The sequence below is a fragment of the Camellia sinensis genome, chromosome 14 (assembly GCF_055761805.1).
Source record: "Camellia sinensis isolate YWXY chromosome 14, ASM5576180v1, whole genome shotgun sequence".
NCBI lineage: Eukaryota > Viridiplantae > Streptophyta > Magnoliopsida > Ericales > Theaceae > Camellia > Camellia sinensis.
This window is the reverse complement of record NC_138974.1, coordinates 27,170,598-27,242,686: the sequence shown is the minus strand read 5'-3', so window position 1 is coordinate 27,242,686 and position 72,089 is coordinate 27,170,598. Positions and strand designations below refer to the sequence as shown.

At 36.4% G+C, this 72,089-nt stretch overlaps 2 protein-coding genes across 2 annotated transcripts; one reads left to right on the top strand and one right to left on the bottom strand.

The window, feature by feature from the left end:
• The first annotated feature begins 19,848 nt into the window (after positions 1-19,848).
• Positions 19,849-27,508, top strand: LOC114263857 (serine--glyoxylate aminotransferase). The gene is made up of 6 exons (XM_028204438.2): positions 19,849-19,987; positions 23,385-23,598; positions 24,112-24,396; positions 25,225-25,591; positions 26,245-26,455; positions 27,202-27,508. Exons 2-6 carry the CDS (start codon positions 23,394-23,396, stop codon positions 27,337-27,339), a joined length of 1,206 nt encoding a protein of 401 aa, XP_028060239.2. The 5' UTR covers positions 19,849-19,987; positions 23,385-23,393; the 3' UTR covers positions 27,340-27,508.
• A 15,455-nt stretch (positions 27,509-42,963) lies between these two features.
• LOC114263870 (protein VAPYRIN-LIKE) lies at positions 42,964-56,108 on the bottom strand. Its single transcript, XM_082906164.1, is given in 3 exon segments — positions 42,964-43,639; positions 55,091-55,804; positions 55,806-56,108. Coding segments are annotated over 3 exon segments (1,434 nt in total). The 3' UTR covers positions 42,964-43,222.
• Positions 56,109-72,089: the final 15,981 nt, after the last annotated feature.

Sequence of the window (72,089 nt, the reverse complement as noted above, 5' to 3'; positions counted from 1 at the left end):
ATAATTTCATATATATTTGATAGGGTAAATTAAATTACATTTATATATATTTTTAGAAAGTGTTTTATTTCGTTGTGTGTTTAAATTATTCTTAGAGTTTGATTTCTCAGTCATGTCAATAAAATTATATGAGTATTAGATATACGAAAGAAGTAAAATTAAATAATTTAAATAATTACACTTCCCTATAAATAATAATAGAACAAAGTTAAGGTGAGAAATTAAAAAATAAAGTAAACATTTAACCATTAATGACGGTTAGAAATTAATTTTAAGATTTAATTTAATAAAAATATTTTAAATGAGAAAAATAAAGGTAGAGAATATATTTTAAGTATCATACAACAAATTAATTGATTATTGTAGTATTCTAAAATTATTTCTCCATTCAAGTAAACATTAATTTTATTTTTAGGTGTAAGAAATAAGAAATTGTTTGAAATGTTTATTATTCTCAAATGATTTTTTGATCTTTCATTTCCTATTAACTAATTTTAATTTATTGAGAGGTGATTAAATTTTTTTTACTTCTATATTTATTTATTTTTTATTTTTTTAATCATGTAAGAATGACCTGTGTTTTTTTTATTTATTTTAAATATGCATCGACTAGAAATTTAATGACTAAAAGATAAAAATTAAAATTTGTTAATAATATCTTAACAATTTATGGATAAATAATTTTCTTACATATGAATAAATAAGTAGGAAAAATTGTTGGAAAAAAAAAATCCACTTGTTTCAACTTAAAAAAAGAAAAGAAAAGGAAAAAAAAATTAAATATTAAATACATTAATTAAAATTGATAAACATTTCATTGTTTATATAGTGTGAAATAAATCATATATGTATGTATTGTATTAATTATTAGGGTTTTATATTAAATTATTAGGGTGTTGAGTTAAAATATGTATAGATCTTTAATAATATCTATGCAAAACCTCAGGGGAGGTGAATGCAAATTTTCAATTAAATAGTTTATTAGTTTAAAGGGGCAATATAGTCATTTTGAATACAAAAATAACGGAATTACACTAGCTTTTGGTGATTGTCAATGTGGAGATCAAATTTAGATATTAAATTATCCAATAATTTAAAATATATATGTTTTTCTCTAAAAAGTGATAGGTTCGACTTTTTTTTGGTCCCTTTTCAATGTATTAAAGGAAGAAAAAACTAAAAAAAAAAACACTAATGCATTGGTATAAAATAAGAGAAATTACAAATTATACAAACTTTTCAAAATAATTACTTACACATGAAAAAATTTATAATTTTAATAATTAAAGTTTATAAAATTTACTATTAATTTGAATTTCTTTTGTAACCTTCAACTGATTTGTTATTTCCCCTATAAGTGAGTTCCTTAAATCATGTGTCATATACAAGGATTAAGATATTGTTTCTACTGGAAAACAACCAGCCTTCCTCTATCATAAAAAGTTTAAAATGTGAAACTTGTTTGATCACTCCAACTTCTTGTATGATGGATCAGACCAAGAAATGAATATATATATATATATATATATAATGATTGAATTTTTATGTTAAATTTACTTATTAAATAATGTGTTATTATTACATTGGTGTAACAGACTCCCCTTCTTATGCATTGTACCAATGCATAGATGACTATCCAAATTCAATAATGTTGACATTTTGTAATATGAGATTGTGGGTTTAAATCCTATAGAGAAAAATTTGATATTGTTCGTGTGAGATCCAATCTATTAATGGTTGTAAATGTGCACATGAGATGAGACAATAATTTAAAGTGTAGTGTTATTTTAATCTAATAGTTAGACTCATTTTTCAAATCATATGACAGTCTATTAAAATATCTAAGACAACTCGTTCATTTATGTATTCTCTAAATATTAAACAATTATCTTCTTTACATATCATTAGGTTTTAAAAATGAGTTTAGAAAATAGACTTCTATATTATTTTTCTAATTTAAATATGATATATAGAGAAGATAAAAATAACATTAATCTATGTATGTGCATGTCTGGTTGTATATCAACTAGGAAGGGTTGTAAATGAAAGTAGTCACAGGCTCAGGCAACAGCCAACAGAAGATAAAAACAAAGTATGGAATAGAAACTAAAGAAACAAACAAAAGGAGAAGTGATGTGTGGCTTTGGCTACGTCAGATGAGGGAGTGGTTGATAGCCCTTTATCACATTATCTCTCACTTAGTCTTTCTCAACCTCATACTCAATTTCAGCTTTTTCCATGGCCTTCTATTAAGATAGTACTTTTTTCCTTTTTTTAATGTTATATCTATTTTATTTTGTAGTCCCTGCATTATGGCGTATTTGTATTAGTTCCATCATTTTTTTAAAATGTTTTCTTACTTCTCAATCCATGCTTTTTGATCCTAATTGGACTCTCTCTCTTAGGCATAGTTTGGGAAGTTAATTTTGGTGGGTTAGGGGTTAAAATAGTCACAAAAAATAAAATAGATTATTTTAGCCACAAAAAACAAAACATTAAATCCAACCCATAATCATTACACTCCTCTCTCACAAAAAAAGTCAAAAAAAACAAAAAGTCAAAAAGTCCTTCTCAAATCAGGCTTTTTAGCTCCAGGCTAAAATAGTCAAAAAAATCAAAAAGCCAAAAACTAACCCACTTCTCAAACAGAGGCTAAATGACTAATTTTGGTATAGAATATTTCATTTGGAACAGTTGTATTAGGAGTTTGAGAAAGGTAAAACAAACTTGATTACTAGTTTTGGTAATATTTAAACATTCATCTCATCTAAAGTTTCAAACTGAGAAATCTTTCTTCAGGTGCACCTCATATAGCTACTATCTAGTCACGTCCACCTTCCTTAGCTGTCTTTTTTGAAAAAAATGTTGATTATAATAGTAATCAGTTTGGTTGATTTGGTTTTTCAAAATTCACTTTTCAAAAAATTAAATTTTTTTATTTTTCATATTTTTTTTATTTTTATTGAATTTTTTTTAATGTTCTAAGTAATTTTTTTTTAATTTTTAGATACACCTAACATAAATACACTTAAAAAATATAATATTTGTAAAAAAACAATCTTTAAAAAATTCACTAAATATCAAAAATATAAAAAAAAATACAAGAATTTAATATATTTTTCGTATTCTTGTGTATTTATTGATTTTAAAAAAAATATATTTTTACAAATATTTTATTTTTTAGATAGATCAAAGTAAGGTGCATCTAAAGAAGTAAAAAAAAATTGCTTAAAATTTTTAAAATATTCACTAAAAAAAAAAAAAAAAAACTCAATTTTTAAAAAATTGAGACCAAACACAGTAAATATTATCTTAAGTGGTATTACTAATCCAAAAATAAAAAATAAAAAAATCATTAAGTAGATAAGGCTTGTTTTCCATTAACCCAACCAAGTTGTGATCTCTGCCACAAAATGAGATTGATCTCTGCCACAAAATGAGATTGTTCATTTGATGGTGATACTGTCACGTAGTATCATTATTACACTCAATATTTATTTATTTTTTTTTAACCTTTTATTTGCCGTTTTAAGTTTATTAAAATTTGTTAGCATTTGAGTCAATTTTTTTTTTTTTATATTTTTTTTTGATACTTCTAAACTGAAGGCTCTAAAATTTTTTTTAAAAAATAAAAGTATCCACTTTTTTTAATATATATATATATATATATATATATATATATATTTATTAATATGCATAGTGCAAGTGAGAAGAGTGTACAATCATCCTGACACGGTATGTACATGCATCGGGCACTAAGACAGACACATGCTCTAGCCGGGGAGCGAGGATCCTCTCCTTGCAGTTTTCGTGTTTGTTTCTGTCCTTACAGGTCTTCGGGTCTATTTTTAAGTCCAATTTTAATAATCCGAACCGTCATATTTTATGATTTATTCAGTATATCATACTTGTAAAAAATCAAGTTGATCGGATATCAGAAAGCATATGTTCGGAAAACTGTTTATTAAATTCTTTAAAAAATAGTGTTTAGTTCAATTTTTCAAACACATACTTTTTGATATTCGATCAACTTGATTTTTTACAGGTATGATATACTGAATAAATCATAAAATATAAACGGTTCGGATTATCAAAATTGGGCCTAAAAGTAGACCCGAAGGCCTGCAAGGACGGACGCAAGCACAAGTTTGCAAGGAGAGGCTCTTGACTCCTAGCCGGGGGTGGCCAAGTGCTGCTTGGTAACTCGAGCTTTTTGTGGCTTAAATTTTAAAGGAAAATGCCTAAGAGCCCAGTTGGAAGTGCTGGAAGGCTGTACGTGTAGCCCATTGATTGGATCAAAAAAAAGTTGTTGTTTTTTATTTTTATTGTTTTTAGCGAATAGGAAGCCGCCACGTCACTGGGATATGAATCACGGCCCAATTTTAAATTAGCTCAAATGATGTAGTTTGATGCTATAATGTAGAAAATAAGCATTAACTTTATTTTATTTTTTTTAAGGATGCTAAACCGAGTTGTTCTTAATAACATACAATTTCTTAAGGCATTTTATCAATTTTTTTTTTTGTGTAAATTCTATATCTTTAGCAGCACCTGTATTTAGTAGATTTTGTAAAAATTCATAATATCAGTAATAGTTTGCGATTAATATTAGTACTTGATTATGATCTAACAATAGATCTTGGATGTAGAAATGGTGATATAAACTCATAAAAAAGAAAAAAATTATTGATAATTCTAAGATGTTTTGATTTTAGACCCACCATACTTCCAAAATAAGAACAGTACTTAAGAATTTTGACCGTTACCTGAACATAGTTGGTGTTGGCAAACTTTCAGTTTACAAAAGTGGCTAACTTCAACCTTTCCTTCTTTAGATTAGACTCAGCACAGATTTGTTTCATTTCCTATCTCAGACCGTAACTTCAAAAACTGCTTCTTTGGTTATGTAGGAGATGTAAGATCAATAACTTGACATACAGTGGTAATACACTATTTTCTGAAAATGAAAAACTTTTTTATTTATTGAACAAAAATTTACAAGGAAAGTGGTGTCTGTAAATTGTTGGATTGCTAGAGTATTGTTTGCTCTAAGAAGGCCTGAGAACCGAACTTCTTTCTTAGTTTAAGTATACTCGAAGTAATCTCTCCCCTTTTGCTCTCCCCCAAGGCCTTTATATAAGCATCTTGTGGACTTTAAAGTCTGAATTTCAACATATTCTATAAACATAAAATATTTTTTATGTTAACATTTTTTTTTTTTTTTTGGTTATTTGAAGGCAAACAAGAGACAAACAAGCAGGTGGTGTAACCATATGCTGATTTATTTATGCATAAGAGACATCAAGTGGTGTAGTCATATGGAAGTGTAATTTTCAACCCATGGTTTTGCCAAATTGCCTATGATTTTGTCAATCCATTGCATTGTCTAGATTCTATATCCCCTCATCACCCATGATATCACTAAGATCATAGTTTTTATCATATTTTTCAAACATCTCATCCCATCCTTCTAGATCTTGTTCCATTAGATATTTCTCCATAAATTTACATCCTCTTTCAGATAAATATGTCCCCGAATCTACATGTTCCAAATAATCATATACTAATTCATAAGGCAATCCTGGAACAATTAATTTTTCCGCCAAGGATGGCGTTATTGCAAACGTAGTAGTCCTTCCATAATGAACTAATTTGAATCCAACTCTTGCTAATTTGTAGTTTTGTGAGATATTATGAAAAATCCTCTTGCTCTTGCTTCTATTGGATCTAATATAAAAGGTTCGTTCCAATCTTTGAACCAATCACATTGTGGGGGATCACGTCTTTCTTGTCTTTGACTTTTATTATATAATGAGTTGCATTTAGATGTTCATCTTTTAACTTTGTTTGGGCAGTTGTAAATGTGATGCGTGCCATGCTTAGATATTTTTTATAGACTTCATAAATTCTCCTGAACATGAATTGTTGGAATTTGGTGAGCTGAGAGAACATAGTACTCTGTAGATGAGGTGGAACGTCAAATGTATTGATTATTCCCAATTTCTACATTTGAACTAAAGGACCTTTTGGGCTGATGACCTTGTCTGGATCGAATAAAACTTTTAACATTCTATAACTGTACATGGTTGTCCATCCGTTGAGGTAACACCACTGAGTTCCCAGATAGGTGACGTATTCTTCATACCATCTCAGAAATAACTTAATAAACGTACATCTTCTTATTTTATATTGGATGTCATAGGGGAGTTGAAGAAACAAATATAATACTTTTAATCATAAAAAGGTTTTGGCTACTAAATGGGTTGCCCTAAAAAGTTCGTTCACAGAATGGCTCTTTCATACTGTCTGCATTTTTCTGATAATTTCAACGCTGTCTTGTGTCACCAAGTCCAACACTTCTTGAGTTTCTGCCAGGAGTATTTCCTTCTCTGGCAGTGTAAGTCTTGCGGATGTGGATACCATCTGCAAGTTTTCGAGTTAGGGTATCTGCTAAACTATTTTTATTTTCATTAATATGTTCTATATCAAAGGTAAATTGTTTTAATCAGAGTTGCCATTGTAAAAGCCTTCCTTGCGCATGCATGTTAGATAAATTCTTATTTACGAAGCCTAGTAGGCTTTTGCAATCAGTTTTTATTAAAAACGATTTTGGTGCCAAAAATATTTAAAAAAATTCTATGCCTTTTGTTATAGCTAATAATTCTCTTTCCATGGTGGGATAATTACATTCAGCTTGATTAAAACTTTCACTACAATACCTACATAGTTGATTAGTTTCTTTTATTTTTAGCACTGCACTCCAGTGATTGTTACTTGCATCGGTTTCTAATACTAACTTATCATTTTCATTAGGAAGAGATAGGGTAGGTAAATCTTTACACTTTTCTTTTAAGAATTTTACTAAAGTGGAGTCGGTTGAGTTCCAAGTCCAACTCTCATCCTTTTTCAGTTTCTTTTGTAAATATTTTTTGTGGGGATATATTTTCTAAGTACCAACACGTGGCCAAGGTGACGCCGACGTGCTAGTCGGGATGCCACGTGTCCTGTTCGTGACGCCGAGGTTACCTCTAAGGATATCAGAATCCGGGATAAGCGGATAAGGCACAAGAGTCCTAGAATGAGGAAGGACTTCAGCATGGATAAGGATAACACTCTTAGGGAGTTTATCTTTATCTCTTGGAGAGTCCAGGATAAGCACTGAGCAGAAGTCCATTAAAGCTAGGCTTCTATGGGGATTAGGTAAGTGTTGGCTATAAAAGAAAGGCACCCCCATGGGTCTAAGGTACGCAATTTATATTCTGAATAGTGAGTTAAGCACTATTGATTATCTTTGAATAACTGACTTGATCGTCGGAGTGCCCCCGGGTGAACGAACCACCGCCGGAATCTTCTCTTTCTGTTGCAGGTCATTCAGGCGTTATCTATTTTGCCGGTGCTCTCCAGCTGAATACTGAGTTGTCAGTGTGGTCGGAAATTCACTTACATAATTTGGCGCCGTCTGTGGTAAAGAAAGGAGAATAGATGGCCAGCGACGGACAAAAGGATAAGATTGGGGGCGAAATCCCTACTGGAAATGGTAAACACGTTGACCCAAACGTGGAGGAAGATGGTCGCAACGAGAAGACTCAGAACCAGAATCACGGCAAAAAAGACGTCGGCCAGGATGACGACGTGCCAAAGAAACCAGATCGAAGCGGGTACTACAACGAGGACGACCTTCAGGTATGGAAGGATAGATGCCTGCAGAGGGTCGAAGAGGTGAAAGAGATGGCGAACAAATTGGCAGACTTGTAATCGGTCGTCAATTTTATGATACAAAATAACGTCATGCAGTCATCGTTCCCGCTGCAGGACACGCCGATTCTAGTGGCCAATGCCTAGAAGGGGGAGGAGAAATCAATCCCAGTAGCCCCCCAGCACACCAGGAGCGGAAAACACTCTCACCAGTCTTCAAGGGAGGTCGGAAAGGGAAGAGTCACGAAGGACACATCGCACCAAGGAGGCAGACCCCAAAGAACATCGGCATGTTCAAAGGCAGGCACTGTGTTTCAATACAACTAATGGAGAAAGGCTGAAAAGGGCTCACAATGAAGCTGAAAGTAGTGCACCAAAAAGATTGAATTCAAGAGATAGCCGAGCTCCTGAGCGGACCAAAGAAGACTTGAGAGATTACCTCAAGAGGAAACAACAAAATGCCGATGTCGAGGTAACCTCATCTGATAAGCTGAGAACACCATTCTTAGTGGAGTTAGACAAATTTGAGGCTCCAAAGAGATTCAGTATGCCGAGGTTCTAAATATACGATGGTAAGTCAGACCCCAAGTTTCACGTTGGATTATACCTGAACTCAATGGCATTGCATAGTGGGAACGAGTCGCTGCTCTGCAAGGTGTTCCCCTTATCCTTCGGGGAGATTACATCAGATTGGTTTCACAAACTGCCAAAGGGAAGTGTGAAGACCTGGGAAGGCCTGGCCGAGATGTTTGTGGCCAGGTTCGTGACAAACAAGCTACAGCCATTAAGGGTGGACGCATTGATGGCTCTGAGAATCAGTAAGGATGAAGGCCTTAGGGCCTATGCAAAAAGGTACTATGAGGTGTTCAACCGAATACCCGAGTGCAACCAAGAGGTGGCATTCGTGTCTTTCAAGAACAGCCTAAAAGACGACTGTCCACTATGAAAGTCTTTGATAAAGACATTGCCAAAAAGCATGGAAGAGCTCATGGCCAGAATCGAGAAGTATGCCAGAGCCGAGGAAGACACGTCAGGAACTAAAGAGACAAAGCAAGAGAAAGGTAACGGCTCACCGAAGCGAGGTCGAGGTAACAACGGATCCAACAAAGAGATAGGACTGAGGGCTACACAGGCAGTCATAACTGTGTTCCGAATCCTAATTCACAAAGTCCTAGACAAAATTCGATCCCAGCCCTATTTCAGAGCACCAGCTAGGGTGCTAGGAGAATTTATGGAAAGAAGCCTTGGAAAGCATTGTACTTACCATAACGAAGATGTGCATATGACTCAGGGTTGCAGAGCCCTGAAGACACACTTGGAAGACCTGGTAAGGCAAGGCCATCTGAGGGACCTTGTAGATGAGGCTAGGATAAGGGAAGAACATGCAAGATTGCCTCAGGCACCAGCAGCTCCACCTCCCCCAGCACAGCAACCTCAAGCAGGAAGACCTTGGGTAATTAATGTAATCCACTCGAAGGTCAATGAAAACGAAATTAGGGGGGAGACTCAGAAGGTAAAGCACTTGCAGCATGTGTATCAGGTCGGGGAGAAGAGGCATCGGACAGAGGAGTGCCAGGGACCAGTAGTGTCCTTTACTGAAGCCGACCTTGAGATGGCGCAGCACCTGCACAACGATGCCTTGGTAGTATCCCTCCAGGTTGGGGAGTGCCAAGTGAAGCGCATCTTAATTGACCAAGGCAGCTCTTGTGACATCATGTACGTCAGGTGTTACAAGGAGCTTGGCCTTCACCCAGATGATATGGAGCAATCAAATGGCCCAATGGTCGGGTTCAATGGAACACCGACATGGCCACTGGGAACAACGAGCTTGGAGGTACAGGCAAGCACCAGGAAGATAAAGACAGATTTCACTGTAATCGACACACCTTCCCCATATAATGCAATCCTGGGAAGACCATGGCTGCACGCAATGAGGGTTGTTCCCTCAACATTGCATCAACTACTGCGGTTCCCAACAAAGCATGGGATAGAAGAAGTCAGAAAAGATCAGCTGCAAGCAAAGAATTGTTCCATGGCAGCAATGAAATCTACCTGCAGCATACGAGAACTAGAGAGGGCAGAGATCGAAGACGAAAACGTGGAAGTCCTAGAAAACGTCGACAAGGAGCCAGCTGAGAAAAGTGAAGAAGCACTGAAGAAAATCCTCGTCCAAGAGGGGGATGAAGAACGCTTCTTCCTTCTCGGCTCGGGCTTAGCCGAAGAAGAGAAAAAAGAGTTGGAGGCTTTCCTGAGAGCAAACATTGAGGTGTTTGCCTGGACGCCTTACGAAATGCCTGGCATTGACCCCGAGGTCACTTGCCATAAACTGAACGTCGACAGGACAGCCAAACATGTAATCCAATGAGCAAGAAGGCCGACATTGATACACGTCGAGGCAGTAAAAGAGGAAATAGACAGACTTCTAGAGGCCAAGGCCATTCGAGAGGTAGATTACCCGATATGGCTATCGAACACAGTGGTGGTAAAGAAAAAGAATGGTAAATGGAGGGTCTGCATGGACTTCACCAGCCTAAACAAGGCCTGTCCCAAAGACAGTTTTCCTTTACCCAAGATTGACCAACCAATAGATGCCACTTAAGGGCATAGAAGAGTGAACTTCCTGGATGCTTACAGGGGGTACTATCAGATAGCCATGTACCCTCCAGATGAGAAGAAGACTGTGTTTATCACCCCAAAAGGGCTATACTGCTACAGAGTGATGCCTTTTGGGTCAAAAAATGCAGGAGCAACTTATTAAAAACTAGTAACCAAGATGTTCAGGCACCTGATTGGCCGAACGGTGGAAGTTTACATCGACGACATGGTCGTGAAGACCAAGGAACCTGAAGGTCATCTGACCGACCTAAAAGCAGTTTTTGATATCCTTAAAACATATCGGCTCTGACTCAATGCATCGAAGTGTGCATTTAGAGTTGGATCTGGTAAGTTCTTGGGGTACCTGGTGACCAGAAGGGGTATTGAGGCCAGCCCAGATCAGATCAAGGCCATCCTAGAGTTGAAGAGCCCGGCGTCGGCAAAACAGGTGCAAATGTTGACTGGAAGGGTTGCAGCCCTTAATAGGTTCATAAACAGAAGCTCAGACAAGTGTAAACCTTTTTTCAACTCAGTGAAGAAAGCCACAGACTTCTTATGGACCGAGGAGTGCGAAGCCGCTTTGGCCGACTTGAAGAAGTATCTGACCACAGCTCCAGTTCTTTCAAATCCAAAACCTGGAGAGGAGCTGTTCCTGTACTTGGCAGTTTGAGAACATGAGGTAAGTGCAGTGGTAATTCGAGAAGAAAAAGGGGAACAAAGGGCTGTTTACTATGTAAGCAAAACCCTGGCTGATGTAGAGACTAGGTATTTACCCCTAGAGAAGTTGGCGCTGGCCAGTAATGGCTTCAAAGAAGCTGAACCATTACTTTTAAGCCCATAAAATTGTGGTGCTCACTAAACATCCATTGAAGTCCCTGTTGCAGTAGCGAGACCTGACAGGAAGAATAGCCAGATGGGCAGTGGCCTTAGGCCAATATGACTTAGAGTTCAGTCCTAGAACAACAATCAAAGGCCAAGTTTTGGCCGACTTCGTGGCCGAGTTCACACCAGAATCCATCATACATCGGACTCCGCTGAACCGAGGTGACGATGTCATAGCAAGCAAGGAGGAACCCAGCCGAAGGCGATGGAACAAAGGAAAGAAGAAAAACTCAAACCCTGCAGCATCTACATCAGCGAATCCTTCCGACTGTTTGTCGATGGGAGTTCAAACCAACAAGGAGCGGGGGCAGGAGTAGTACTGGTATCTTTAGATGGACAGATATTGGAACAGTCCATTCATTTGGGGTTCAAGGCCTCAAACAATGAAGCAGAGTATGAAGCATTGATTGTAGGATTGAAACTGGTAGTAGCATCAGAAACAGATGAGGTAATAGTCTTCTGCGACTCCCAGCTCATAGTCAACCAGACGACAGGCGAGTTTGCAGCCAGAGATGAGAGGATGTTGGCCTACGCAAAAGAGGTCAACAGGTTGGTGGCCTTGTTTCAAAATTGTCGACTACATTAGGTTAGTCGAGATGATAACAGTCACGCCGATGCACTGGCCAACCTGGCTAGTGCGATACAACCTGGAAAAGCAAGGATGATAATGGTCGACTACTTGTTGGGCCCGAGCATCGAATCACTGAGCACAGAGCGTGAAGCAATGTGTGTGGACATGAGACCAAGTTGGATGGATGTAATAGTAGCATTCCTGAAAGAAGGAAAACTGCCAGATGATCGCAAAGAGGCACACAAGATCAGATTGAAGTCGGCAAGATTCAGTCTGATAGCGGAAGGACATCTCTACAGAAGATTCTTCACTTGACCCCTTTTGAGGTGTGTACATCCTTCACAAGTTGAAGATTTTTTATATGAAATACATGAAGGAATTTGTGGAAGCCACGCTGGGGGCAGATCACTAGCTCATAGGGCCATCACCCAGGGGTAATGGTGGCCCTACATGCAGAAGGATGCAAAGGCCAATGTCAAGAAGTGTGAAAAGTGTCAAAGGTTTGCACCTCTGATACACCAACCAGCAGCAGTCCTAAACCCAGTATCCAGTCCTTGGCCGTTTGCCCAATGGGGCATGGATCTTGTCAAATAACTGCCCCAAGCAACTGGGCAAAGGAAGTACCTGCTGGTAGCAACAGATTACTTCACCAAGTGGATAGAAGCTGAGCCCCTAGCCAAGATCTGAGATGTGGATGTAAAGAGCTTCATATGGAAGAACATAATCACAAGATTTGGGATCCCAATAGCAATAGTTGCAGACAATGAAACACAATTTGACAGTAAGCTAATCAAGAGCTTCTGTGCAAAGTTCAAAATCAAGAATTACTTTTCAACCCCATGCTTTTCCCAAGGCAATGGACAAGCAAAAACATCCAACAAAGTTATCTTGGATGGGATAAAGAAGAGGCTGCAGGCAGCAAAAAGAAAGTGGATAGATGAATTGCCCAGTGTACTTTGGGCATATTGGACTACGCCGAGAAGATCGACAGGGGAATCCCCCTTTGCCATGGCTTATGGCACAGAAGCTGTCATTCCGCTGGAGGTCGGCATTCTAGGAATCAGAACCCAGGGAGTAGAGGACGAAACTAATGATGTACTCTTAGCCCGAGATTTGGATCTTCTAGAAGAAAAAAGGGAGAAAGCTGTAATTCAGCTCGCAGCATACCAACAGCGGCTTGCCAGAGCTTATAATAAAAAGGTCAACCGAAGGGAGTTTCAAATCGGTGACCTTGTCTTGAGAAAAGTCGTCGGCAACAAGAAGGATCCCAGAGAGGGCAAGCTTGGCCCAAATTGGGAAGGACCCTATAGAATCATCTCGTTACTGGGCAATGGGGCATATCGGCTTGAAGATAATGAGGGCAATGAGTTGCCAAGGCCCTGGAATACTTGTAATCTTAAGTTTTTTTATCATTAAATTTTCTTGTTCTTTGTTATTATCTGAAGTAATAAATAAAGCTTGATTTTTCACATTTGTGACTAATAGGATAATTGATGATGTTTCTGGAATGCATGCATAATGAGAACCCAAGTGGAACTTAAAGTTCACATTAAGGGGTAGAGAGTTGGAAACTGGTTTTTAACACTTGTTGAAATTTGTAAAAAATTTACAAGTTAAAGTTAAAATAAGATTAAGTCTAACACTTGTTGAAATTTGTGAAAAATTTACAAGTTGAAGTTAGGCCAAGATCATGTTTAACACTTGTTGAAATTTGTGAAAAGTTTACAAGTTAAAGTTAAACCGAGATCATGTTTAACACTTGTTGAAACTTGAGAAAAGTTTACAAGTTAAACCGAGATCATGTTAAATACTTGTTGAAACTTGAGAAAAGTTTATAAGTTGAAGTTAAACCGAGATCATGTTTAACACTTGTTGAAACTTGTGAAAAGTTTACAAGTTAAAGTTAAACCGAGATCATGTCTAACACTTGTTGAAACTTGAGAAAAGTTTACAAGTTGAAGTTAAACCGTGATCATGTTTAACACTTGTTGAAACTTGTGAAAAGTTTACAAGTTGAAGTTAAACCGAGATCATGTCTAACACTTGTTGAAACTTGAGAAAAGTTTACAAGTTGAAGTTAAACCGAGATCATGTTTAACACTTGTTAAAACTTGAGAAAAGTTTACAAGTTAAACCGAGATCATGTTTAACACTTATTGAAACTTGAGAAAAGTTTACAAGTTGAAGTTAAACCGAGATCATGTTTAACACTTGTTGAAACTTGTGAAAAGTTTACAAGTTAAAGTTAAACTGAGATCATGTTTAAAACTTGTTGAAACTTGTGAAAAGTTTATAAGTTGAAGTTAAACCGAAATCATGTTTAACACTTGTTGAAATTTGTGAAAAATTTACAAGTTGAAGTTAAATTAAGGTTATGTCCAACACTTGTTGAAATTTGTGAAAAATTTACAAGTTAAAACCAAGGTAGTATTAAACTGAGTACTTATGTACTTGTCGATGTAAACCGTTGGTGGGTATAGCCGAAGTGTTTCATCCCGAGAAAATTACACAAATAAAGTGTGTATTGGAGATATGCAAAAAATTCTAAGTATGAAATCATGTAAGAGCAGTAAAAACAAGACAAATATGCAAGCAAAACAAAGAAGTTGTATTTATAAGAAGGCACATCGGCCATGTATTGTTTCAAAGAAAAACCAAAGTGCAAAGCACAAGAGCAAAAGAAAAAACATCGAAACTAAGACTCTTCTACGTCTTGAGGAGGTTGGGCCTGGAGTTCAGATGACTGCTGAGAAGACATCTCGGCCGCCTTTTCAGCTGCTAGCTCGGCGTCTATTTCTCGCAGGGTTTGATCCAGGCTTTTGTCGGCGATAGGTACGTCCAATGTCGCCTTCTCAGGAGCAGAATTTATGGGAACCTCCTCACCCTCCTCATCTTGAGTCAAGTCTAGGACTTGCTCATTTTGAGCAGGGGACTTGGCCCCAGCAGTTTCTTTTGACTTTCTCACCAAAGCCTCCTCCTCAGACTCAGAATCGTCGTCGGATTGGCTTAGAGTTGGGGGGGAATGGCAGAGGAAGGACGTCGGTGTTCCTGAGGGGGGAGTCATCGGGGATTTCAAGCTTTTTCAGCAAAGTCATCCAACCAAGGGTGAAACCCTTGTTGAATGTGGATCCAAAGTTGACGGATGCTCTATTGGGTCAAAAGTCGATCCTTGATCTGGCTGAGATGTGGAGGCAGCCCGAGGAGTTGTGGTGGAAGGAGGAGACAAACTCTCATTCTTCTTCTTTGGAACGTCGGGAAGAACAGACTTGTAAGTAGGAATGAAATTGAGTACCAAAGGGGCTCTTCTCTTGTGGACTGGCAGATCCAATAGTTTCTTCAAGTCTTTGCTGGGAAAGAAAGACTGACGGAAGCCCTTTGGCGGCTGAGAAAGAACTGCAAAAAGGAATAGCGCAGACATTAGATCAAAGTATTGGAGACTTTAAAAAACAAGTAAGTATAAACACTAGGCTCTTACCATTACCCTCTACAAAAACTGTTCGAGGAAGAGGGTAGAGGTGGAGGTCCTCGTCTGGAGTGAACTCCTAGTTCCCCGAGGTAATGAAGTAATCATCTCCAGCTCCCTCGTTGGAGTCTGGGAGGTCGGCCATGATTTTATACTCTGTGGACCTCGGCTTGAGGTAATAGATATAACCTTTCTCTTTCAGTGAAAGGCCGCACATAGTATAACAGTATTGGATGTCGGCTAAGGTAAGCTTAGCATTCTCTTGTCGGGCTAAGGCTATTATGCCATTAATGACTAAGTAGGAATTGATGGCGAGCTGCATCGGGTTCAACTTATAATAATGGAGGACTTCCCGAAAAAGGATGTTGAGTGGGAGCCTAAGACCACACTCAATAAAGGCCACAATAGGGAAAGACATATAATCAATTGTAGGCATAATGGAGTCATCCTCCCCAGCCAACCTCAGATGGACGTCAGCAGGGATGGAAAACTCTCGCCTAAAGTATTCTAATTTTGTCGGGGTGTCTATCCTATGTTTCCACATTCCCATGATATCGGCTTAATTGGAGGAGCTGGATTTCAGAAGGAATTGTTTTGGAGGGTTTTAGGGACCTCGGCTAAAAGCCTAAAAATACACAGAATCTGTGGGGAATCGTTTCAGTTTTTCCTAAGATTTGTGGGTTTAACAAACAAATCCCAAACCTAGATCTATGGAAACAAAGATTGAAGGCACAAAATCTAGAAAAGACACAGAAAACAGAAAACAAGAACGGGTTTCAGAATCAAGAAAAGTGATGAACTATCAAGAACACTATGACAGAGTGTGTGCAAGGGTACAAGGCCAAGAACAATGGCAAAAGTAAAACAAATGTGTCAGCAGTGTGTGAATTCTCAGGAAAGGTTTGGGCAAAAACAAAATCGCAAGGCAACCATGCTCAAATACATGAACAGATTAAACTAGTCAAAAACATAAGCAAGCTCGCAAAAATGGCAGAGAGTGAGGAAAAATGAAGAACTGAAATAAGGAGGAACAATGACTTACCAAAAAAAAGAAGCCGAAGAAAATTTTCACCGGGATTAAGCGATAGTCGGAAGCACGAAAATACGGCAGATACCTCGCCGGAGGAGAAAGACAAGTTGGTCGCAGAAAGCTTTGTGAAAGCAGCAATGGAGGATTTGGAAGAAAAAGCTAGAGAGAGAAAGAAAGCCTCAGAAATGAAGGAGAAGAATGAAAAGACGGGGGAAGGAAGGAAGTTTTGTTAAAAACACAAAAAGGCGGCAGAATGGAATTGATGAGCCTAGAATGACAGAATTGTCAGACAACGCATGTAGGCGCAAGACGACTTACAAGTGCGTACTGAGTACGATCCAGTAAAGGGAAAACGGGTGGCTAAAACGGTTGAGTTATTATGCTTGACAGCTCATACGCGTGAGGGAGCTCTTGGAATTCTTGTTCTTTGAAAACGATATGTCGGCCTTTGCAATGATCTTGGCTGCAAGATTTTAAGCCGACGTACTGGAATCAAGTACTGATATAGGTTCCATCACCTCAGAATGTCGAGGTAATAGAACCTAAGGGGCAGTTGTGGGGATATATTTTCTGAGTACCAACACGTGGCCAAGGTGACGTTGACGTGTCAGCCGGGGTGCCACGTGTCCTGTCCGTGACATTGAGGTTATCTCGGCTAAGCTGAGGTTACCTCCGAGGATATCGAAATTCAGGATAAGCGGATAAGGCACAAGAGTCCTAGAATGAGGAAGGACTTCAGCATGGATAAGGATAACACTCTTAGGGAGTTTATCTTTATCTCTTGGAGAGTCTAGGATAAGCACTGAGCAGAAGTCCATTGAAGCTAGGCTTCTATGGGGATTAGGTAAGTGTTGGCTATAAAAGAGAGGCACCCCCATGGGTCTAAGGTACGCAATTTATATTCTGAATAAGCATTATTGATTATCTTTGAGATAATTGACTTGATCGTCGGAGTGCCCCCGGGTGGACGAACCACCGTCGAAATCTTTTCTTTCTGTTGCAGGTCATTCAGGCGCTATCTATTCTGCCAGTGCTTTCCAGCTGAATACTTAGTTGGCAGTGTGGTCGAAAATTCACTCACACATTTTTTTACTTTGGTTAGGTCTTTTATAAAATCTGAGGCATATGTTAAACATCCTAAAAATCTTTCTAATTGTTTTTTATCCGTGATTTTATTTTCAAGAACATGACTTTGCATTTTTACTGATCTTACCTTGATTTCAAGTCCTAAAAATTCTATTTCCTTTTGTGCATATACGTATTTCTTTTCACCTAACACTATTCCATATTCTTCACATTTTTCTGTTATTATTTTAATATCTATTCTATGTTGTTCTATGGATCTAGAAAAAAGTAAAATATTATATATATATATATATACACAAGACAAATATTATTCAATTATTTAAAGATGTTATCCATTATTCGTTAAATATTTGAGGTGCATTTTTCAACTCAGATAGCATTACAAGCCATTTATAATGTCTTTGCCGTGCACTAAAAGCTTTTAGTAGGATATTGTCTTTATGCATTTTTATTTGCTAGTATCCACTTTTACAGCCCATTTTGGAGAACTAGGAGTTACCCTGTATTATGTTAAAAAAGACTTGCTTATTTGGAATAAAATAACCATCTTTTTAGTATTATCATTTATTTATTTTTTGTAATTTATTACCATTCTACCCTTTCCTCTTTTAATCTCAGCATGATTTCTAACCATAAATGTTGGACTACTATATAGACTTTTACTATCTCTAATTAATCGTTTTCGTTTGAGATCTTCTATCTCTTTTTTTGAATTCCTCTATATCATTATAAGTATATACCATTTGTTTTGCTCTAATTATTTTATTAGGGTCGATTAGGTCTAATTTAGCTATACTTTTATCTTTATGCCAAAATTTCAACGGATCTTCACTATATAAATTTTTGCATCTTTCTTGTTGCTCTTTTTGAATTTCTTCTTTAATACTAATTTCTTTAATACTTAGTGCAACTTCGCACCCGGTTAGAGATATTACCTCCTCACTACGCTTGCTACGTACAAAGTTAATATTGTGATGTGTAACAACCGCTTTTAATTTTAAGACTTCAATTGGTTTATTGTTATTTGTAAATATAACAGAGTGTAAATGTAACGCCCCAAAATAATTAGCATTTACCCATCTCATAACAGTGCTACAATTGATCAACAATCTCATAACTCCTATTCATTATATGTTTGATCATTACAAAAGATGACATATGAAATATACATTCACAGATCCTGGATTCTGAATCTATAGCATATGGTATGGATACAAGAGTAAAAAAGGAAGTAAAACCAAGTAATGAAATGCCGTAATGACTACAACTTTCTAAGACGTTCCTTGGTTACAACAAAATGAGTTTAAACTCAATACAAGTAAAATTTGGGGCTTAAACAAAAAAATAATTACATCAAGAAACCAAAAATGAAACCTTAAGCTCCAAGTCCTCCCAAGCTACGCCATTGGTGAAGGTATATCATCTACACCTAAAAATTGTTTTCTACATAGAGTGAGCTAAAGCCTCGTAGAGATATTCTATCAGTATATGAGTCTTAGCAAAATTATAAGGTGAATGCATATACCTGCCATTTGTCAAAAATTCATCGTTTTCCATTTCAAAATAATGCAATACCAGATGATATACGTTCATGAAAATAATCATTTTGTACAAAAAACAAGGTAGTGGATACAAAACATTGGGAATATCTAGGTACGTGTTTGCTAGTAGGCTATACAAGCACTATCAATGTCATTTTACCAGTACTAACCGGAAGGATCGACACCTAACCGCGTGGGTTTTTAGATTTATTTTTAACTAATGCCTTATTTGGAAACCCAATGGACAGGAGAGCGCTGTTTGGGCATGGCCAACCACATGCCCTGTTTTGATAATTCGAATCATTTATTTTGTCAAAAATTTTACGTATTTCGTTCACAAAAAAATTAGGTCGATTCGATAAGTGTAATTCGTTCAATTTTTTCTGTTTGTCACTAAAAAAATGTATTGTTAATTTTTAAAAACACAATTGTTGTCTATTTTTTTTTAGTGAAAAATTGAATAAATTACAATTATCGGATTGACCTAATTTTTTGTGTAGATGAAATACACGAAGTAACCGATAAATTGAATAGTTTGGATCATTAAAACGGAACTTGTGATGAGATTCATAGGACCAAACAGTGCCCTCTAGTCCAAAATCTAGACTGAAGATGATCATTCTAAAAAAAAATTAATTCATTTGGTATATTTATGACTTTTCTAAAAGTTTAAATTTACATTTTGGCGAGAAATGTGTATGATAAACGACACTAAGCTTCATTTTCTTAAAGCAAAATATACTTATAAAATCTATCTCCCACTTAAAGCACCAAACCAAATCTATGAAATTCTCAAAAAGAGTGGGTAGTTTGTAGAAATACACAAAAGAAGGTAAAGGGTATTTGAGCAAAGTTTCAAAGTTTAGGGATGTCACACATTTTTATTTTCCTTGGCCACGGGAATACCAGATGAAATGAAATTGGTTACACTTCTTATCTGCCACGTGGAGCCCAAGGTGGGACCGAGATGGAACGTAGGCTGTTATAAAATTGCAGATTGGTTTTAGCCCTTTAAAATTGTCATCTCATCTGCAAACTCTCATTTTCCATCTCTACCACAGAGGTGGGAAACTCAGCCACTCACTGCCTACTTACTTTGTGTACTTCTCCCACTTCCCACAAAGGTAAACAACTCACTCTTCTCAATCACCACAACTTATTGCTTTTTTTTTTAATTATATGTATATACATGTCTTATTGAGTTTGGAAACTTTTTTTTTTTTTTTTTTTTTTATATAGAAATGTTTGTTGTTTATTGTAATCAGAACTTGGGTAGTTCTTTTTCCTTCATGATTGTTTTATTTTGTTCTTGTTTTGCTTAAGCCTCTGTTTTCTTGTGAAAGATTTTTAAGTCACTTGATTTTCTGAATGAAATTTCTTTAATCTATTGGGTAATTTTAATTCATTGATCAAAATATACCAAAATGATAAATTTCTCCAAAATAACATATGGTTTAGAGAAAATGCAATAAATTTTATAATTTTGACATAATTATATTGTATAACATTTAGCCCATTTTCATCAAAAAATTATTAGTTATATAAATTAAAAAATGATATCATCTCATTTACATGAAAATGTTTATTTTACGTTGTTTATTTTTATATTTTTGCACTATCTGGATTATTTTCGATAGATTTAATTTTATTAAAAGAGAGATTGGTGTAATTATGTCAAAATTGTGGAGCTTACAGTATTTTTTCCAAATCTCAGGGGATGTTAGTGTAATTTACCCAATAATATACTAGGAGTAAGCAAACCATAATATTAAGGGTAAATTACATTGACCTCTCTTGAGATTTAAAGAAAATATAAACAGTCCTACAGTTTTGATAAAATTATAGTAACTCCCTTTTAGTATTGCTAAATAAATCAAAACTAATCCAGATGGTATGAAAACACTAGGATAAACAAGGAATGATATGTTTTCAGTGTAAAAAAAAATAGTAATCACCTTGCTTGTTTCCACTTTCAAAAAACACTTTTCAAAAAATTCTACTTTCTTATTTTCTGTGTGTTTTTTGTTTTTACTGAATTTTTTTAATATTTTAAGTAATTTTTTTACTTTTTAGACACACCTAATATAAATACACCTAAAAAGTAAAAAAATTGTAAAAAAAAATTCACTAAATACCAAATATACAAAAAAAAATACAAGAATTCAGTATATTTTTTTGTATTTTTATGTATTTATTAATTTTTTAAAATATTTTTTCACAAATTTTTTTACTTTTTAGATACATCTAAGTAAGGTGCATCTAAAAAAGTAAAAAAAAATGTTTAAAATTTAAAAAATATTCACTAAAAATAAAAAAACACGAAAATCAAAAAAGTCAATTTTTAAAAAACTTAATCCAGAAAATTCAAACCAAACACACTGAATATTATTATTTTTATTTATATAACTAACAAATTATTGATGAAAATGAGGCTAAACGTTATGTGGCTTAAAACTTTAAGAGAACTTAATGTAATTGTATCAAAACCGTAAGACTTGTTATATTTTCTCCAAATTTTAGAGGAGTTAAGTATAATTTACCCTAATGTTAAATTGGGGATTTGTATGTAAATTACAAATTTTGGTTGTTATTAGGTAGAATTGAATCTCAAGTTACAATTACCCCATAGAGAATTTTGGTATTTAGTGTTTTTGGGTTCAAGTTTGTACCTAATTACCATAGTATATCCTAGTTTTGTTGAAAAATACCATATACCCATTTTTTTGTACCTGCAAAATTGTCCGAAGGTTTTGATATAGATTTGAAGTTGGTGTAATGTGAGTTACACCCATAAAGAATGTTGTAGTTTTTTTGGATATTTTTCTGGATAATTTTTCTAGTTATGTCACTGTTAATTTTTCTAGTTTTTTTATTTTTTATTTTTTACCAATGCATTCATCTCCAAGAAAGTCACAAAAAATAAAAAAATAAAAAATAAAGTTCGTAGGATTTTGTAAATCTATTGCCGTTTCCCTAACTTTTATCTAGTTAAATCACTGTAAATAAAAGATGGCAATTATTTAAATATATTTCCACTTATTTACAGTGGACCCTCTCTAATAAACAATTATCTTGTGATAAGTAAATATAGTTAGTTAGTAGAATTATTAAAGGGTAATGCTAGGGACACCAAATTTTCTACCAAACAAATGACCAAATGTCACACCAAACAAATGACCAAATGTCTCACATGGGTGTGGAGTCCGTAATTTTGTCGGCCCCACACCCATGTGAGACATTTGGTCATTTATTTGGTAGAAAATTTGGGACCTCTAGCATTTTCCATTATTAAATATTAAGTTTTCCTATGATTTTCATTGACAAAGAAGTTTGCTCCTAGTTATACAATTTTCAGTGCAAAAATAGGACATGTGTGCATATTTTTTAAGGCAATGAATTTCATTCACAGACATATGTACTGTATCAAATCTTGGTGGCATGAAAGTTCCTATTAATCCCTCCTTTAATACTCATAAAATAATATTTATAAAAATTTTATACAATAGACATGCTTATTTATGTGTACTTTTCACTGTAATAATTTTTTAGTCATAGTTGTAAATTTTGGCAATATACCGCAATATATTGGTAACAAGAAGGGTAAAAGAAAACAATATTTAAAAATATTGGATATTGGAAAATAACTGGAAAACAAAGGGAAGTAACGGGAAAATAAACTATTCAAATATATATTAACAATTAAAATAAAATAAAATTTGATTTAATGGCTATTTATACTATATATTAAGCAAAAAGGATTTTTAACCTCAAGGCCTGTGGGAGTTTCAATATCCCAATCTGAATTTTCTAAATTTTTTATTTAAAAAAAAAACTCAGCATTTATTGATTTGGTCAAAATCTTTGATCAGTATTTATTAACTTTTTTCAATTCACATGTCTTTTCATATGCCTGCATTTATTGATTTGGTCAAAATTCCTGATCAACATTTAAAATCCCCCATACAAATAATTATAAATATAGGCCGTGCATAGTTATTGCAGTAGCATTTTTAATTTCTCTTATATACTATGATTAGTGATATGATTGTTAAATTATTTTTATAAAAAATCTTAAAAAATATTATTTATATATTAAAAAAAATTTAAAATAAATATAAATATGTATAATTATTCCGTGCATAGCACGGGTGGTGATAGGCTAGTATATATATAAATGGATGAATAAAGTCTGAAATTACAGCGATTGTGACAAAAAATAATGGCCGATGTAGTGAATTTTGGAGATTTTTTGTTTTCCGGATAAATACCTTAAAATATTACCTGTATTTCAATTGATAAAACCTTTGTTTCAGGACATCAATCGTAAGAGGGCCAACTGTGGATTTAGTAGAATTGCTATAAGAATGAATCTAAAATTTGAATTCCATTTGTTCATAGTTGGGTAAATCATACTGACTAGTTTTAGAACAATATTATTAATTAGATTGATTTCCTTAATGGGTTTTGGTAATTGAGGTTGTGGCACTGAAAACACCAGCAATTTGTTGACTTTCAATACAGAAGTGAAAGATGGACTATGTCTATGGACCTGGAAGGAACCATCTGTTTGTTCCTGGGCCGGTCAATATCCCGGAGCAGGTTATTCGTGCAATGAACAGGAACAATGAGGATTATCGCTCTCCTGCCATCCCAGCTATGACAAGAACCCTACTTGAGGATGTCAAGAAGATTTTCAAGACTACTAGTGGAACCCCGTTTCTGATTCCAACCACAGGTACCATACCACACCACTTTGATTTGGAGTTTCAGAATTTAATCTTTTCAAGTTGATGTGGAAATACTTAATTCCAGTACTATATAGTAGGATTTAGTATTAGCATTTGAACATCATTTTGATTTCTGGACATGCCATCAGTTTTTCATTAGAGGGCAGCTTTGAATTGCATTGCTACATGGCACAACATTGTGCATAAAAGAGCCATTTCTGACTAATTAGTATATATAGTTTAACATACTTTGTGTGTTAGTATTTACAGTAATAAAATCTTATTTTTTCCATTCTTTATTATCAGGGTATATCTGCAACTCCAAACATCAATTTCAATGACTCTTTCAAAGGATGAAACAAAGGCTTTTAATGCAATAGGAAATCACAATCTGATTCCTTTTTGGAGGAATATTATTATCTACGCATGTATTAAGACATCAGATGCCATGGTTTCGTTTAATAGCTTCATTGTTGTTTGTTTCTTCTGATTTGCAACGTAACGTTGCTGTTTTGGTACAGGTACTGGTGCATGGGAAAGTGCGCTCACAAACACACTTTCTCCGGGGGATAGGATTGTGTCTTTCCTAATTGGGCAATTCAGTTTGCTGTGGATTGATCAACAGCAACGTCTGAACTTCAATGTGGATGTCGTTGAAAGTGATTGGGGTCAAGGTGCCAATCTTGAAGTTTTGGCATCAAAGCTGGCAGCAGATTCTGCACATACTATCAAGGCCATTTGTATCGTGCACAATGAGACAGCTACTGGAGTTACCAACAACTTAGCTGCTGTAAGAAAAATTCTTGGTAAGAATTCATTTTACTCCACATTTTATGGTTTTCTATTGCTAAGTAGTATATCTCATAATCTTAATCATTAGTACTGAGTTTTAATCTACTGATGCGAGAGCATCCAATTGGTCCTGTAAAACTATGAAATTCACATTGGTTTTTCTATATTTATCTATTGATGTAAAAGCAATACACTTCTTTTGAGCGCTCTCCTATTATGCATCTTCATCTGCTATTTTCTTGATGTATTCTTTATGGAAAGACTATGATATTGAAGTTTTGATATGATTATCACTTTCATTTGGTTGCACTTTTTTTATAATCATGGATGGATGTTTTAGCCCCAATTTTGTTGGTCTTATCATATAGGCTTCAACACCATTTTGTTGTAAGTTGTAGTATATGGGCATGCATTAAAGTCTGTACTTGATATTACATTTGAGCTTCAAAATTGCACTAATACATTCCATAAACAAAAAGGAAAATAAGATACTAATAAATTTCAGTTTTCTATGTCTGCTGATATCTGCTTTTTTTTATCATTTTTGTAATTTATATATATAGATTGGTTAAACATAGCGAATAAAGTGAATTTTAAGCAAATCATAAGTCACAACACCCAAAAATCTGTCTTTAAGAACATCCTTGTTCGGGTTTACTTTTTTTTTTTTTTTTGACATGTCTAGTTTTTATGACAATTGTCTTTGATTTACCGATGCATATGTTGTCTCTGGCATGGAAACTGTATTTCCATTTTGTTAGTTAAATTCTTTCTAGGTGGCGTTAATTTTCTACCTCTGTGGATTAGTCAGATTGTACTAACTTTCATCACATGATTCTCAGATCACTATCAGCATCCGGCGCTCTTTCTTGTTGATGGAGTTTCCTCCATATGTGCACTTGATTTTCGAATGGATGAATGGGGAATAGATGTGGCTTTAACGGGCTCTCAGAAAGCTCTTTCTCTGCCCACTGGAATGGGGATTGTCTGTGCAAGCCCCAAAGCTCTTGAGGCCTCCAAAACTGCAAAATCTCTCAGAGTTTTCTTCGACTGGAAAGACTACTTGAAGTTCTATATGATGGGAACATTTTGGCCATACACTCCTTCCATCCAATTGTTATATGGACTTAGAACGGCACTCGATCTCATTTTTGAGGAAGGACTTGACAATGTGATTGCTAGGCATGGCCGCCTCGCTAAGGCAACAAGGCAAGTAATCCTTTTTGATTTTTTCATGTGATTTTTTAGGGTAAATTGCACTGACCTCCCTTGAGCTTTTGACAAAATGTAGTAACAGTAAGTTTCACAAGTTTGACATAATTAAATTGGATTCCTTTATTTGGCCTCTTTTCATCAGTAATTTTTGTTAGTCATATGGATGGAAAAATGATGTTATCTCTTTTATACTTAAATGTATAATTTACTTCGTTTATCATTTTGTTTCCCCACCATCTACATTGGTTCCGGTCCCTTTAGCACTACTGAAAAAGAGGTCAGTGTAATTACATCAAAACTATGGAATTTTTTGTATTTTCTCCAAACCTCTGGAGATTTACCCTTTTTTAATGAGTATGCGAACAAATTCTTGCTTTATTATATACTTAAAATAATTTCTTGTAATTTTGTAGTATTTACAATGGACATTTCTGTCATGACACAGGTTGTATTTTGTACTCATGACTTCCTCTGAGTTTATTCACGCTATTTTCCCCATTAGTTATTTAACTTTGTTTCAAGTCATCCCCATATCGAAAATATCAGTATTTACGCTTATAAACCTTCATGAAGTCATATTCCTTGATTTGTTGTTGTTGCTATGATTCTGAATGGTAAATTCAAAGTACTTTGAATTTGAAATGCAGGATTGCTGTGGAGGCATGGGGCTTGAAGAACTGCACTCAAAAAGAGGAATGGTACAGTGACACAGTCACTGCAGTGGTTGTTCCTCCATACATTGATAGTTCAGAAATTGTTAAAAGGGGATGGCAAAGATACAACTTAAGCTTAGGCCTCGGCCTAAATAAAGTGGCCGGAAAGGTTTTCAGAATAGGGCATCTTGGCAATCTAAATGAGGTATGCTTCATTTCTTATATCCCAAGTTGCTGATGACTTCATCTGCAAAAACAATTAAGATTGATATTAGATGATACTGAAACTTTGTAGTCTGTATATTTCCATGATGTCAACCTGTCTTTTTTCACCTTAAACATCATGAATTCTCAATCTGGTGGGTTTGGGGATTGCTTTTTAGTAGCTTTTTTGGTTTTTTTTTTTTTTAGAATCTAAAGAAGCTGATACGTTTGGGAAGTTGTTACAAATATTTGTTTTTTTATGAGTGGAAAAGTTCAGTGAGTTCTTTGCTTTTTTAGCCGATAACAAATAGGCTTTTACTTTTTGACTTATTTAGCCAAAACAATCAAAAGATACTTTTTTAACGTTACCCCAAACAAGGTCTGAAATTGTTCTTCAATTTTCACCAAAATTGTTGTTTTTCAATTTCCACCAAAATTGTTCTCACTTTCTCTCCAATGTTGCTTCATATCACTTGCTTCTAAACTATGTGCTATATGCTTAACTAGCATTCTCAAGTTATCCACATAAATCAATCCATCCTGATTCCTGAATCTATCCTTATGCTCAGTTAGGAAGCAATAGCTGCCCTTTTCACTGTATAGATAGATTTTGCAAAGTAGAAAACCGGCTCATACACAACATATGCTTAGATTGGGATTTGTTGCTTTAAAAGAGGTTGCTCTCGCTCCACTTCGTAGTTCATTGATTTACTTGTTTATGTATATATTTTTATCCACTTAATATAGTTGCAATTGCTGGGGTGTCTTGCGGGAGTGGAAATGGTACTTAAGGATGTGGGATACCCAGTGAAGCTTGGCAGCGGAGTTGGAGCAGCCTGTGCTTTCCTTCAAAACACCACCCCCTTGATTGCTTCGAGGATTTGATTCACAGGTCGTCCGTGCAATGTTACTACTTTTTTTTTACTTCAGGGCACTCTGTAAAAAGTACATGTATCTCATTTTCCCTGCTGGCACTCTTTGAGGCTTACTGAACCCTTTATATATCGTTGCTACCTGCTTTTTCCTGTATTTTAATCTCATATCCAATTATTTATTGCTGTTTTTCTTAGATTAAATTGAGTTTAACTTGGCCAACAAATACAGGAAAAATGTTATTTCGATACCTAATTCACATGCTAAAATGAACAACAATCATTACTACTACTATTTTTATTTATTTATTTTTCCATTTGTTGTTTTGTTTAGATGTCATTACATGCACTTTTCTTTACTCGTTGGATAAGAAAATTTTTGGAGAGCAAAATGTTAACAAAAGAAGAAAATATTCTTTTCTCTGGAGAATTATAGCCTTTGCCTTTGGCTTGGTCTTCACTTTCCCTGGCTAAGTACTTTAAATCTAGCATGCTTGTTGCCTCTGCCATTCCGATAGCCTGGGCAATTTTGGGTACGTTGGAGCTTTGGGGTAAACGTAAATCCTTTGATCATGTTTGTTTCACGAGTAGTAGTTATGAGACTATCAATCATTTAGAATTTTGTATCCTATCTCACATTTAGAATGTTCCTAAAAATTTGGTCGGTTTTGAACTTGTTTTTGGCTTCAATTTGTAACTTATTTTCTAACAAAAAGCCATACTTTAACTTCTTCCCAAAAAAAACTAGTTTTGAACTTCTATCTTGTAACTTTCTTCACAGCCTGCACACTATTCGGCTAGTAGTAGAAGGCAAATTCTCTTGCTCTGGTTGCGAGCTGCCTTTCTTGGGGCAAACCTATGGTTGCAACGCGTGTGATTTCTACATACACAAATTTTGTGCCAAGCTGCCATTAAAGCTCCAACACCCTCTTCACCCAGCACACCTTCTAGAACTCACCCCTGCTAGAGACTGAAAATGGTTACTTTGATTGCAATGTTTGCGAAAGTACTAGTCGTGGCTTTGCCTTTTTCTGCAGCAAGTGTAACTTCCAAGTTGATCTTCATTGCATGTTTTTAAAACCCACCATTAATCATCAAAATCACAACCACCCTCTCACTCTCCTACAACAGCAATCTATGAGTCACTCAGTGGTTGCACCGATTGTGGAAAGAGTTTCTCCGACACCCGTCATCTGTTGGGTGCAGTGTCGAATTAACTTCCATGTTCAATGTTTGTTTCCGAGCGTCATCAAAAGCACACATGTAGATCCCCTTTCCTTGTGGAGTTTCTTGATGAAGAAGTTTTGGATGAGTATAATTGCGATGCTTGTGAGGAAGAAAGAATTCCAAGTCAACCTGTTTATCAGTGCATGAAGGGATGTGCATATGTTGCTCACGTGGACTGTGCCTACTCCAATGTAGCTACACAGGATCCATTGGTTTTAACTAATTAATATTTATTTATAGAAAATGCTACAAATATATAATCCATTTTTCATTGTATTTTCTCACTCATTGCATTTTTTTTCTTTATTTATAGTGAGAGTTCTGAAACTTGCATAACATGTCCTTTGGTAAATTATTTTAATGTATTGTGTTGCTATTGTGGAATTTTTTGCAAATCTTTTTATAGGATTCTTATGAGTGCTGAAACTTTTTTATTTTTTTTTATTTTTAATGTAGAATTGTTGTGTTGCTATTGTGGAATTTGAAAAGTGTTAGATGCACATAGTCTTATCTCGCATAAATTATGATTTCTATGCAGAAGCATGAGAATAAGATGTCATATTAGTGGCAAATGATAGGGTCCGAAGAAATATTGTTGCATAAGGATAAGGGTACGACATGGCTACCCCAAACAAATCACTAAATCTATGCTACTTTTCATAGCATTTCTATTAATTTTATTTTTCAATTAAGCTATATATGTGTGACTCGGTTTGCTGCTTGGAGAACCTTTTCAATTTTCTCTTAATGGAGGATCGCAAAGTAGTGAAAGACATCATCTCAGAAGTAACATATTTTCATAAGATAGATCCAAACCAGAGCTTTGATGAGTTCACGAAAAATTTTGATTCTCCATCAACTAGCCCTCTAAATGAAGATGATTTTAAACTGTACTACTTGAGGAATAGCTTAGAGGTTGTCAAGATTGGTAACTACATGATCCCTAATGTTTGAAGCCTTGTTGACTGAGAGAGGAATTTGTGCTGAACAAATGGGCCGAGCAGAACCTAGTGTGGGCCTTGTTCTCGATCTAGCAACCACGCTACTAAGTCTTTAGATGTCGAGACTTGGCCAAGTGATGGGCTTGAGTCATGGGCCGAGGTAGGTGAAATGAGAGCATTATTCTTGGCCGAGGTAAAGATCGAGGTCGAGCTATATCGACGCCCCAAGGCCAAGCCCAGCTAAGGTTGAGAAGGTGATAAGACTCTTGACTGAGCTAAGAGTTCCTATCGAGAAGGGTTACAGAAGGCTTGACCAAGCTGCACGCCTGGCAAACTAGGCAAGGAAAGCTGTGCACGGCAGTCTGGCCAGAGCCAGTCCGGTCTTGAGTTAGCTCGATGGGTGTGTGCTATGTGGCCCAATTGGAATGCTGGGAGAAAAACCCGCCAGTAGTTCGCGTCCATACCGTTTGGATGTTTAGCTAATGTTGTTTAGCAGTATTGATGCATACACATGTAAGGCAAGGAGAGGATAGTACATCCACACGTCCAAGAAAGGATGAGCAAGGTAGTGTGCGCACAAGCTATCACTACAAGAAAAAGCGTTTTTGGCGACTAAAACTTCATTTTTCGTCGCTGAAAGTAGTAGAATTGGTGACTAAAATGGAATTAGTCGCCAAAATTGAACACTTTTGCCGACTAAAAGAGTTTAGTCGCCGAATACAGGGGTTTTAGCGACTAAAAGGCAGTTTAGTCGCCGAATGTAGGGGTTTTAGCGACTAAAGGTTGTTTAGTAGCCAAAAGTGACGGTTTTTGGTGACTAAAATAATTTAGTAGCCAAAAGTGATGGTTTTGGCGACTAAAAAACATTTTCATCTCCGATTATAGGTGTTTTGCCGACTAAAAACAGATTGGTCGCTGAAAATGAAGCTTTTTGGCTACAAAAAAAAAATAGTAGCTAAAAACAGTCAATTGGCAACTAAAATTCAGTTTAGTAGCCAAAAGGGAACGTTTTTGGTGACTAAAAACAGATTTAGTCGCCAAAACTGCTTATTTTTAATTTGAACTTATTTTTTTAGCGACAAAAAATTAATTAGTAGCCCAAAATAATAGAATTGGCGACTAAATAATGGATTTAGTCGCCAAAAGTGGCCTAAATTTTTTTTAATAAATAATTTATTTTTTACATAAATTATATTGAATAAAAATAATTATATTTATATATATAGTTTTGTATTAATACCAGTCAATGTAGTATATAAATAATACATATTGCATATATATTTATGTGATGTTGAAGTGGCATAGTGGAGGGAGTGTGTTGCTAAAGGTGTTGGCGGTTCGAAAGTGGGAGAGGTTGGCGGTTCGAATCTCAGAAAAAGCAAAGAAATTGGTTTTTTTTTTTTTTTTTCACGGAAGGACCTTTGGCGACGAAAATTTTAGTCGCCAAAAGTTTTTATTTTGGGCGACTAAATCGTTTAGTCGGCGATTCATGGACTATTGGCGACTAAAAGATTAGTTGCCAAATGTGTGATTTTAAAAAGTGTAAATCACTATTGGCGACTAAAAAGTTGGTCGCTAAAGAGCTATTTTTTGCCGACTAAAAATATTTTAGTCGCCAATACCTCTGGCGACCATATATACGCAACAAAAGGGGCGACTAAAAAAATTAGTCGCTGAAAGTAAAAACTCGACTTTCGGCGGAAGTTAGTCGCCAAAAATGCTTTTTCTTGTAGTGTATATAAGTCCTGTAACACCTCCATGAAAAAGGTCTGCAATTTTTTACACTGTGCTATCCTTACTCCTTTGTTTTATCTCTGAGGGTGCTAACTTGAATATCGGTAGGGTTTCCAGCAATACACCCACCAGGTAGCTCACCGTCGTCGTGTTTTCAGGCTACACGATGCTGTTTCAGAGCAACACAGCTTGGTTGCAAAGAGTATGGAAGTAAAGAATATTTACTCCCCGTACATTGACCAAATATGGAGATTTCAGTGCAAACTCAACAACGATGAGTCTGAAGGTGAAGACTTGGATGTGCAATACTGGATTCAAAGACTTGGATCAACTTGAAGTATTTAACTGGAGGGATTGGTTTTTATATGCTCAAAATGCAGGCTTTAAGGTTCAGTTTGCGTTGGATTATTTGAAGAAAATGTTGCGTGTTTTTTTTTCTGTGTATGGCAAATCAAAATCCATTGCTGATGAATAAGAAGAATGTCACGAAGAGATTGAAAAGCATCTGAGGGAGCTCTGGGATGGGGCTTCTGCTCTAAAAGATCATAAGGTGGGTGCAAATCTTATCAAAATGTGAGGAATGGTTGGCTGCCATGTTTGTGCCTGATTTAGAAGTTGTTTGGGATGAACGTGCACTTTTTGACTTTTTAGCTAAAAAAGTAGAGAAAAAATATGATTGTTTAGAATAACTTTTGACTTTTTACGAAAAAATGTGTATTAAAATATTGTATGAAATATCAAAATTACCTTCCTACCCTTATGACAGTGCACTGAGCACTTGTCACTTCCCCTCTCATAGTGTATTGAGCTACACTGGTGCATTGTTTGACTTTTTTTTTTTTTCTTAAACAATCATGAGTGAGCTGTGCATGTCAATGAAGGGCAAAAATGTCTTTTTGCCCTCTGAGTACTTAGCCCCATTTTCCCGCCTAAACATTGTGAATAGTATAATTTTTTTTTATTTTATTAGTGACTTTTTGACTTTTTATTTTTTTTAAATGATGCCAAACAAGCACTTAGTATGTATATTCGGTACCACAGATGTCATCTTTTGCTATTTGTAACTAGATGTTTATGAACTTCCTCTGTAAGCACTTCTAGTAGGAATTGTAATTTAGGTTCCAAATTAAATGTAACTTTGGACTTTATTATACGGAAAAGGGGAAATTACGTCCTCAAATTTTGAAAATAATTTTGAAACATTTTTACTTTTTTGAAAACAATTTTGTCCACTTTGGACTTAAAGCTTTGAAACAATTTCGAAAATGAAAGCAAGTGTTGGAAGCGTATACGGTTAGTTTAGGGGTATTTTTGGCCCAAATTCATTTCCAAAATAGTATATGACTATATAACTAGAAAATATTTTGACTTTTTTTTTTAATCGATAGGAGAGTAATAAAAAATATAATAGGTATTATAGTATACAACTCTAATAATGAGGAAAAAATAAACATCTCAATGATATCATTTGAATTTGCAACCTCAAATCCCACAAAAAAGTGTTTTATAACTATTAGGCCAAAAGCCTTGATTTGAGTTTTTCTTGAAACAAGTAAAATTTTATGGATGAAACTTCTCATCGGCCCACTATCTGGACTAGAGGGTTCAATTTAGGTTATAGAATAATGCTTGGGACCCCCTTTTGGGGGTCACCCCCTCATCCCCTTTGCCACGTGGCGGGTGGTGATTGGAGGAGTAGGAAAAAAAAGAAAAAGAAAAAAAAAATGTAACCAATGAGAGAGAGAGGGGGTCAAAGGGGATGGGAGGAAAAGGAGGGATGAATCATTGTTGATATGATTCAAACATGTAGTTACTCATATCTAATGTATCTGTTTGTTTGTTTTTTTCTTTCATAAATGAATTACTTAATGCTGTGTTTGGTTGGAGTTTTTGAGGTGGGATTTGGAAAAGGAATAAGAAATGTAATCCTATTTATGTTTGGTTATAATAAAAAATATATGGGAAAAGAAAGGGGGTGAGAAATAAATAAAGAAATATGATACCTTTTAGGACATCAATTCTATTTTATAACCAACACAACCAAACATAGTTCGGATTTGGAATTCTATTAATTCTTTCTCCTTTTCCTTTCATTTCCATTTCCCTTTCTATTTCCCTTCCCAAATCTCCCAACCAAACACAGCGTAAAAGACATGAAAAATTAAATGATTTGGATCAATGAAATAGACTCCAACACGCCTATAATAAACTAAACAAAACTAAACCCTACCGTCCAAATGATGGACCAGAGTGCAATATGTTTAATGATATTCCTTTCATTTAAGTGGGAATTACAGCAAAGTGAGATAGACACAACATATGGGTACAAGTCGTTCTGTGATGAGATGTAAGTAAAAAACTATTTACACCCTCCAGGTTTTTGTAAACAAAAATTTATGTTTCATTGGGATGTAATTTTCCGTCCATTTAAAATCGTAAAGCCAATTATTTTCAACATAATTTATAAATATGTTATTGTCATATCCTTTTAATAATTGATGCATAAAAGTTTGGAGGAACAATTACAACAAATAAATAAATAAATAAATAAATAAATAAATAAATAAATAAATAAATAAAAATAAAATCTTAGGATTTGAGTACAAAATAAATCTAGAATTTTTAATTTAAACCATTCATTTATTTTCATTAAACAAAACTGATGGAAAAAAATATTTTAGTCATTAAACTAAATGTAGATATATTTAAAATGTCTAAAAAATATTTTTTTTATTGAGTTTAATAACTAAAATATTTATTTTTCATTATTTTAGTTAACAAAAATAGATAAATGATTTAGATTGAAAACAAATACTATAAAAAATAAGGTTAAATTAACAAAATTAAAAAAAAAATCAAAGTTTATTTGGTTATAAGGCACAAATCGTGAAGGGTTATTTGTTTTTAGTTTTTTTTTTCTTCTTCTTAATATCATTTTCCTTTTATTTATTTATTTATATAATATTGGATTGGATGCAATATGAGCCGTAACTTGGTCTGGATAAGTTTTTTTTTAAGGGACATTTACACCTAAGTTTTAATTTATGAATTTATATCCCATTAAATCTTAATTAAGATTTTTTAAATTTTCAAGTCCCATTAAATTTTTAATAATTGGAATTACTCTTTAAACAATGATTGTTCATCATTTATGATTATTTATAAAGGAACATGATAATTTGACATTTATTTTAATTTTAAAAACTTTAAAATATCAACTTTTAAATTGAAAAAACTAAAAAAAAAAATATTATGTGCAAAAAATTGAAAAAACTGAATTATTTTTTGTGCAAAACTCAAAATTTTGTCTCTGCAAAGAAGTATGATGATGGAACGTTAATATGCAAAATTAGAAAAATAAAATAAAAAGCTTTAAAAATAAAAAAATTGATACTATTTTCAGTTTTAAAATTGAAAAAAAATTTGATAATATTCTCTGTTTTATTGGATAGTTGAATCAAATCAATAAGTAGAAGGGCAAAAACATTTAATCTCATGCTCTATTTTTTTCCATCAGCTAGTGAAACAATTATTTGGAACATTATTATGCAAAATTGATAATATTCTTAATTTTAAAAATTAGAAAAAACTAATCAGTGTGTTTGATTTTAATTTTTTGAATTCAGTTTTTTTTTTTTAATTTGAGATTTTTTTTGTGTTTTTTTTTTGTTTTTTTTTGTTTTTAGTAAATATTTTTAAAATTTTAAATATTTTTTTTTTTACTTTTTAGATACACCTTACTTAGATTTATCTAAATAATAAAATATTTGTGAAAAAATATTTTAAAAAATTAATAAATACACAAAAATACAAAAATATACAGAATTTTCATATATTTATTTTGTATTTTTAGTATTTAGTGAATTTTTTAAAGATTTTTTTAACAAATATTATACTTTTTAAGTGTATTTATGTTTTGTGTGTCTTAAAATTAAAAAAATTTCTTAGAATATTAAAAAAATTTAGTGAAAATAAAAAAATATGGAAAATGAAAAAGTATAATTTTTTTTAAATATGACTTATTAGTTCAAATTTTTTTAAATAAGACCTAGTTACTATAACATTTGTAAATAAGGTAATTAATTTTTTATTTTATTTTTTTATTATTACCCTTGTATTCTGTTTTTGACTACTTTACTAGAAAACGTATTGGCTATTTGTCAAAAGTTAAAAACCAAAACTAAAAGCGTTTACAAAAAAATAAGAAAGAAAAGAAAAATAATGTTAATTAGAAAGATAACTCAGTCATAAGTTCAATCTAAAAATTTTGTTAGGTTAAAGGGACAAAATAATTTAAAAGATCAAAATTATCCCTACCAATCTATCTATCTGTCTAATGGTCACCTATCCATCCATATGTGATCTATTATTTGTCTGAGTAATGTTAGAGGTCCCAAATAATCTACCAAATGTTTTACCAAATCTCTCACATGGGTGTGGGACCCACACAGTTTGTGTGGGTCCCACACCCATGTGAGACGTTTGGTAAAACATTTGGTAGATTATTTGGGGTCTCTAGCATTTTCCTTATTTGTCTATATGTGACTTCTATGTCTACTTGATATGTCTATCTGTTTATATTAATATCACCATCAGTCGTAGCCACTAGCCACCACTAGCAACTGTTCTGGTATTGTGATGGTCCGATAGTCACCACTAGCGACTGTTTTGGTATTGTGATGATCCGATAGTAGTTTGGCAGCCATCTAGCCACAGTGGGGCAAAACAATAAATCAAAGTAACAATTTGTCATTCTCATTAAATAATTTCATTAATTATATTCTTATTACTAAAAAAAAAGAAAGAAAGAAAAAATCAGTCTTTAAATCTAATGTCCCATACTTGTAAAAATAGACTTATCAAGTTATCACGAATAACCCCAATTATAAAAGGTGATAACCCCAATCATAAAAAGTGAGGATAAGTGATTCTTTAAATGGCTGAAACTTAATACTATCAAAATTGAGGGTATAAAAATCATTTCATCTTCCAACTCTTAAAGCCAAACATTATCACACTACAATCACTCTTTGAAAAATCACTTTAGATGATCACAAATCAATTATAAAAACTCATAAAAGGAAAACAAAATGATTAAAATAGTGTTTAAAGATCCATACACAATGGCAGAACCAGGAATTCAATGACGGGAGACACAAATTAATGACATTGATTTTTTTTTCCTCATAATAAATAACAATGAGATATTATTAAACTTAAATATTAATAGTCCATTTGGATAAATATGAATTTTAAATTAAAGGATTTGAGGTTAAATTTTATACAAATATTGGGGAATAACTATTTTAGGTATATTGGAAAATTAAAAAAGAAGATAAGTTGAGATAGAAATGATATATTTTAGTAGAGAAATTCTAAAATACACCGCAAAAAAAGTTTCTATCATATGCAGTAGTTTGTGGTCTTTAGTTATGACATATTGCAGTATTTGATATAATTTAATTATAATTTCATCATAATTTCTTATTATTGTTATATTGGTTATGACTGAAGAGGTCTTTGGTTATTCATCAAATAATAGTTAGTTATGACCTATTGTAGTTTTTATTTATTTATTTATTTATTTTATGATTGAAAATGTGTTGCTTGGTTATAATTTATATAGTAGTCATTTTAGTTATGAATATAAATAATTTGGTTATGACACTTTATAATATCAATATGACAAAGTCATAACTTGTATATGGTACATCTTTTTTGGAGATGTATAATAGAATGGCCTATTTTAGTAGGTTCTTTGTAATTAGAAGAAAATTTTATAATAGAGGGCACTATTACAATTTTAAGAAGAGATACATAATAATTTTATAGAAGCTATATATATATACACTAGTGTATGCCCGTACCTAAAAGTATGGTGTAAATAAAATAAGTAAACCAAAAGAGAAAAATAATATATATATATATATATATATATAGAGAGAGAGAGAGAGAGAGAGAGAGAGAGAGAGAGAGAGAGAGGGAGGAAAAAAAGGTGGATGAGTAGGAATTAAAAAAAATCTTAATCTTATGATGAATTTGGGAATTAATCTCAACCCTTGAAACAAAATGTATTTCTAAGACATTTTAACTTATTTTCAAAAACTCTCATACTTTATTATATGGGTAAATTACACTTACACCTATAGAGGTTTGGAATTAATACATATCATCCCCTGACGTTTAAGAAATTATATTGACCCCCTCTATCATTATAATTATTTAGACGAAATTAACGTTGCTATAAAAAAGACATTGAATTCATACATTTCCTGTTTTCTTGCGTTGCTTTACCTTTTTTTTTTTCCAATGTAATTTTTCTGTTTTTCTACTAAGAGTTGTTGCCTTTTGTATAAGTAGGGGGCTTATGAAATGAGAGTATTAACCACATGGATAAGAATGTAATTTCTATAACGTCAGGGGGTGGGATGTAATCAAACCAAATGTCAGGGGATGTCAATGGACATAAATGTGGAAATTATATTCATATATAAAAGTTTATACAAAAAATATCATAAAAATGTTGTGATGGTGATATTTTTGTAAATATAAATCATGTATAGGGGTGTTTTGTTTTAAAGTGAAAGGTCATTATTAAGTTATATCATTGTGTTTGAAAATTCTATATAAAATTTATATTTGTATATCATCAATCAATAAAAAATATTTTCAGGTAAAATTTAAGTATAAAAAGTTATAGAATGTAGTCATGATGATATGAAGAAGAAATGGTAAAAAAACAGCAAGATGGTCATTCAGAAAATTTTTAGGCATGACATCAATAGTTTAGGGGATAATATTTAACGAGATTACAAATCTCAGGGAGAAAAATGAAATTTTTAAATATGAGGGAGATCTGTATTAAATAGAAATCCCAAAAAGTGTTGGTGTAATATACTATATGATATAATTTCTATATAAGGGTACTAATATTTAGGGGTTGTCCCCCCACGCTCCATCCATAAACTAAATAGTTAAGCAACAGACCCCTACAGAAACCCAACCTCCACGACTCCCACTGATGTGGCAACTATTCCTGGGCATGTGAGTAAGAATTATAGTTGGACAAAGTGTGATACACGCACCTATGAGAAGAAAAAAACAAAAACAAAAACAAAAACAATTTCAGCAATCTCAGAACCACTTCCGGACTCCTCCCATTGCGTATGTTGCATCTGCTTCGACTCCTGATCTTGACTTGGCTTCCTTGACTGCTCAGATTAGTCAACTTCAGCATATATTGTCTACCTCCCAGACATCTCCATTTTTTTCCGTTGTTTCATCTCTTCATTCAGGTTTGCTTGGGTTTGCCTGTTTTGTTCTTCTTCCCCGCAAAGATAGGACCAAACTTAGTGCCCGGTCTGTCCTCTGTCTTTTTGGGTTACAGTCCTACTCAGAAAGGTTATCAGTGTTACGACCTGTTTCCCGTCGTCTTTATGTCTCCCGTCATATTGCCTTTCTTGAAGGTCTATCTTACTTCCAGCTTCCCCCTCTCACTGCTCCAGTTTCCAAAGAGGATTTGGTTCACATTGACCCATTTCCTTCTGAGGTCTTGTCTGATGAGTACATCTCCACTGTTCCCCCTGCGTTTGTTCCATCTTCTCCTTCTATACCTTTAGCTGCTTCTCCTCCTTCGGCTTCTTCTCCTCCTCCGTTGTTAGTTTATTCTCGTCGCAAGGCTCTTCTTCCACTGGTTGCCTCTGCCCTTGCTGCTGCTTCCTCTGCTTCTGACGACTCTGATCCTACTGCACACCGATATCCTTCTCGAACACGTCATCCTCCAAACAGGTTGGGTTGGTCTAATACCTATTTTTCTGCTTCCTATCACTCTTTTGTAGAACCTCAGTCTTACAAGGAGGCCTGTCAGGATCCTCATTGGGTTCAAGCTATGGATGATGAGTTGTCTGCTTTACAGAAAACTAGTACTTGGGAGTTTGTTCCTTTGCCTGCTAATAAGAACCTGGTTGGTTGCAAATGGGTCTAGAAAGTCAAGACTCATTCTAATGGTTCTTTTGAGCATTACAAAGCTCGTCTAGTTGCGAAAGGTTTCTCTCAAGAGTATGGCATTGATTATGAGAAGACATTTGCTCCTGTTGCCAAAATGGTTGTTGTCCGTACTTTGATCTCTGTCGTTGCTGTTCGTTCTTGGCCTCTTTATCAGATGGATGTTAAGAATGCTTTTCTTAATGGCCATCTCACTGAGGAGGTTTACATGCGTCCTCCCCCTGGCCTTCGCCATCCCTCTAGTCAGGTTTGTCGTCTTCGGCGTGCTCTGTATGGTCTAAAGCAGTCTCCTCGTGCTTGGTATGATTTCAGACTGCTGTTACCGAGCTCGGGTTTCATTTTTCTGCTTCCGACTCTGCTTTATTTCTGCGACATACATTGGCTGGTTTTGTTGCTCTCTTACTCTATGTGGATGATATGATCATCACTGGCTCGGACTCTTCTGCTATCTCTGAGGTCAAGCAGCATCTCTTCCGCACCTTCGAAATGAAGGATCTGGGTCCATTACGGTATTTTCTTGGTATTGAGGTTGCTTCTTCTCCCAAAGGCTATTTTCTGTCTCAGGCTAAGTATGCTAATGAAGTCATTCATCATGCTAGTCTTATTGATACTAAGGTTTCTGATACACCTATTGAGCTTAATGTGAAACTTAACTCTATTGATGGTGTCCCTTTGGATGATCCCACTTTATATCGCGAGCTTGTGGGTTGTTTAGTTTATTTGACTGTCACTCGCCCTAATCTTGCTTATGCTGTTCATGTGGTTAGTCAGTTCGTTTCTGCTCCTCGCTCTACCCATTGGGTTGCTTTGGTTCGTGTTCTTCGCTATCTCAGGGGTACCATCTTTCAGGGCTTATTGTTGTTCTCTACTTTCTCTTTGGACTTGGTGGCCTATGCTGACTCTGATTGGGCCGGTGATGTTACTGATCGTAAGTCTACATCTGGTTTCTGTATGTTTCTTGGAGATTCCTTAATCTCTTGGAAAAGCAAGAAATAATCAGTCGTTGTTTGCTCTACTGCCGAAGCTGAGTATCGTGCTACGGCTCATGCCACTGCTGAGATTGTTTGGCTTCGTTGTCTCTTATCTGATTTGGGTGTCTCTCAGTCTTCTCCAACATCTCTCTATTGTGACAACCGCAGTGCTGTTCAGATTGCCCACAATACTGTCTTTCATAAGCGGACGAAACATATTGAGATTGTCACTTTGTTCGCCAGTATCTGCAGTCTGCCTTTATCTCACTTCCTTTCATCCCTTCGGCTTTGTAACTTGCGGACTTCTTCACCAAGACTCACACTACCGCTCGGTTTCAGTTTCTTCTTAGCAAACTCTCAATGTTTTCTGCTAAAACACCTTGAGTTTGAGCGAGGGTGTGAGAATATAGAATATATTATTGTGTGTTTTGTACAAATTAGAGTCCTATTAGAGGCATGATTGTGTTAGAGTCCTGTTAGAGACATAATTGTATTTGTATTTTCCTTTTTTGGTTTAGGATTTAGGGCTATATAATCTAAGGTCTGATTGTAATCTTGAATACAATTGAATATACAGAAAAGCTTTCAGGAATCTTACAGTGGGTATTGGGCAGAGAGGATTGGTTGTAATATAATAAGAGAGCGTCGTCATTATGCAGAGGAGGACATTGACATTTTGGTTCTATGAAGTTTCTGCTTTTGTGTCTGTGTCATTGACAATGAGGAGGAAGGAGAGAAGGAGGAGTGTTCAAATCCTCTAGAGTACTCCCTCCCAGGAGTATTCCTGCAGTATTGTTTTGCACTAAACCATGTCATTTTGCTTAAGCCCAAGAAAGAAAAAATAAAAAAAAACTAGACTGTCTCTCTTCCTCCTTCCTCCCCACCCTCATACAGGTAGCCACCTATCCCCTACCCACCCCTCGTCACTGCATGCAAAGAAAATTAATTTGCTACTTTGAATCCTTTCATATAGAAATTTTCTATAATAAAAAATAAAAAATAAAAAATAAAAAAATGATGAGTAATTTTTTTTATCGGGCATTGATTAGTAACGAGTAAACAAGATACAAAAAAACAATGTGATTTTCTCAACCAAAAAACTGGTGATTTTTGTGGCTTTCTTTATCATTGAAATTGACCCTATAGATTAGTAACGAGTAAACAAGATATGATTTTTGTGGCTTTCTTTATCATTGAAAATTGACCCTATAGATTAGTAACGAGTAAACAAGATACAAAAAGAACGTAATTTTCTCAACCAAAAAAATGGTGATTTTTGTTGTTTTCTTTATCATTGAAATTGACCCTACTTACCATTAAATTTGACTCAACTTATTACAATATAACACTTTCCAATGAAATTGATCATATTTACTAGTCTACATAACGGAAAATAAATTTGTTCACACACTTTAAGAGTACAATACACAAAATTTGATTGATTCAAAATAGTAAGTCTCTCATTTAAAAAATGTACTGATTTCACTTAAAATTATAGATTATATATTTTTGAACCAATCAAAACTTGTATTTTATTCACACATTATACAAAATTTAACTCCCACTTGAATCACAATGACCACACTAATAAAAAAAAATTAATATGGTACCTAATAATGACCATACTAGTTTTGTACCATAATGGGACTTAGAGGAAAACAGTGAAGAACCTTGAACACAAATCAGAAACTTCAAAACAAAACCTTAATTCATATCATGGGCTTGGATAAATTTAAATCCTCAATAATGTACAGAGTCTATTGAAGATCTTAGGGTAACACACAGCCCACATGGACTCCCATGTACAATCTGGTAAGAGGGAAACACAACCACCTCCTTCTCTACAAACTACACAAAAATCACTAAATTTATATACAAATTTATGTGATTATTAACTATACAACTCAACTATCAAGCATATGATCGAGCTTTTCTCTCTCAAGGGAGTAGTTATAAGAGAAGGATGGTTCTTGAAACAGTTCAGATTGAAAGGAACCATCTCAAAGCCTTTGAGACTAATATTACTGCTCTTCACAACATTTTCTTTGACCCCATGAGCTATAAAATTGCTCCTTCCAAAATAAAAGTCTTTGTCGATGACCTCATTTTGGTGAAATGTAAAAGGAAAATGAAAACTCGGGTCAGGTCAAGCTTAGGCTTTGAAACCATGGTATCTCTTTCTAAGCAATCTCATTGTTGGCAACCACTTTTACCTTTTCAAGAAACTCCTTCACATTAGTTTGTCGATGACAATTAAAAGAAAAAAGAAAAAATAGTCATCTTCCTAAGTTTTTGAATGAATTAGTGATTAATAATTTAACATAATATTAAAATAAATAATAAATTAAATATCAAATTACAGTAAATTAGGTAAACCCAATATTATAAATAAATCTATAGTTATGAGCTTAATACATTAAAGTGTTTTTTTTTTTTAATTTATAGAGTTATATTTATATTTTGGTTCAATTATAATAACAAAAAAAAATTGCACCGGTTATTAGCTAGTTCAGTAAATTAACAAAGATTTACAAATTGGACCCCATTTTATCTTATTTGTCCACAAAATTTAACGTTGTTTTGGAAAGTGACTTATAAGCTAATTTTTTGACTTATTAAAAAAAATACATAAAAAGTAAAGAGGTAATGTGACCAAAATAAATCATTAGTTAGTTTATAAGCCACCCCAAAAGAGGCCCAGGAAAACCAAAAAAGGAATTGCACAAATTGGAAAACGAGTCAAAATCTTGAACAAAATCAGAAGCTTCAAAACAAAACCTTGATTCATTTTTCGTGGGCTTGGATAAATTTACATCCTCAATAATGTACACAAGACTGAAATGAAGGTCTGAAGATCACACAAGTCCCCTTGGAATACTCAGATGTACAATCTGTTTGAGAGAGGAACACAAATCACTCTCTTTCTATACCTCCCCAGCTATGCAAGACCACCCACACTATACCAACTACACAAAAATCACCAAAATTATATACAATTTTTTGCTATTAATTCATACAATCAAGCTCTTTCTTTCTCTCAACATAGGGGAGTAGTTACAAGAGAAGGATGGTTCTTGAAACAATCCAAATTAAAAGGAACGATCTCAAAGCCTTTGAGACTACCATTACTCTTCACAACATTTGCTTTAGCACCATGAGCCATCAGATATATTGCAACCTGCATATGCCCTCCCTCCACCGCACGACGAAGCGGTGTGTATCCACCATCATCAAGAAGATCAATCTGAGCTCCATTACTAACCAAGGTCTTAACACTCTCAATTCTGCCTTTAAATGCAGCTCTATGTAAAGCTGTCCAACCATTCTGATCCTTCCCGTTCACATTCACTCCTTCCGCAATGCAACTCTTCATCGCATGAACATCATCAATCCTCGCAGCTCTCTGCAATGCATCACCCAAATGCAACATATCGTACTGTGTGGGTGAAAATCTGACCACACTGCCCGTCTAGTGATCAGCTGGAGAGCACAAGCAGAATAGATGGCTTAAGCAACCTGAAACAGAAAGAAAAAGCTCCGGCGGTGGTTCTTCCACCTGGGGACACTCCGACGATCAAGTCAGTATATCTCTCAAAGATAATCAAGTACTAAACTGAATACTCAAAGTATAAATTACATACCTTAGACCCACGGGGGTGCCTCTCTTTTATAATATACTCAATCCAAGTCCCACTAGAAGTATGACTTCTATGAACTCTAGTTCACTGCTTACTCTGGACTCTTTTAAGTGATAAAGATAAACTCCTTGAGAGTTTTATCCTTATCTTGGTTCAATCCTCTTTGTGCCTTAGGACTTTTGCCCCTTATCTCGGATTCCGATATCTTTGGAGATGACCTCGGCTTCTCCGAGATTACCTCGGCTTAACTACCAAGGCACGTGGCATCTCGGCTGACACGTCGGCGTCACCATGCCACGTGTTGGTATTCTGAAAATATATCCCCACAACTGCCCCCTAGGTTCTATTACCTCGGTATTCTGAGGTGATGGAACCTATTCCGAAATTTTGTCACTTCTTTTCTGAGTAATGGCTCAAAAACTATTTAGCCAAGATTATCTACTTTCAGCCGACGTGTTCTCTTCGGAGAACAAGGCTTCGATCGTATTCTCCCATGCGCATGAGCTGTCATGCATATCTAACTGTTTCTTTTACGTGTTTCATCTTTATTGGAGCGTGTCGGTGACGCGCCTGAAGCTGTCTGTTCATTTCGTCTGCGCCGCCTGACGCGTGCGTTACCCTAGGCGTAATGATTACCCTAATTTTGCCGCCGTTTCACATTTTTGACAAAACTTTTCTTTTGCCTCTATCTTTTCTTCACTTTTTCATTCCGTCTTCTTGCTCTTTCTCTCTCTGAAAGCTCATTCTTCTTCGAATCTGCCATCGCCTCAATCTCTCTTTTGGATTTGCTTTTAACCCCTCATTCTTGCAAAGCCTTCTTTGCTGTTGCAACCGGTTTCTGGGTTCGGCGAACATTGCCTCGGCTTCCTTTGTCCTGGTAAGATCCTTTCCTTTAATTCTTCCATTCTTTTTATGTGCTTTTGTCTGTCTGTCGCCATTACTGGTCTTTGCTCGAAGTCTTGATTTTATTTGTATCTTGAATTTGTGGCTATGCCTTGAACTTTTATGATTTTTCATCATTCTCTTTGCCGCTGTTCTTGATTTGTTTCTGTATCTCTATTGTTTCTGAGAACTATACCTTTGTTCTTGAATCTGAAACTTCGTCTTTGTTTTCTCTTTTTTGTATCTGCCCCAGATCTGTGCCCTCGATTTTTATCTTCATACTTCATTGATTTGGGATTTGTCTATAGAACCCTTAATCTTTAGGGAAACCTGAAAAACGCCCATCTTCTGAAACATATTCCTCTTAGTTTAATCCAACATAATGGGTATGTGGAGGCATAGGGTAAATACCCCGACAAAACTTGAATACTTTAGGCAAGAATTCTCTATCCCAGCTGACGTTCATCTTAAATTGGCTGGGGATAATGATACCATCGTGCCCACAGATCATACAATGCCTTTTCCAATAATTGCTTTTACCGAATGTGGACTTCGGCTTCCACTTGATCCCCTTTTTCGTCAAGTTCTCCATTTCTATAAGCTGAACCCTATGCAACTTACTATCAATTCCTATAGGGTAATTAACGGTATTATTGCCTTAGCTAGGCAAGAAAACCTTAGAATCACCCTAGCCGACCTTCAATATTGTTATACCATGTGCCCTCTCGATCTGAAGGATAGGGGTTTTGTCTATTACCTTAAGCCGAGATCCACTCAGTACAAAATTATAGCCGACCTCCCAGACTCCAACAAGGGGGCTGGAGATGATTTTCTCATTGCTTCTGGAAATTGGGAATTTGGCCCAGATGAAGATGTCCACCTCTACCCTCTTCCTCGAACACTTACAGAGGGCAAGAGTAAGAGCCCTGAGTCAACACTTAGTTGTTTTTACTTAAGACTTTAATACTTTATTTCTGACGCCTGTTTCTTTGCAGATCTTCATCAGCCATCGAAAAATTTTCGCCAATCCTTCTTCCCAGGAACAGATCTGAAAACACTTCTTGGCCTCCCAATCCATAAACGAAAAGCCCCAGTATTACTAAACTTCATCCCTACATACAAATCCACCTTACCCGATGTCCCAAGAAAAAGGAAAAAGAGCCTTTCTCCACCTACAGCCACAACCTTAACTGCTTCTACATCCCGAACAAATCAAGAATCCACATCTGACCCAGCCGATCTTCCATCAACTTCGGCCCCCTACTTAATACCAATTCCTGAACGTAAACGCCGAAGAAAGCTTGTAAAAACAGCCGAAATGGTTCGTCCAAGGCCTGTCGTCCAAGATCTTCTCGCCGACCTTCCAACTGACGCCGAAGCCGCACCAACGCAATCAATGCTTCCACCCAAACCAAAGAGGGTAAAAAAGGCTCAACCTAAGGCCAAGGCTACAGATGCCGAGGCTGAGGATGCTCTGCCAATTTCGAAGCTAGCTGAAAGCAAAAAATCAGCCTCTACTTCAACCAAAAGGTCTGCTGAGGGCCAACCCTCAGGGTCTACACAAACAAAGAGGCCAAGGTCATCGTCTGCGATGACCTCGGCTTCGAAGAAGCCCGACGTCCCCTGGGCCCCTGATCTATCCCTGGAGGATAGGCCCATCATGGCTAGTGAAAGTGCTGACGACATTAATGTTGCTGTCGCCCTTAGCACTGCTCTTCTTCTACCAAATGACTTGGAGCGAAATAGCAAGCTTAGTGAGTATGAAAATTATGCTCTTATGCTCCAACATTCTGCTCAAGTAAGTATTTCTGTTTGTACTTGTGATTTTTTTCTTCAGTTCTTCACTGAGAGTACTGTCTCACATTTCTGTTTTTCTGCAGGCCATTCAACATGCCCACTCATTTGCCATGCAATCCTTTGAAAATCGTCAAAGGTTGGTTGATATGAAAAGGGAAGCATCTTCTATGAAGAGAGAGATCAAGTCTCTTGAAGCAAAAATGAAAAAGTTGGAGGATCAAGCCGAGGCTGCAACCAAAGTTCAAACTTTAGCTCTTGAGAAAGCCGAAGCTGCTGAGGCCGTTAGAAAAGTTGCTGAGGCCGAGAAAAGAGAGGCCGAGGTTCAGAAGGCCCAAGCGGAGAAAGAACTTCAGCAAGCTCTGGCTACAAAAGAGGCCGAAATCAAAGAGGCCGACGAAAAGGCCTATGCTCAAGGTATGGCCGACGTCGCAGAAGACTACAAGCTTCAAGTCAGGCAGGCATGCAACAGGGGATTTTCCCTTGGTTGGATGTCCGTGATAAAGAAGCTTGACCTTCCTGCTGACTCGCCGTTGCGTCAGGCCGACGCTATTCCATTACCGTTTCCTCCTCCTCCTCCTGAAGGTGAATCAGAGTCTGAGGCCGAGGCCGTTGATGAAGATGAAGAAAAAGATGATTGTGACGCCTTGGTGAGAAGACCCAAGAATGCTGCCGAAGCCAAGTCCCCTCCTCCTGCTGAGCAGGTTATGGACTTGACTTTGGATGAGGAGGGTGATGGGGCTGAGGGGGCACCCAAGGAGACTGCCACTGGGCAACTATCATCCAATCTTCTGTTGGTAGAAAGAAGTGTTGAGTCAACAATCGCTGAGATTGATGCCGAGATAGAAGCGGAGAAAGTGGCCGAGGAGGTACCACCAGAGTCATCTGAGGTCCCAGTCCCTGCAGTGGCTGATGCTGAAGAATCTTGAAAAAATTGTCCTTTGTACTTTTTTCCTTCTTCTTTTTTTTCTGTTTTTTTGCGCTTTGTACTTTTTTACTTTCTGGGTAATGCAAAACTCTTTCTTTTGGCCGACGTGGTTTCTTCTATATGTAACTGCAATAGTTCTTCTTCTGGATGTTCCAATCTTGTGATATTCTGTTGACTATTTCTGCATAGTCTTGTACTTATGAAATTTTTGCATATTTCCTCATGTTGCTTCCTTTGTGCAATCTCCTCGGGGTTTCATACCTCGGGTATAACCATAAAACTTTGACTTCGGCAAGATACTATCCTGTAAACTTTTCATAGATTTCAACAAGTATAGAACATATAGAATGTAAACTTTGCAAGCTTCTTCTCAATTAAGTATTAAATGATAATCTTAATCTGACCCACTTGTAAATTGCTACAAATTTTAACAAGTAATGAACAATATACTTAGCCTTTATTTTAACCTGTAACTTTCTGTATACCTCGGCGGTTGATCATATGTCGGCTTAACATAAACTTGTAAATTGCTACAAATTTCAACAAGTGTTAAGCATCTTCCCCAGGGTTTAAACAACCCACATATTGCTATGAGAACTTAAGCAATAACTTCGGCTTATCTTCGTTTCGTAAATTGTGACAAATTTCAACAAGGGAAGATAAGGAATCAGCTTAATTCCAACTTGTAAATTGCTACAAATTTCAACAAGTGAATTAAGGAATAACATCGGCTTAACTTCAACTTGTAAATTGCTACAAATTTCAACAAGTGAAGATAAGGAATCAGCTTAATTCCAACTTGTAAATTGCTACAAATTTCAACAAGTGAATTAAGGAATAACATCGGCTTAACTTCAACTTGTAAATTGCTACAAATTTCAACAAGTGAAGATAAGGAATCAGCTTAATTCCAACTTGTAAATTGCTACAAATTTCAACAAGTGAATTAAGGAATAACATCGGCTTAACTTCAACTTGTAAATTGCTACAAATTTCAACAAGTGAAGATAAGGAATCAGCTTAATTCCAACTTGTAAATTGCTACAAATTTCAACAAGTGGATTAAGGAATAACATCGGCTTAACTTCAACTTGTAAATTGTTACAAATTTCAACAAGTGAAGATAAGGAATCAGCTTAATTCCAACTTGTAAATTGCTACAAATTTCAACAAGTGGATTAAGGAATAACATCGGCTTAACTTCAACTTGCAAATTGCTACAAATTTCAACAAGTGAAGATAAGGAATCAGCTTAATTCCAACTTGTAAATTGCTACAAATTTCAACAAGTGGATTAAGGAATAACATCGGCTTAACTTTGCTTGAGTTTGATATGTCTTCGAAAACATCCATGCATCAATCGAACATGTTGAAAGGATTCTGAAAAGACTTTATTGATAATATCGGCCAAACAATGATGTTTATCTAATGATAGAAAAATTTCAAATTACAAGTATTCCAAGGTCTGGGCAATGCTTTGCCCTCATTGTCCTCAAGCCGATATGCTCCATTGCCAAGTACTGAAGTAACTCTGTAGGGTCCTTCCCAGTTTGGGCCAAGCTTGCCCTCCTTGGGATCCTTCTTGTTCCCGACGACTTTTCTTAGGACTAAGTCGCCAACTTGAAAATCTCTTGGATTGACTCTCTTGTTGTAAGCTCTGGCAAGCTGTTGTTGGTATACTGCGAGCTGAATTGCAGCTTTCTCTCTTCGTTCTTCCAATAAATCCAGGTCTCGGGCTAAGAGTATGTCATTGGTGCCATTCTCTACTCCCTGGGTTCTGATCCCTGGGATGCCGATCTCCAATGGGATGACTGCTTCTGTGCCATATGCCATGGCGAATGGGGATTCTCCTGTTGATCTTCTCGGCGTAGTCCGATATGCCCAAAGTACGTTGGGCAATTCGTCCACCCACTTTCCTTTTGCTGCCTGGAGCCTCTTCTTTATTCCATCCAGGATTACTTTGTTGGATGCCTCTGCTTGCCCATTGCTTTGAGGAAAACTTGGTGTTGAGAAATAAGTCTTGATCTTGAATTTTGCACAAAAGTTTTTGATAAGTTTGCTGTCGAATTGTGTTCCGTTGTCGGCAACTATAGCTCTTGGAATCCCAAATCTGGTGATTATGTTTCTCCAAATAAAATTCTTGACATCCACATCTCGGATTTTGGCAAGAGGTTCTGCCTCTATCCATTTTGTGAAGTAGTCTGTTGCTACCAGCAAGTATTTTCTCTGCCCAGTTGCCTGGGGAAGTTGTCCAACCAGATCCATGCCCCATTGGGCAAACGGCCAGGGGCTGGATACTGGGTTTAGGTCGGCAGCTGGCTGATGTATCAAAGGTGCAAACGTTTGACATTGTTCACACTTCTTTACATAAGCTTCGGCATCCTTTTGCATGTAGGGCCACCAATACCCCTGGGTAATGGCCCTGTGGGCTAACGATCTGCCCCCTGCATGGCTTCCACAAATTCCTTCATGAATCTCGTAAAGGAAATCTTCAACCTGCAAAGGATGTACGCACCTTAAAAGTGGTCCAGTGAAGGACCTCCTGTAGAGATGGCCTTCCGCTGTTAGACTGAATCTGGCCGATTTCAGCCTAATTTTATGTGCTTCTTTATGGTCTTCTGGCAGCTTCCCCTCTTTTAGGAATGCAATGATTGCATCCATCCAACTTGGTCCAAGGCCCACGCACATTGCTTCTTGTTCAATGCTCTGTTTATCTATGCTCGGGGCCGACATGTAGTCGATCATAATTGTCCTTGTTTTTCCAGTTTGAATTGAGCTGGCCAAGTTTGCTAACGCGTCGGCGTGGGTGTTGTCATCTCGGCTTACTTGGAGTAATCTGCAGTTCTGGAATAGGGCTGCCAGTCGGATGACTTCCTTTGCATATGCCGACATTCTTTCGTCTCTGGCTGCAAATTCTCCTGTTGACTGGTTAACAATCAATTGTGAATCACAAAAAATAATTACCTCGTCTGCCTCTGCTGCTGCTGCTAGCTTTAGCCCTGCAATTAATGCTTCATATTCTGCTTTGTTATTGGAGGCTTTGAACCCCAGACGGATGGACTGTTCTACAATTTCTCCATCTAGAGATATCAGCAGTACTCCTGCTCCTGCTCCCTGGCGGTTTGAACTTCCATCGACGAATAGTCTGAATGAATCGCCGATGTAGATGCTGCATGGTCTGAGCTTTTCTTTCTCTTGCTTTTTTGTCTTTGACTGGAATTCTTTTTCCTTGTCGGGCCGATGCTCATCTTGGCTCGACGGAGCCTGAGGTGTGATGGCTTCCGGTGTGAGTTCTGCGACGAAGTCGGCCAAAACTTGGCCCTTTATTGCTGTTCTTGGTCTAAATTCTAGGTCAAACTGGCCTAGTATTACTGCCCATTTTGCTATCCTTCCTGTTAAGTCTCCTTGATGTAATAAGGACTTCAGTGGGTGCTCTGTTAGGACCACAATCTTGTGTGCCTGAAAGTAATGGCTCAATTTCTTTGAGGCCATTACCAAGGCTAGCATTAGTTTTTCCAGTGGTAGGTACCTTGTTTCTGCGTTAGCCAGAGTCTTGCTTACATAATAGACAGCCTTCTGTTCCCCTTTTTCCTCTCGGATTAGCACTGCACTGACTGCGTGTTCAGAGACTGCTAAGTACAAAAACAATTCCTCCCCTGGAATTGGGTTAGAAAGGACCGGGGTTGTGGTCAAGTACTTTTTTAGGTCGGCTAAGGCAGCTTCACATTCTTCCGTCCATAGGAAGTCTGTGGCTTTTTTCACCAGGTTAAAGAAGGGTCTGCACTTGTCTGAGCTTCTGCTGATGAATCGGTTTAGGGCTGCGGCCCTTCCAGTGAGCACTTGAACTTGTTTTGCCGATGTTGGACTCTGTAGTTCCAGGATGGCCTTAATTTGGTCTGGGCTGGCTTCAATGCCCTTTCTTGTTACCAGATATCCTAGAAATTTACCTGACCCAACTCCGAAGGCGCACTTTGAGGCGTTGAGTCGGAGCCGATATCTTTTGAGTATGTCAAAGACCTCTTTTAGGTCGGCAAGATGACCTTTTGATTCCTTGGTCTTTACGACCATATCATCGATGTAAACTTCTACCGTTTTGCCAATCAGGTGTTTAAACATCTTTGTCACTAACCTTTGATAGGTTACTCCTGCGTTTTTTAGCCCAAAAGGCATTACCCTGTAACAGTACAGGCCTTTCGGGGTGATGAACGCGGTCTTCTCCTCATCTGGAGGGTACATAGCAATCTGGTGGTACCCTCTGTATGCATCTAAAAAACTCATCCTTTCATGTCCCGTGGTGGCGTCTACCAGTTGGTCGATTTTGGGCAGAGGAAAGCTGTCTTTCGGGCAAGCTTTGTTGAGGCTGGTGAAGTCTACACAAACCCTCCACTTGCCATTCTTCTTTTTTACTACTACTGTTTTGGACAGCCACGTTGGGTACTGGACTTCTCGGATGGCCCTGGCTTCAAGGAGTCTGTCTACCTCTTCCTCGACTGCTTCGACGTGCATTAACGTCGGCCTTCTGGCTCGTTGAATCACAGGTTTTGCCGATCTGTCGACATTCAGACTGTGGCAAGTGACCTCGGGGTCAATGCCAGGCATTTCATAAGGTGTCCAGGCGAACGCCTCTATGTTTGCTCTTAAAAAATCTTCCAGTTCTTTTTCTTCTTCTCTGGCTAAGCCTGAGCCGAGAAGAAAAAATCGTTCTTCGTCGCCCTCCTGGACGAGGATTTTCTTTAGCGCCTCTTCGCTTTTCTCGGCTGGCTCTTTCCCAACATCTTCCAGGACTTCCATGTCCTCATCTTCAACTTCTGCTTTCTTTGGTTCCTGTACACTACAGGTGGATTTTATTGCTGCCATGGAGCAATTTTTAGCTTGTAGTTGATCCCCTCTGACTTCTTCAATCCCATTCTCTGTTGGGAACCGGAGTAGTTGATGCAATGTCGAGGGGACTGCCCCTATTGCATGCAACCACGGCCTTCCCAAGATGATGTTGTATGGTGAGGCTGTGTCAATTACCAGGAATTCCGTCCTGATCTTCTTAGTGCCGGCTTGTACTTCTAAGCTTGTTGCACCCAGTGGCCATGTCGGCGTTCCGTTAAAGCCGACCATCGGGCCGCTTGATTGTTCTAGGTCATCGGGGTGAAGGCCTAGCTCTTTGTAACATCTGACATACATGATGTCACAGGAGCTGCCTTGATCTATTAGGATGCGTTTGACTTGGCACTCCCCAACCTGTAGGGATACTACCAAGGCATCATTATGCGGGTGTTGGACCAGTTCTAGGTCGGCTTCAGTAAAGGCTATTATTGGCCCTTGGCATTCTTCTGGCCGATGTCTCTTTTCCCCGACTTGATAAATATGCTGTAAATGTCTTACCCTCTGGGTTTCTCCTCTGATTTCGTTTTCATTGACCCTTGAGTGGATTACATTGACCACCCTTGGTTCTCCTGCTTGTGGTAGCTGTGCTGGGGGAGGGGGTGCTGCTGGTGCTTGGGGCAGCCTTGCCTGCTCTTCCCTTGTTCTGGCCTCATCGACCAGGTCCCTCAGAAGGCCTTGTCTTACTTGGTCCTCCAAGTGTGCTTTTAAGGCTCTGCAACCTTGAGTTGGATGCCCTTCTTCATTGTGGTAGGCACAACGTCTACCAACGTTCCTTCCCATGAATTCCCCTGGTGCTCTTGCCGGAGCCCTGAAATAAGGTTGATTTCGAATCCGATCCAAGATTTTATGGATTGGGATCCGGAATACTGTGGTTACCGCCTGTTTATTTCTTAATTCTATTTCTTGTTTGGTAGGCCCATTGTTGATTCGGCCTCGCTTTGGCGAGCCGTTTCCCTTTTCTTGTTTCACCTCTTTGTTTCCCGATGTATCTTCTTCGGCCCTGGCATATTTCTCAATTCTTGCCATGAGTTCTTCCATGCTTTTTGGCAATGTTTTTGCCAAAGACTTCCGTAGAGGGCAGTCATCTTTCAGGCCGTTCTTGAAAGACACGACTGCTACTTCCTGGTTGCATTCAGGTATTCGGTTGAACACCTTGTAGTACCTCTTCGCATAGGCCCTGAGGCCTTCTTCCTTGGTGATTCGTAGAGCCATCAAAGCATCAACCCTCAGGGGTTGCAGCTTGTTGGTCACGAATCTGGCCACAAACATCTCGGCCAAGCCTTCCCATGTCTTTATGCTTCCTTTTGGTAACTTGTGGAACCAATCAGATGCAATTTCCCCAAAGGATGAGGGGAATACTTTGCAGAGCAACGGCTCGTTTCCGCTATATAACGCCATTGAATTTAGGTACAACCCAACATGAAAGTTTGGATCTGATTTACCGTCATAGATTTGAAACCTCGGCATACTGAATCTTTTGGGCGGTTCGAATTTGTCCAGTTCCGCCGAGAAGGCTGTCTTCGGTTTCACTGGGGAGTTTACCTCGGCTTCTGCATTCTGTTGCCTCCTCTTGAGGTAGTCCCTCAAGTCTTCTTTGCTCCTCCCTGGAGCTCGGTTGTCTTTGGATTTTAGTCTTTTTGGTACACTGCTTTCGGCCTCGTGGTGGGGTCGTTTGGATCTTTCTTCGTGAGATGTACCAAAATGGAGTACTTGCCCCTGAACATGTCGATGTTCTTTGGGGTCTGGATTCTTTATGTGGTGTGTCCTTCGGGACTCTTCTTGCCTCGGGTTTTCCCGTCCGACTTCCCTGGAAGGCCGGTGAGAATGCCTTCCGCTTCTGGTATGCTGAGGGACCTCGGGGATTGTTTTTCTTCCATCCTTCTGGGTGTTGTTCGCCGGCATCGGCGTATCTTGCAGCGGGTATGGTGGCTGCATAACATTATTCTGCATCATGAAGTTGACGACTGACTGGAGGTCCGCCAACTTGTTTGCTAATTCTTTTACTTCCTCATCCCTCCGTAGGCACCTGTCCCTCCATACCTGGAGGTTATCTTCATTGTAGTATTTTCCTTGGTTTGTTCTTTTTGACGTGTCGCCTTCTGGGATGACGTCGTTCTCTCTGTGACCCTGGTTACGGGCTTCTGCATTGTGGTTATCTCCTTCGATATCAAGATCAATTGGGCTGTCACTCCCAGTGGGAGCGTCATCCCCAATATTTTGCTGTCCGTTACTGGCCATCTATTCTTCCTTCGTTCCCACAGACGGCGCCAAATTGTGTGGGTGAAAATCTGAAACAGAATAGATGGCTTAAGCAACCTGAAACAGAAAGAAAAAGCTCCGGCGGTGGTTCTTCCACCCGGGGACACTCCGACGATCAAGTCAGTATATCTCTCAAAGATAATCAAGTACTAAACTGAATACTCAAAGTATAAATTACATACCTTAGACCCACGGGGGTGCCTCTCTTTTATAATATACTCAATCCAAGTCCCACTAGAAGTATGACTTCTATGAACTCTAGTTCACTGCTTACTCTGGACTCTTTTAAGTGATAAAGATAAACTCCTTGAGAGTTTTATCCTTATCTTGGTTCAATCCTCTTTGTGCCTTAGGACTTTTGCCCCTTATCTCGGATTCCGATATCTTTGGAGATGACCTCGGCTTCTCCGAGATTACCTCGGCTTAACTACCAAGGCACGTGGCACCTCGGCTGACACGTCGGCGTCACCATGCCACGTGTTGGTATTCTGAAAATATATCCCCACACGTACAAATGCGAGTAACCCTTTTCGACTGCCAAAACAAACGCCGTCTTTCCATCTTCATTCACAGCGTATTTGACAAACATCAAACAATTCAGCAAAAACTCAACCGCCTCATGGTGCCCTTCGGAGGCAGCACAATAAAGCAGAGTCCAACGATTATAGGCCACAACATCAGGATTACCCCCCATGGAAACAAGAAATCGAAGAACCTCAACATGCCCATGAATTGCCGCAACGTGAAGAGCAGTTCGCCCCTGCGAATCAATTGAATTCACATCGATATGTCCAAAACCCAGAAACAATAACTTCATTAAATCTGCTCGATTAATCGCTGCAGCATCGTGTAAAAACCGATCAATCGAATGGTCAATTACAAACCCAGATTCAATCAGAACCTGAACCGAATCAATATTCCCTGATTGAACAGCCAGTGACACCACAGACTGCCCGTTCGAATCCCTATGATTAATATCAGCTCCGGCATCGATCAAAGGCGATACAAAGTAAGAATTTCCAAACCCAGTAGCAGATCTGAGCAAATTCATAATCTCAGACTCATCACACCCAGGAATCGCTTTAGACAAGAGAAAAGAAACTTCAAGAGACTTGTTATAAGGAGGAGAGAAAAGAGATTCAATGACATGAGGGCCTACGAGAGAGATTGGGATTGTGGCGTCCTTAAAGATGTGTGCACCGGGCTTGGAAAACAGACGGCGGAAGATCGTCCTGATGGGCTTTGCCGGTGGGGAGCATGGATGATCGGACAAGGATGGTGTCAGGAAGAGAAGAGAGAGGTGGGTGATCAGAAGAGAGGTGGAGAGTGAAGGAGGAGGTAGACAGAGGTGGGAGGATAGAGAAAGGGTTGGGGAAGGAGAAAGAAGATGGGTTTGTGGTGGAGAGAGAAACAGCTACAAACATGGTGTGCATGAGGTTGGTTAGCCTGAAAGTGGCAGTGGACTTTTGGCCTCTGGTGAAAGTGAGGTTTACTTCTTTTACTTCTGCTTTAACTAGTCTGTCCATGAAGTTTTGTTGTAAATTTGGTTTTACGGCTTATTGTGGGCTAATTTTGTATTCAAAATAGAGTGGGTCCACATGTCTTTTGAGGTGGGTTCGAAAAGGTGACGTATTCCGTTTCACATGGCAAGTTACACGGTAAAGACGGTTCATCAAAACCATTTATGAGTGAATGGGAACTTGACATCGTTTTCAAGTTCGTGGAATAGACATTTAAAGAAGTAAATGTGAGTTTTCTTGAAATGGGTTGTCCCACATTGAAACTTAAAGAAAACTTATGTGTGTATATAAGTTTTAGGTGACAACACTTGGGTTGGGCCCCAAGGGGCACCCCAAGTTTGTCAAAGGGAGGAATTATGGACAAATAGAACCTTGGCTAAAACCACCACACACGCTCGCTGCCGCTGTCCGTTTGTTCGGGCACCAGTGTGGGTTGGTTCTTATATTAATTTTTTGAAGAAAATTCATTTGAATTTTTCCCAAAGTTCTTATCGAAATTAATTCATTTTTGAATTTAATTTTTCTGTCCATTTGTTACTTCTTTAGTTCATTTTTTCAAACAAATTAACTGTCCAAACAGTATCTGTTGCACCCGGACATATCTGTTTTTCCCAAACAGATTCAAATCTGCCAGACAGGTTTTTTAAACTACTGCAGTTTCAACAGATTTAACTGCCCAGCAGTTATCCATTGAAATAGTGTTGTATCTGTTCAATTTAAATTTTGCATCTGTTCATTCAAAAATAGCACCTGTTCGGCAGATTAATTTGCCTATATATACCAGCCATTTCAGCAGTCTTTGACATCCAAAAAAAGTCTGGAAAATTCCTTTTTGCTGTCCAATTTTGGTCTTTAGTTGCATTATTCTTCATATAATTTTTAGGAAAAAAATAAAGAGAGTAAAGAACACAAGTTTGGTTCGCCGTACAAATTGTTTGGAGTGCTACTACAATTTGTAAAGATCATTGTGTCCTGGGATATAGACGTCATTTATCCGTAAACACCGTAGCGGAGCGAATCTGTCTTAAGGACAGAGTGTCTCACACTCGACTTGATCTTTTAATTATTTGTTTGGTTCGGTAAAAATAAATTTGGTACGTAATTTATTTTATTTGTTTCAATTTATTTATTCTACGTAGAAGATTGTTCCAACAATCTTAAGACAGAGTCGAATTATTCTGTTTACATAATTTTTCGTTTGTTTCCTTTCTTCTTTCTTCTTTTTTTCTTTTTTCTTTCTTCTTCTTATAGACATTAGTTTCTGTGGTTTTACAAAATAATATTCTGGTTGGAAAACAAATAGTAGTAATATACTGTTTGACAGATAATAGTAATATACTATTTTTTTTTATTTGACAACTAGTAGTAATATACTGGTGTCATTAACAATTCAGAATATTTATTTGTGAAGTTTGTCAGAAACTAATTATGATTTTCAAAAATAATTTTTGAGTATTCATTAATTAAAATTCTGTTTCAGTATTTTAATTATTGAATTACAGAAATTTAATTTTCTGTGTGGAATTAATTTGGTTAAATAAATTTTATTTTATTTTCAAATTAATTGGAAATAAAAGTTATAATCATGTTTCTTTTATTTTTACAGAATTTAATTCTGTGAATTTGAATTAATTTTCCGTGTAGTATAAAATTCTAATTATAATTTTGTTTTACAATTTCGAATTGATGACTACAGAAACTAATGCTTTTACAAGAATTGGTGTGGTGACTGATAACTCCGTAATGAAATATTATATAAAGTTAAAATATTTCATCGGTGAAAGACGTTTTGGTAATTGTCGACATAGTCACCAATAATGGATAAGACAAATAAGATGTAAATGTCATTATACAGTGATATTTTTATTTCATGTTGAGATTGGAATTAAGGGTTGCAGTTAACCAAAAAGAAATAATGCTTGGCTAAAGAAATGTTTTTTATAGTGTGTGGTCACAACCAGCATTAGCCATTTTTCCTTTGTACTGCAAAAGAAAGTTATGAAGTCTAATTGTATTTTAGACAAATTAGTATTGTGATTATATTCACAAAGCAATTTACATCTTGTTATTTAGTTCAAGCACCCCAATTAATATATTTGGTTTATCTCAGAATTGTGGGGGTGTATTAATATTTTTTATATACACCAACAAGAGAAATTAAAGTTTCCTTGGAATGCTTAAAATGTGAGGGTGCTGGGAAGATTTTACCAAATTAACGGTTCCGATTGTAGGTCCACAAAGAATTTTAATTCTTTTTATAGGACAAAGTTGGAGTAGAAGCAAATATGGTTTCATTTCTTCTCTTCTTTTTCTGTCATTGCACATCTTTCTTTCTCTCTAAAAAACCTCCACCTTGGGGCCTCACCGCTGGCCAGTCGGCCGCCGCCTTATGGCCATGGCGGTTGGCTGGCCTAGCTTTTCCTCTTGTTGTTGTTTTTTCTCCTTATAATCTCGAGCCCTCTTTTGTTTTTCGGTTTTCTTCTTTTTAGATCTAATCTCTAGATTTGATTAGGATGCTGTTCTGTCCTTTGCGTTTTTGTTTAGGTGGTCTATTCTCTCTAGTTTTCTTTGGGGTTTTTTGCTGTGTTTTCCTTGGGAGGTGTTAGATCTATCTCTGCTTCGGCCATGGTGTTCAAATTTGGCCATGGGTTTCGGTTTAGGGTGGCTGCGAGCGAGAGTTTGTTGATCTTGGGTAGGTTGGTTCAGGAACTTCATGCGGGCACTTCCACTGCGAGCGAGAGTTTGAGGGGTGGAGGATTCAGAGCTGTTTAGGTTCTTCATTCGAGCGCTCCGTGCGAGTGGGAGTTTGAGGGGTGATTTCCGTTCAAATCTTTGGTGGTCGATGTTTTTGTTCAGATAAGAGGAGAATGGTGCCGGGTCTACATAGAGGGGACTGCTTAGCGTTTGTTGGTGAGGATCAACCAAGGGAGTTGTTTGGGTGAGTAAACCGTGGGTGAAGTTTAAGATGGTAATCTGGGTTTTCAGGGCAAAACCGTGGTGAGGATTAACAGCACCAGCGGCTCCATTTACAGAGGTAGAGTAGAGGAGGCACCAGCAGCAGGTTCCGGCGGAGGTTGTTGACGAGAGCTAGGATTTTGTTGAGCCAAGGAGGAGTAACCAGCAGGGTTTGCAGTCAGTCATGGGTGGTTCTCGGCAGCAGTAGGTGTGGGGCTCTGTGTTTTAGGTATCAGTGTTTTAGGTGGTCTTCAGCAGTCGGGGCAGGCATGGGTGTTCTTTGTGTATCAGTGTTGGTGTAGGGCTCAAGAGTTTGAATTTTAATGTTTTGGTTTGTTTTGTTGTTTTATTTGTCTTTTAAAAAAATATATATATACATATAAAATCGTGAGGTTAAAGGGTTGGTTGTAAATACGTGAGTAGTAGTAGTAGGAGAGTGTTTTTACTCTTCGAATCTCTCTTAATACGTTTTTTTTCCTTGTACCTTTTAAATTTCTTCTTTTAATGAAATTTTTTCTTTGCCGATCAAAAAAAAAAAAAAAAAAAAAAAAAACACTCCTAAGGAACAACTCCATGTTTATTGTTTAAATTTGGAAATGGGAGTGACATAGAGTAATGGTAAGTCTCGATGTAATCAAAGACTTAATATCGTATGACATTTGCTTTCAGTTATGAATATTGTCTAAGGACAATATAATGGATCCACTAACTACTCAATGATATATAATTGAGAAGGTCAAACGAAAAATAGCGTCCGCTAAACAAAAAGTTTGACCAGGGAGCAAATGCGGGGAAGTTCATTGAGGGAAATGTGATTAAAGCCTATTATATCAGAGTCATCATAATGGTAATCCTACTTAGATGACTGGAGATCCCAAGAACTAAGTTCAAATGGACAACTAAGTTATGTGTGGCTCGCCAGAAATCACTAAAGGAGTCAATCTCCTATCCATTCCTATGATGAGAGTGATATCTGCAAACATGTATTGTATGCAGGGGACTTAGGGTAAGTTATGTTTTTAATGATCACTTATATCTTGAAAAAACCTAGAGGAGTATCTTTCAAGAGGAGTTTTTAAAAGACTTAAAATAAGGATCACCTATATGAGTGTGAACTGGGCCGGTTCTATGAGATTTGTGAAAGGTTACAATTCTCTAGAACACTCATGAAAGACTAGGTTGTTCAGGGCCAAAATGAACACAATAGTGAGAACTAAACTGTGTCTAGGGATATACTGTGAGTTCTATTGTCTTGGTTTACATAAACGGCTGAACAGTTCAAGACATCATATTCACTGGTTAACTAGTAAATCCGATAGTGTCTCACAAGCGAATGTTTAAAGCCAAAAGCTACCTATCATTTGCAAAATATTCCTAACTTCTGTACTTTTTGTAATTATATCATGTTGTTGCATTTTCTCTCCATCAAATTCCATTCATGTGCGGGATTGTTGGAAATTTGGTTTTATAGGCTTATTTTGGGCCAATTTTGAGCCCAAAATAGAGTGAGGTCCATACGTCGTTTAAGATGGGGTCCGAAGAGGTGACGTATTCCTTGCCGTATGGCAAGTCACACGGTGAAGACGGTTCGTCAAAACCATTTATGAGTGAATGGGAACTTGACGTTGATTTCGGGTTCGTGGAATGGACATTTAAAGAAGTAAATGTGTGTTTCCTTGAAATGTGTTGTCCCACATTAAAACTCAAAGAGAACTTATGTGTGTATATAAGTTCTAGGTGACAACACTTAGGTTGGGCCCCAAGGGGCACTCCAAGTTTGTAGAAGGGAGGAATTATGGACAAATGAAACCTTGGCTAAAACCACCATGCGTCCCACCGCCGTCCGTTCAGCCATGCCGTACGCAGGTGTGGGTTGTGGGTCAGGTCAGTTCTTATATTAATTTTTTGGAGAAAATTCATTTGAATTTTTCCCAAAATTCTTATCGAAATTAATTCATTTTTGAATTTAATTTTTCTGTCAATTTGTTACTTATTCAGTTCAATTTTTCAAACAGATTAACTGTCCAAACAATATCTGTTGCACCCGGATAGATCTATTTTTTCCAAACAGATTCAAATCTGCCAAATAGGTTTTTTAAACTGCTGCAGTTTCAATAGATTTAACTGCCCAACAGTTATCTGTTGAAACGGTGTTGTATCTGTTCAGTTTAAATTTTGCATCTGTTCATTCAAAAATAGCACTTGTTCGGCAGATTAATTTGCCTATATATATATTGGCCATTTCAGCAGCCTTTGACATCCAAAAAGTAGTCTGGAAAATTCCTTTTTGTTGTCTAATTTTGCTCTTTAGTTGCATTATTCTTCATATAATTTTTAGAGAAAAAATAAAGAGAATATAGAACACAGGTTTGGTTCGCCGTACAAATTATTTGGAGTGCTACTACAATTTGTGAAGATCATTGTATCCTGGGAGATAATTATCATTTATCCATAAGCACCGTAGCGGGGCGAATCTGTCTTAAGGACAGAGTGTCTCACACTCAACTTGATCTTTTAATTATTTATTTGGTTCGGTAAAAATAAATTCGGTACGTAATTTATTTTATTTATTTGATTTGTTTCAATTTATTTATTCTACGCAGAAGATTGTTCCAACAGTAAATAAATAGATAAAACTTGATCGAGTCAAGTGTGTGACACTCTTTTCTTAAGACAGATTTGTCCTTCCACCGGTGCTTAGGATTCAACTGACGTCTATCTCCTAGGATACAACGATCAATGTCTTGTACTAGCAGCATTACTATTGCAAGTCTAGCGAACTTCGCTATGCATATACTTTCTTTATAGGAAAATTAGACTCAGAAAATATGAAGAATAAATGTAAAGTGAAGAAGAAAATTGCAATTCTCTATATCATATTGAAGTGAAGGGGATAGAATATATAGATTCCTCAATGACTCTTTGGAAAGGTTATGACTCTTCAAAAGGACACATCCTTTCATCTCAATAGACACAACCATTGGAGTAAATTGTAATTCAAACTTTCCAACAATCCCCCACATGAATAAAATTTACAAAAAGGACATGCAACAACATGCAAACAAAGAGAGAGTACATTAAGGAAATAACCTGCATCGAAATAGGTAGCTTTTGGCTTTGAACCTTCCCTAGTGAAAGCTTATCGGACTTACTAGCTAATCAGTGGACATGATGGCTTGAACTGTTCAACCATTTGTGTAAGCCAAGACAATAGAATTCACACAAAATATCTCTAGACACAGTTTAGTTCTCATGATGGTGCCCGTTTTGGCCTTGGGCATCTCCTAGTATTTCATGAGTGCTTTAGAGAATTTGCCTCATCAATTCTCATAGAAGCGGCTCCTTCACACTCATATAAGTGATCCTTATTTTGAGTCTCTTAAATACTCCTCTTGAAAGATACGCATCTAGGGTTTTCAAGAAATAAGTGATCATTAAAAGCATAGATTACCCTAAGTTCCCTGCATACAACACATGTTGCAGATATCACTCTCATCATAGAAGTGGATAGGAGTTAGACTCCTTTAGTGATTTCTGGAGAGCCACACATAACTTAGTTGTCCCTTTGAACTTAGTTTTTGGGATCTCCAATCATCTAAGTAGGGTTACCATTATGATGACTCTGATGTGATTGGCTTTAATCATATTTCCCTCGATGAACTTTCCCTCATTTGCTTTCTAGTCAAACTTTTTGTTTAGCGGCCGCTATTTTTCCGTTTGACCTTCTTAGTTATATATCATTGAGTAGTTCGTGGATCCACTATATTATCCTTAGACAATATGCACAACTGAAAGCAAATGTCTTACGGTATTAAGTCTTTGATTACTTCGAGACTTACCGTTACTCTATGTCACTCCTATTTTCAATTTTAAATAATAAACATAGAGGTGTTCCTTAGGAGTTAATGAAACCATATTATTATAAAAAATAATGGCCCAACTCAAATAAGTAAATATAGATGTTGGGTTAAAACCACTGGGCTTATCAAAAGACATAAAACAATAAATGAAACAAGTGACCCCAATAAAAATTTGGGACTTTTATATTAGTGTAAGACAAACATATTAAAAGCCCATTAAGAGTCCAAATTATTAGACCCAAGTATCATAAATAGAAACAGAACAAACACACACAAAGACAACATTCCAAAGTTGTCTTCTCCGGCAACGGAACCATTTGGCCGACAAAAACATTGCATACCAAACCCACCGACTTTACACATATATGGAGTAAAACTTCTTTTGGTGTTTAAGTTACTTTTTAGCACTTTAAAATTAAACACAAAAAAAAAAAACTATTGCTGTAAATTAGCCCAAACCCATCATCAAGTAATGCAACATCAAATCAGAGAGTTACTGAGCATCGACAGCCATTAAATTCACAATCTGTCCTACCCCATGAATAAGAGAGGTCCATGTGATTGTATTCCGATCAAGCATTTCATCAAACACCCTTTGTGCATCATCCAATTGCTTGGTAACTATATATATTATATTTGTTAGTTCCTGTGATTTCATGATCGGCAGAGCTTTTGTACTGGTCGGTAAATTATATGGTTCTGTAAGATAACTATATATACATACATATATGTATATATCTATATATTTTCCACAAACTAACAGTCAACATAAACAAAACTATATCAGAGTGTAAGATTACAAAACAAAATTACATACCTGCTCTATTTCTTTAAAACTCATCTTGTAGCCCTTCATTACCATTATCGGAATTTATAAAAACATTGTTTCAGTTTCTAATTCCTTTTTATTTGTTGCCATAGAGAACCTTCTTCTCTGACTCCACCAAGCATCATGATAGACACCAAGTGCCATTGTTAAACTCAGTCATATCCTTACCATGAACCAACTAATTTCCAAATCTTCGATCTGAATTTCTCTGAAGAGAATCCAAGAACTGCTTTAAATCCCTTCCTCTTCCTCGCACTACACTCACTCTGAAAAAACCATGGATCATCAAAACCAATTTTTCTCTCTCCGTCTCTAAAAAATTTCCTACCGATCCTCTCTCTCTCTCTGGAAACCTAATCATCCCAGTGAGACCAACGCTTTGTTTAGAATTTTGATAAATCTCTTTATTCTCTCTCTGGATCATTTTTTTTCTAATATAATAATAAAAATGGTTATCCAGTCAAACGAAATAGGAGATCTGTGGAAGAACAGGGCTTGGTCTCTACAACTTCGTCTCAGAGGCACCAATTTTAGTGCAAAATTAAAGACACCATTTGGCATCTTTTGACATTCACACTTGGCAACCGCCCCATCTTCTTATGACCACAAATTGAAAATTATACCCCAAACACATCTAACTAACCAATGGATTGATGTTAACATAAATTAGTTAATGTCGAAAAAAATCACAATTATATTTTCCCAAAAACCATAAACATTTACGACTCTGTCCTAAGATTGTTGGAAAAATAGTACCAAACTATATAGAAAATATAATTTAAAAATATGTAAACGATTTTTGGCAAGACCAAAACTGAAATAAATTGACAAAATAACGTAACAAAACTTACAGTACATAAATAGATAAAACCTGGTCTAGTCAAGTGTGTGACACTCTTTCCTTAAAACAGATTTATCCTCCCACTGGTGCTTAGGATTCAATGGACGTTTATCTCCCAATATACAACGATCAATGTCTTGCACTAGCAGTACTACTGTTGTAAGCCTAGCGAACTTTGTTGTGCATGTACTCTCTTTATAAGAAAATTAGACTCAGGAAATATGAAGAATAAATGTAAAGTGAAGAAGAAAATTGCAATTCTCTATATCAAATTGAATTGAGGGGGATAGAATATATAGATTCATCCATGACTCTTTGGAAGGTTGTGACCTTTTAAAAGGACACACCCTTTCATCTCAAGAGACAACCATTGGAGTAAATTGTAATTCAAATTTTCCAACAAAACAAACCTTGAACAAAATAAGAAACTCCAGAACAAAACCTTTATTCATTTCATGGGCTTGGATACATTTGAATCCTCATATAGATTGAATTGAAGATCTGAGGTTCACACAATCCCATGGACTCCTATGTACAATCTGGTGAGAGGGAAACACAACCCTTCTCTACAAACTACACAAAAATCACTAAAATTCTATACAAAATTTTCTTATTAATCCATATAACTCAGAAACTATCAAACATAGGATCAAGCTCGACACAAGGAAGTAGTTACAAGAGAATGATGGTTCTTGAAACAATCCAAATTGAAAGGAACCATCTCAAAGCCTTTAAGACTATTATTATTCTTCACAACATTTGCTTTAGCCCAATGAGCTATCAGATACATAGCAACCTGCATATGTCCTCCCTCCACCGCATAACGAAGCGGCGTGTATCCACCATCATCAAGAAGATCAATCTAAGCTCCGTTACTAACCAAGGTCGTAAGACTCTCTATTTTGCCTTTAGATGCAAATCTATGCAGAGCAGTACAACCATTCTGATCCTTGTCGTTCACCTTCGCCCCTTCCGCAATGCAACTCTTCATCGCATAAACATCATCAATCCTCGCAGCTCTTTGAAATGCATTGCCCAAATGCAACATATCATACAAATGAGAGCCTAGAAAATAAAATTTTAAACTCTATTGTCATAACCTAAAGTTTAGAGCAAAGTTGTGTTCAAAAATTATTTACAAAAACACCTTTTCCAAAAAAATTAATAATTATGAGCGAAAAAGTCTATACATACCGTTTGTTTAAAATGCTTTTAAGTTTTACTATTAATTTGTTGAATCAACTTATTCTTCTTCTTTTTGCCGGATAATCAACTTCTTCTTCTTGTTCCCCTTCGAGAATGAGACTTTGGTAAGGTGACGAGGTTTATTGGGTCAGTGTTTCATCATTTGTCTCCGTAATATTATGATCGACCTCGTAAATGATATGAGCCCCACAATTTTTCACCTGTGTCCACTCATTTATTTGTATTGAGATCTCCACTTCATCACCACCATCTAATTGTCTTTCCAAGTAATTTTGTGGTAAAAATTTAAGCCACATCTGATCTTGAGAGATAGGCCCATAGCAAATAGGATACATGTAAAGAGCTATAAAAACTTTGGTTTTATTACTAATATAATAGCGAAAAAGACCTAAATTATTACATTTTTCTTCTGATGCGGTGAAAACTACGCATACAAACAAACCCAGTATTTTCTCGTTTGTAAGAGGCACCTTGAAAGATAAATATGACCTTGGACTTTGATACTACAACCACCTTGGAATCTCACGCCTTGAAAGATAGATATCAGAAAAATGCTTAGATTCAGAAAAATCCTGTTTCAATAGATCATGCAAAAGTTAAAATACAATTTAAATTTCTTTTTCTTACTAACATCTAACATTTGGAATAAAAAATTTAATCAAATCTGATATCATAATGGCATTTTATATCTTGAATTTGCGGAGGAAAAATAAATAGGAAGAAAGAGTTGATGAAATATCTTCACAAATCCAAGATCCAATCATAGTTTAAATGTGTTGGACCATTTTAATATCTTTTATTTATTTATTTATATATCTTGGTCATAAATGGGGTTTCATTACTTTGGTAACCTCTCATCTTGGTTAATGGTCATTATTTTGGTGTAATTGTAAGGTCCTAATGGCCTATAAATAGGTCCTCTCATCTATTCTTTTCTGTATATATACATCAACTATTTTCTATATAAGAGAGATTACTAGCAAAGAATGGTGTTTTTCTTGGTGGAGCTTTGGGTTCACCATCTTGTGCAGAGTTGGCCTGAACCATACGACAAGTGGTCGGGCTGTTGTATCTTAGAGGGGACAAGTCATAGTTTTGTGACTGCTACATCGGTATTTGGATTCTTCCAACCGCAGTGGGCTTGATCTCCTTAAACAAAACGAGATATCTGTGCCTCAGCCTGATCTATTTGTATCTCATTTTATTTGCATCATTTATCAATAAAATATAATTTTTTCTGGTATTTTCACCAACAATTTTAAGAAGATCAAACATGAATCAAGTACTAGAAAAAATCAATGATGGAATTAGAGATCTCAACAAACCTTTCAAGTTCAAAAGAGTTCATTTTAAGAGGTGAAAAGGAAAAGTTCTTTTTTACCTTAGCCTTTTGAAAGTTGCATATGTTCTTACCGAAAAGAATCCAAACAAAATCCCAACCGAGGAGATGAATGATGAAGACTACGAGGCACATGAAGCCTACGAGGCACATGAAGCAAAAATGACTGTCTATAATACAGATGAGTATAAATGTCGCTTTTATCTCTTAAATTTCCTTACTAATTAATTTTATGATTATTACTATGACACCATATAAAATTTGTCTTATATTAATTTTTGGCATGCTCGCTTGTGTCATATTAACAGTAAATATGTGGGAATCATGAGTAGTTTAAGATTAATTCCTAAAGTGACAAAAAATTTTGAGAAATGTGAAGTTTGCAGTAAAGCAAAAATTACCAAGAGGCCTCATAAAAGTGTTGAAAAAAATACCGAATTGCTAGAATTATTTCATACTGATTTGTGTGAGTTTGAAGGAATTTTAACTCGGGGTGGAAACCGATATTTTATCACTTTTATTGATGATTTTTCAAAATACACAAACGTATATTTATTAAAAAATAAAAGTGATGCTTTTGAGAAATTTAAAGAATTCCTTCTTGAAGTGGAAAATCAATTCGGTAAAAAGATTAAAAGAATTAGAAGTGATAGAGGCTGAGAGTATGAATCTCTAGGATTCAACTCTTTTGTTCAGTCATTGGGAATTATTCATGAGACTACTCCACCATACTCACCTTCATCTAATGGCGTAACTGAAACAAAAAATACAACGTTAATTGACTTGACGAATGCTATGCTTATTGATTCAGGTGCTCCCTCAAATCTTTGGGGCGATGCTATTTTGACAGCTTGCCATGTGATAAATAGAGTGCCACACAAAAAGACTAAAATTGTACCTTATGAGTTATGGCGGGGGCATGAACCAAATCTAGGTTATTTGAGGGTTTGGGGTTGTTTAGCTTTTGTGAAGCTTGCAGATCCTAAACGACCTAAATTGGGTGAACGGGCTACCACTTGTGCTTTTCTTGGGTATGCGTTGCGTAGTATAGCTTATAGATTTTTTGATATGGAAAATAATATTATTTTTGAATCAGGTGATGCTATTTTTCATGAAAATAAATTTCCTTTCAAATCTAGAAATAGTGGGGGTCAAATAATTTCTGAAAATATTTTATCTATCCCTAGCTCTTCTACTCCTTCTCAAGTTTTTCAAGAAAAAGAAAATTTTCAAATCCAACCAAGAAGAAGTAAATGAGCTAGAGTTGAAAAAGATTTTGGCCCTGACTATTATCTTTACAATGTGGAAGAAATTCCTCTTACGGTGCAAGAAGCTTTATCATCACCTGATGCTATTTTCTGGAGAGAGGCTGTAAATGATGAGATAGACTCACTACTTTCAAATAAAACATGGAAGCTAGTGGATTTACCTCCAGGTTATAAAACTATTGGGTGTAAATGGGTCATTCGTAAAAAACTTAAACCGGATGGAACTATAGATAAATATAAAGCGAGACTTGTCGTTAAAGGTTTTAAGCAACAAGTTGATCTTGATTTCTTTGATACTTTTTCTCCGGTTACTAGAGTTACATCCATTAGACTGTTGATAGCAGTGGCCGCAATTCATGATTTAAAAATTCATCAAATGGATGTAAAGACAACATTTTTAAATGGAGATCTAGATGAGGAGATTTACATGGACCAACCCGAAGGCTTTGTGGAGCCTGGCCAAGAAAGCAAGGTGTGTAAGCTAACTAAATCCCTTTATGGTTTAAAACAAGCTCCTAAACAGTGGCATGAGAAATTTGATTCTTACATGCTTGAGAATGGCTATAAGATGAGTGAATGTGATAAGTGCATATATTATAAAACTTGTGAAAATGCACATGTGATTATTAGCCTATATGTGGATGATCTACTTATCTTTGGCTCTAATTTGCATATTATAAATGAGACTAAAAATATGCTCAACAGCCACTTTGATATGAAAGATCTTGGTGAAGCCAATTTTATTTTGGGAATTAAAATTTCCAAGACTAATGATGGTATTTTTCTTGATCAGTCGCATTATGTTAAGAAAATGTTAAAGAAATATAATTTTCTAGACTGTAAACATGTTGCTACTCCTTTTGATGCAAGCATACATTTATCTGTTGTAAAAAATGAAAAAGAAGTGATTAATCAAAAGGAATATGCTAGCATGATTGGTAGTTTGAGATATGCTACTGACTGTACTAAACCTGACATTGCATATGCTATTGGAGTACTTAGCAGGTTTACTAGCAAGCCAAGTTGAGATCATTGGCTAGCCATGGGAAGAATTATGAGATATTTATCTGGAACCAAAAATTTTGGTTTGCTTTAAAACAAGTATCCTGCGATACTTGAGGGATATAGTGATGCCGATTGGAATACTTTGTCAGGTGATTCTCTCTGTACCTCAAGTTTTATTTTTACCTTGGGTGGTGGTGCTATATGTTGGAAGCCTAAAAACAGACTATAATTGCTAATTCTATAATGGAAACTGAGCTTATAGCGTTAGCTTCAGCATGTAAGGAAGCAAATTGGTTGAGAGATTTGTTACATGAAATTCCTTTTGGAAAAACCAATTCCTCCTGTGTTAATTTGTTGTGATAGCATTGTTGCTATTGGTAGAGTGAACAATCATTTTTATAATGGTAAATCTAGACCTATTCGAAGGAAACACAGTAATGTGAGATCCTATTTGAGTAATGGCATCATAACTGTGAATTATGTAAGATCTTGTGATAATCTTGCGGATTCGTTAACCAAGGCCTTGGCAAGAGATAGGGTTTGGAATACATCGAGGGGGATGGGTTTGAAGCCTATAAAATCACAAACCATGTATGAGGATACCCAACCTAGGGACCAGAGATCCTGTAACTAGGTTCAATGGAAAGAACAAATCATATGGTGGTTGTAAAAAATGCACTCTTTAATATTTTGTTATCCATCCCTATGATGTAAGTGCATTTGTCCTGTAATGTTGGAGGGTTGAGTTTTTATACTCTTAATGAAATTCTGTAGTTCTTGTTGAGTGGGGTGTGTAAATTACAGGAACATCCTTGACAGATTTCACCTATGTGAGCATGAAAGTGGGGCCGCTTTCTATGAGAACAAGGCTTATTCTCAAATATGCTCATGAAAATTGGGATTAGCACAAGGCCGTAATGTGCTAGCTATTAAAACTCATATCAACACCTGGATTATTATGTGTGAGCAGTAATTCTTTATTTCCCCTACGCAGTCATAGTTCAAGCCTAAGACCACTACTGACTCTGGAGTAGAGGTTGTTGTTTCACTAATGAAGGTTCAATGCAGAGTAGACCTTCATGATGTATACTAATCTATCTTTATTTGGTAATCTCTATTATCCTTGTTGATATTAAAATGAGTGGGGGATTGTTGGACCATTTTAATATCTTTTATTTATTTATTTATATATCTTGGTCATAAATGGGGTTTCATTACTTTGGTAACCTCTCATCTTGGTTAATGGTCATTATTTTTGGTAACCTCTCATCTTGGTTAATGGTCATTATTTTGGTGTAACTGTAAGGTCCTAATGCCTATAAATAGTTCCTCTCATCTACTCTTTTCTATATATATACATCAACTATTTTCTATACAAGAGAGATTACTAGCAAAGAATGGTGTTTTTCTTGGTGGAGCTTTGGGTTCACCATCTTGTGCAGAGTTGGCTTGAACCATACGAAAAGTGGTCGGGCTGTTGTATCCTGGAGGGGACAAGTCATAGTTTTGTGACTGCTACATCGGTATTTGGATTCTTCCTACCGCAGTGGGCTTGATCTCCTTAAAGAAAACGAGATATCCGTGCCTCAGCCTGATCTATTTGTATCTCATTTTCTTTGCATCATTTATCAATAAAATATAATTTTTTCTGGTATTTTCACCAACAAAATGAATGAGATATTAACAATTATATTAATTCAAAATAAGCATGGATTCACTATTATTCTTTATGTAAGATTTATTATACCAATGAGAGAGAGTGATTACCTTATGCTTGGTGAATACCTTTACGAATTCATTTGCAAAATTGTTCCCAACTAATTTATGGCAACCATAAAGGAACATGTTCGTTCGAACTGCCCCTTTTAATTCAATGTTCTCTAACAAAGCATAATCCTCTGCATACAAATTAGATAAACTCAGAGGAAGTTTAGGAAGCGATTCCAGCCTTGCACTTTTATCCAAGTAAAGGTATAATAATTGAGTAATATTACTGATGCCATCTGGTAAGCCACATAAATTGTTTCCGCCTAGATGCCACGTTTCTAATGATTGCAACCTTCAAATTTCACTAGGCAAATGTGACACATTGCAGTTTGCCATATCCAGTCGTCCCAAACGAGTAAGGTTGTAGAAGCTCTCCCGTAAGGTACACAAATTGTTTCCATCAAGATTCAAATATTTTAATGAGCTCAGCCTCCCGATTTCGCTTGGCAAATGTGGTAGATTGCAGCTCGAAAGAGACAAATATTCCAAGTAAGGTTACAGATGCTATCCGGCAAGATGCACAAATTGTTTCCTTCAAGATCCAAATCTATTAGTAAGCTCAACCTCTCGATTTCATTAGGCAGATATGATACATTGCAGCCTGATAGAGACAATTTCTGTAAGCAAGTAAGGTTACAAATGCTATCAGGTAAGGTACACAAATTGTTTCCTTTAAGATTACAATGTGTTAATGTGATCAACCTTCCAATTTCACTAGGCATATATTGCAACCTGCCATCTCCAATCTCTGCAGGCAAGTAAGGTTATAGATACTATCTGGTAAGGTACACAAATTATTTCCTCCAATATCCAAATATGTTAATGAGATCAACCTCTCCATTTCACTAGGCAGATTTGATAAATTGCAGCCTACCATTTTCAATTCTTGCAAGCAAGTAAGGTTACAGATACTATCC

Excerpts from the sequence above, each read along its gene's own strand:
- LOC114263857 (XM_028204438.2), top strand. The coding sequence starts at position 23,394 with ATGGACTATGTCTATGGACCTGGAAGGAACCATCTGTTTGTTCCTGGG. Across the intron at positions 24,397-25,224 it reads TGCTGTAAGAAAAATTCTTG|ATCACTATCAGCATCCGGCG; the intron begins GTAAGAATTCAT and ends CATGATTCTCAG. Across the intron at positions 25,592-26,244 it reads CGCCTCGCTAAGGCAACAAG|GATTGCTGTGGAGGCATGGG; the intron begins GCAAGTAATCCT and ends TTTGAAATGCAG.